General features: G+C 51.7%; 1 protein-coding gene and 1 long non-coding RNA gene across 3 annotated transcripts; one reads left to right on the top strand and one right to left on the bottom strand.

Annotated features, from left to right (window-relative positions):
- Window positions 1-35,450: 35,450 nt before the first annotated feature.
- Window positions 35,451-38,741, bottom strand: FZD10 (frizzled class receptor 10). Its single transcript, XM_055323160.1, has one exon. It carries the CDS (start codon window positions 38,330-38,332, stop codon window positions 36,587-36,589), a length of 1,746 nt encoding a protein of 581 aa, XP_055179135.1. The 5' UTR covers window positions 38,333-38,741; the 3' UTR covers window positions 35,451-36,586.
- A 3,176-nt stretch (window positions 38,742-41,917) lies between these two features.
- On the top strand, window positions 41,918-49,724 carry LOC129508176 (uncharacterized). Of its 2 annotated transcripts, XR_008664148.1 has the most exons (4): window positions 41,918-43,426; window positions 44,911-47,237; window positions 48,985-49,070; window positions 49,309-49,724. It is a non-coding gene; the product is annotated as an uncharacterized LOC129508176 (long non-coding RNA). The 2 variants fall into 2 exon arrangements; XR_008664147.1 differs by lacking the exon at window positions 41,918-43,426 and having other exon boundaries at window positions 44,399-47,237.
- The last annotated feature ends 21,337 nt before the right edge of the window (window positions 49,725-71,061 follow it).

Below are 71,061 nucleotides of genomic sequence, written 5' to 3'. Positions count from 1 at the left end.
TTGCACAGCAAGGCCATTGCTTTCTTGGGTGAGATGCTGGAGATGGTGGGGGGGGAGCGGTAAGCTCATTAATATAGGACTCCTATTCTGGCATTGGAAGGGAATATGAGGGAAACAAAGCAAAACCAGGCAACTCATGGCAATCACTGCTGACTCCTCTTCCAGTTTCATTCAGGAGCTGTGCTGAGACCACGGAGTTTCACTTCATACCCCCCTAACTGACCATCAGCTGACATGGGAAACCAACAGGGAAGCCTCTGAAGTGTCCAAACAACATTGCTGCCCAGCTTAATATGTTGTCAATTAAAAGAATGATCTTAAGAATTGTTGTCCCTGGGGCTCCATCCTTGGTCATAGGCTCACTCCAAGGCTGTACCAAGGCTGTCCCCATGCGCCCCAAGCTAGGGTACCACAGTTTCTGCCAGAGCCCCCCACCTGGATGTCCTGCAAATCTGCCTCCGAGGCCAGTTCCTCCCATGTCTTCACCATGGGGGTGGCACCTCTATCCACACGAGCTCCTGAGCTGCAGACCCTGGGGACTTGACCTCCTTCTTCTCCATCTTCTACCCGCGCAATTCACCAAACTCTCCTTCCCAGATTGAGTTCATTGCCGTTCTTGGTGCAAATGTGAATGCTCATCAGTGGCAGTGACCACGTGATATATTTACCTGCTAAAAATCTGTGTCTCAACCGGCCTGTGAGCAACGTGGGGGCAGAGGACACAATTTATTTCCCCTTTCAATCCATTATCCCTAGCAGCATCTGACATATGATCTCGATATACATTTGTTGGATTAAAACTATTGAATGACTTGCAGAAGCAAAGTGCTAGCCAAGCATGAGCTGCAGCAAGTGCATGAATGGCAGCAGTCGGGGGAACCTAATGGTCAGCAGACATTTGACCGTGTACTGGGGGCAGCCTCATCCAATGGCTCTAAGCATCCAGACCTCTCTCCAGCTTCAGCTGGGTACCGGCCACCTTTGGGGTTGCCTCAGGAACATGACAGCAGAGACGGGGGAGGTCTGTTCAAGTATGTATCTGTGTCCAAGCCGTCTCTTCTCCTGAGGACAGCAGATATCCTGGATTATGGCCCACCCTTGTGACCTCATCTTAACTCAGTATTGGGTATTGGCTCTCCATCACTGGAATTTGGGGAGACAGGGACATGGTTCAACACAATCCAGTGTGGAGATATTGAGGCGCCTCAAGCCAGAAGAAGTCTGGAAGCAGAGAGCATTCAAGAGGACGGCGCTCCTTTGCCTTAGCCAGAGGCGGACTGTGTCTGAGTGCTTGACCAAGGCTGGTGAGTGATCAGTCAGGATCCCCGTGGGGCCCTGGAGACTCACAGACCTCAGCCCCCTACACACAGCAAACCTTACACGGGTGGCTGATGCGTGTCCATCAAAACACTATTCTGAAAATGTTGGCAAGGCATAACCAAGGATAGTTGAGCGGAAACTTCTCTTGGTAGAGTTCTTTCACCAAACAGATGAACAAGAATAGAAGGAACAGAAAAGCAGCATTGTGCAGCCCTGGCTGCCCGAGTCATGGGTCCAGGCTTCATGCATGACGACCCCTGGCACCAGCGTCATGTGCCCCCTGCCTCACCCTGCCTCCACCCTGCAGCTCTTGCCCAAAACCCACACCCCCCCCCCCACTGAGCCTGGTGACCTGGATTCCGACTTATAGGACCACACAAGATGAAGAGTAGTAACATGGCCATTGCAGACGGGATCGGTGAGCCTACACCAGGAAGCTCCGCCAGACACAGAAACTGGATTTTCCCACGCACGCAGATGAGGAAAGTGGGGAGTCTCCGAAGATTAAAGGAGGTTTAGGGATATCACTCCCAGGGCAAGAGTGTGGCACTGCTTTGGCTCCCGATTCAAATCAACACGTGTAAAATTCAAAAAAATATAAAAGCACGCGAATGTGGTTGGACTCCACACGACGTCCATGAGACAACTGGAAATTTGAACACAGGTGGGTTGTTGATGCTATCAAGGTCTTACTGTCTAGTAACATAATGGTATCACGGTCCTTATCTTTTACAGATACACTCTGAAGTATTTATGAGTAAAAAATTATGATGTCTAGGATTTGCCTCAGAATGATCCAGAGAATGGGAGGCAGATGGAGGTGCAGGTAGGGTCAGATGGGCTGTGAGAGATCCCATGGGGCCCACCTGGGAGATCCTGGGGCCAGGTGACTCCCACCGCAATGCCCTCTATGACCCCACTGACCCACTGGCTCTGGGGGCTGAGGACTGGCCATCTCTGGGCGGGGACACTAGTTCATTATCCCACCTTTGACAAGCATATGGCGAACGTTCGCCAGCACTGCTTTGTGTGCAAGCAAGGATTTAAGATTTCTAGGACACACTGGTGGCTTTCTCCTTCGGCTGGAATCCGTCAAGCCGAACTGTTGTTTGCAGACCGTTTATAGATTCGAGGACTACTTCAACAGACGTGGTGAATGATGAAAGTCACAGGAAAACACTCTCTGTAAAGAGAAAGAGGGAACCAGATATACTTGTCCCAGGCATCCCTTCTGCACTCCTGTTTCGAGCTGCACAGGACAGCAGCTATGAAGTTGGTCCCACTCCTCAAGCAGCCCCTTGGACACACGGGTGAGGGAGCCGTGTCTTTGGGAGGTGAAGCCTGGTGACTGCGGGGTGTCTGCATTTCCCCAGGACCCCATCGCCAGGTCCGACCACTGCTCTTTGCTCCCGGGTGAAATTTCATCCTCCTTTGATGTGTACTGCTGTCCCCTGGGCAGTAAGCATGCCTGGAGGCTGCCAGGGAGCCTGGGCTGCGGCCTGCATCCAGCAGCGATGGCCCAGGACCAAGGGCGGGTCAGGAACACCATCCTGGCAGAGCAGGGAGAGCAGGGACTGGGTGGGCACAGACGGGTGGCACAGAGAAGCTACCAGCCCCAAGGTCCTGGGGCTCCTTGAGCTCACCAGGGTGATGGGATGAAGGCGTAGGAGGGTTCCCATTAGTAGTTTGAGCCAAGCCAGTGAGGAAGGAGCATGTGGAGGCCACCAAGCCTGGTGCCCGCAGCACGTGGCCCACACCATCTGGCTAGGTTCTCTCCCCTTGCACCTCTGCCATCTACCAAGCTCCCTTCAGTCCCTCCCACTCCCTGACATGTGGAAGATTGACTCAACCTTCCTCTCTGCACTGGGGTGAACACTGCCCCCCCCCCAAATCTGTGTTTCCCTGGAACCTCAGAATGCAATCTTAGTGTGAAAGGGTTTTTTTTTTTTTTTTCAGATATAATGAGTTATAATGAGCTCACACTGCGTGAAGGAAGAGGCCCTACATCCAGTGTGACTGTGTCCTCTCAGAAGGGGAGAGAGACCGCAGGACCCCGTGGGGGCGGTGCCAGGGGTCTCCAGTGCTCACTGTGCCCAGCCTTGTGTCTGTGGGCTGGGAAAGCCAGGGGTGGCAGGCAACCGCCAGGAGCTGGGCTTCGGGCCTGCCACAGATCCCTTGTTCGTGCCTTCAGAGAAGGCAGGGCACCTCTGACCCTAGCTTTCTCACTTCTGGCCTCTGGAACTGTGCGAGCTCAAGTTTCTCTTATTCCAGAGTGTGCTCGCTTGTTATGACAGCTGTGGGAGCTGCATGCTCTACCAGCCGAGCCCCCTGGCAGTCCCGGGGGTTCCAGCTGCCCTGTGGGCAGCCCCTCCGACTGTCCTGGCGGGAACCCCAGACCCCGTCTAGCTCCCCTTGAACCTGGCCACCCTCACCAGGGGACGCACCCTGAGCCTGACACCCCTGCAAACCTTGCAAGTCTGACCACACCCCTCTCCCCTTGCGGGCTCATACTGTGTTTCTGGGGATGAGTGCTCGGCAGCCTTGCCTGGGGCATGTTGGAACCGAGGCCGAGCTTCTCCACCCACGCATCCACTCCCTTTGGCGCAGAAGCACACAACTCCTCTCAGTGAATGGCGTTTCCTTCTTTACCTCTAGAGTCTAGGCTGGCGGGACCTGCTATGGACGGCAGGATGGGGGACACGGGACAGCGTGCTCCTTCTGACCCATGACAGGCCTGTGGGTCTGTACTCCGTCTGCTTGCGCAGTCAGCGTGAGAACGCACGCCTACTGGGGGTGAGACCCACGGAGCCATGGCCAGCCGACCCTTTACATGGGAGAAGGCACGGCCAGGTCCCCAAGCAAGGCCATTTAACCCCCAACCACCACTCCAGGGAGCCACCAGCGCTTGGTGCAGGTCCCCGAGGTCTGCGAGCTTGCACTCGGCACCTGTGGGCACGGTTTACTGAGACGTTTATCCAGAGCACAGCTCCTAGACTTGCCCGTTTGAGTACACACGTTTCTTCAGAACTCCTTGTCCCCTTGTTGGCCTGGACCCTGCTGCTGGGCATTCGATCCAACCACATGCCATTGGTTCCAAAAGGTGTGTTGTTTGCATTAACATTTCTGTGATCAGCATGTGTTTTGCGGTGTTTTGATGTATTCTGTGTCCAACAGAAGTGTACTTATAAGAAGATACCATAAGTTCAGTTCACTGAACATCTCAGGATAGCCTGAAAGTTCTCTGAATAGTAGGTGAGATTATTAAAAGGGGAGGGAGAGAGAGAGAGAGAGAGAGAGAGAGAGGCAGGCAGCAACACCCATGGCTTATGACCACCTGTTGTCCCCAAGTGTATGGGAAAACCTGAACAGTGATGATTCTGGCCTCAGAATGTTTCAGAAGAGTCAGAGTCTGAATGCAGAAGTTTGCAAACAGATTTATCCTGTGTGTGCTTTGCCTCTTGCAAGCACAGAGAGCTGTGTGGTATGAATCCGGAGTCTACCTTGGATGCACGCAATATGCACACGATGCAAATTCCAAGGGATAAAACAGCACCATTCCATAATGTAAGCATCAGCCTAATTTATTTCTTGAATGAACATAAAATAATGGCAGGTCTTACAACTGACGATGCCTCAGAGGGAAGGAGACTTGGGATTCCCTCAGTGGCACCCCAGAACGCTGGCACAGCTACCGTCAGCCACACCTGGATGCATGAATGCCGTGGGTGGCATCCCTCTCTGACCTCACCCCACCACTCGCCCCTCCTTGTGATTTCCAGGGAGCCGGGAGTCCTGTGTACACTCTACGCACCCCCTGGCAGCTTTGCTTCTTCCCCTCCTGTGGTCTACAAGGTGTGAACTCTCATTTCCTCCGCTCCTGCTCTGACCCTCACACCTGTCACTCCCTTGGGGGGCATGGCAACCTGTCAGGAGTTGGCTGGTCCACCCCAAACACCCAGACTCATTCTTGACATCAAATCCCACATCCACCTGACCAGCCAATCTGTCAAAATATGGTCAACATATTTGGCACTTGTCCCCAACCTCATGCTCGCACCCGTTGTGAGCTGTCTGCATTTCTCGCCCACTTGACTGCAGTGGCCTCATGGCTAGTGTCCCTCCTGCCACCACCCCAACAGCCCTTGTCTGTTGCCCCAATGGCAGCCAGAGATGCTGTGCTATCACCCTCACATTCATCCTGCTCCAGCTGCACTTGGCCACTTTGTAGGACCTGCCAGGTTGTCCCTGCCTCAGGACCCTTGCATTGTCTGGTCTGACTTCCTGGAGCAGTCTTCTCTTTGACCTGGCCAGGATTCATATCACAGCTTCCTTCAGGGCTTTACTTCAATCCCACCTGCTCACTGGCTTCTCCTTGCCATCTTATATGGAAAGGTAATACCTAGCTGCATTTCCTTGTTGCCTTCCCTGTCACTTAGCACCCATCACTCATATCCTGCATGCTCCCCCCCATCTTGGAGTTGGCCCTGTGCTTCAGAGAACGTGAGCTCACGGAGCAGGTGTGTGGGCTCCTATCCCCCAGGGACAGACTGTGCCTGGCTCATGGCAGGCAATCGGTAGCTTTCCAGGCGAAGTTAACAGAATGAATTTCCTCCTAGCCCCACCTGGTCCTCTTCTGTCACCTGCTATGTCATGCATGGTTTTCCCAAAAGAGCTTCCTGGACCCCAGCCCACCCACCTTGTCCCCTGCAGTAGTACATCCCACAACATTGCCCATATTCCTACCCTTCTTACACCTTGTTCTTTTCCAATTTTCTGCTTATATGATGTCACTCCTGACAAAGCCTGGCAGCACAGCCCTCTCTGAGATGCGGCTGGCCTCATGGCTACGGGGCACCTGTCTTCTCTGCTCTCAGCAGAGAACCCTGCACACAGCAGCGCCCCCCCCCCCACACACACATGCGTGGAGTGAACGGGAGGGATACCCGTGCTCCTCCCAGCTCATACCACACATTGTCACAGGCCCTGTATGTCACCTCCTGCCCTTCCTAGATCTGTGCTCTATGGACAGCACACAGCAAATATTTGCCAAATCGAATTAAGTGGTAGCATTTTAGCTGTTGGCGCCTTTTTCCAAGCAGTGTAGTTAGTGCTCTTGTCCTGACAAGCCCCCCAGACACCCTTCCCAGCACCTAAGCCGGTCCCACATCATGCATCCTTTCCGTGGCTTTGAAACTGCCTTCAGGACTATGAATGAGCACTTCAAGAGTGTATTATAAATTCAGACATGTCTATTGGGCTTTCAAGTGTCGCAGCAGGAACCTCTTCCTCCGGCAGCCTGGGGGTGGAAGGCTTCCCCACCTTTCCAGAGTGGCTCCTCCCACCGCATTATCCTGCCTGAAGTTAAAGACGGGAAGAAGACGGAAAGCCACCTGGTGGAGCCTCTAAAAGCCCCTCCGTGTTTCCACGAGGCAGGTTTTCTGCTGCTCTGGTGTCACATAGTTCACACTGTTGCCGGCTCATCTCATGGGGGCATCAAGCTCAGATTTCGTTGTTCTCATAACCTTGCCCCAAACGTGGCAACCTGCTTAAGCCCTAATCTTTTCATTGCCGAAGAAAAGCACTAAAACTGGCTAGCTGAGGAAGCACAAAAGCACAAAAATGAGACTAGACATAAGCAGCGAGCGCAGGAAGGGATGAAGGCGCCAGGGTGCAGGAGGGTTTGTGGGTTGCCCATGCCCCATGCACCAGAGAACCTCTCTTGCTGGTTGCACACGTGGCGGTTATTAAGAGGGCAGTGCTGGCCGTGGGTCCCTGTCCTCAGATCCAGACCTTGCTCTGGCTACCTGGTCCCCGGCTGCCCCTGCTGCTAACCATTCCCTGGGAACCCCCTTTCTGTTTCTTCACAGCTCTCTGCCCTTCTGGAAAGATGCTGCTCATGTCTTTATTGACGTGTTTAGTTTCTGCAGCCCCAGTAGATTCTAATCTGTGATAAAAAGGTCCATCTCTGTCCTGCACGGTGGCACCTCACTACCCAGAATGCGCCTGCTCAGGCACGACACGGTGAGTGGCATCCGCACAGCCACCCCGCCAGAGCCCGATGCAGCATCTTGTGCCCTGGCTTTGCTCCCTCCTCTGCCCACTTGCTCCCAGAGCCCTGTGTTACCATCTCCTGCTGCTGCGCGGGCTCACACATCACTTCTCTGCCCCCTCCTCCCAGAGCTTTCTGCTCTGAGATTTATCATGACAAAGCCTAGACATTTCAGCTCTGAGCTTAGAGGAGAGGAATACACAGTATTTCACCTGTGAAATAAGCACCATGCTCCCTGCTTATATTTAAAAATGTCCGAGAAAGTCCTTAGCCCCATGAGGAGGTTCCAACATGAGTGACTTGGCTGGGCAGGTGTCTCTGAGCCAGCAAGAATCCCTTTCTATTGAACAAAATATTTATAGAGGAAGTGCAATTTAGAGAGACTTTGACATATGTGCAAATCAACCTTGACACCTTTCAAGCGACCTTCCCTCCAGCCTCTGGTTATGGGATTGACGGGCTTGGTTTCCACCACCTGCATGGTTCTGAGCACTCTGCCGCTTACTGTTGGGATCTCATTTGCCTGCAAGCAGGGAAGGGCCCCTCCACAGCGACAATTTGAGCTTAGGAATCACGCTGGCCGCCCATGGGCCCAGTGGTCCTCAGATACATCCTCTTTCACAGCACACACACACGCGCACCCACACACATACAATTACATTAGGGGTCGTATTTGAATATGAGGAGAGAAGGCCTGACTAGTGGAGGCATCAGAAGCCAGGGACGTATCACCTCCAGCGGCACCAGGTCTGAGTGTCTTTAAGGGTCTGATTGGCCCTCAGAGTGCGGGTCCCCTAAATCCAGCAGCCCAGGCACCTTGCTTGCCAGCCCCAGGCAAACCCCCTATTTGCAAAACTAGTTTTTTATTTTAATTTTTTTAAGTTTAAATTCAATTTTCAAACATATAGTATAACACCCAGTGCTCATCCCATCAAGTGCCCTCCTCAGTGCCCGTCACCCAATCACCCCAACCCCCCCGCCCACCTCCCTTTCCACTACGCCTTGTTCGTTTCCCAGAGTTAGGAGTCTCTCAGAGTTAGGAAGTTTGTCTCCCTCTCTAATTTTTCCTACTCAGTTCCCCTCCTTTCCCCTATAATCCCTTTCACTATTTCTTATATTCCCCATATGAGTGAAACCATATGATGATTGTCCTTCTCTGATTGACTTATTTCATTCAGTATGATACCCTCCAGGTCCATCCATGTCAAAGTAAATGGTGGGCATATTACTCAGCCATCAGAAAGGACAAATGCACGTCTAGATTCTTTCAAGAACTCCAATACTGTGACCATGCAGGGCCTGCAATCTGCAATGAACCCCAAGGCTGGATCTGAGGCAGAATTGGCCCCCAGAGATGGAGCATGAGCCCCCCACACTCTTGGACCTCATACTCCACGCCCCTGGTTTCTGATGACTTTGGAATCCCCGTGCGCTTTCCTGAGGAAACCTCACCGAATTTTGCTTGTTTATTTGAAATATTTTAACAATATGTATATAATAATTCCAAATGCTGTATTTTAGATGTAGGAACAGAGATGCAGTTTTCATAACTGCATATCGTATTATTTTACCTGCACGCACTTCAGTATGTGTGCCTCAAAGATGACCATTTTCCTTGAAATGCGCCACAAGGCTGTTGTAGTCTAAACCATTATCAGTAATTCATGAATGTGAAATAGTACCCAGTCTGTGGTCAGTTTCCTTGAATATTATTTTTATGAAATATTATAAGTTTTTCTACCATTTACAAATCGTATTTTGGTATGATTGAAATGATCCATACACAAGAGTAGCAGGACACACAGAGACTGAGACATTCTACCCACTGAGACCTCCTGTTCTCCCCACACTCCCTTTCACTTCCTGTCCCACAAACATTATTAACATTTCTCTGTGTCCTTCTGTTTTTCAGCTCTGAATATTCACACAAGCAAACAAACGTACCCTTGTTGTTCTATACAAATCCAACCAGGCTCTGCTTGCCGTTTAGCTCCTGGCTTCTTCCTGCTGAACTTGGCCGTCCTGGTGGCTTTTCCTGGGAGCATGTGGAGCATGGCCGTCGACCCCTCAGCACCCTGTGCTACCACCTAATGCCCAGGCACGCTGGCTGACCACTTGTGCACATCTGGTTTCTCTTTAATTCTCTGCTACTCCCCAAAATAATGGCAGGAACATCTTTGTGCACATATGCAAGTGTCTCTGGAGGTCCCAGTTCTGGGGATTACCACAGAGGGTGCTGAAATAAAATCTGCGCTGTGACACCAAGGTGTGGGCCATGAAGCAGTGCCACAGCCTTTCAGGGGGACAGTGAATCATCCCACTCTTACTATGCTAATGCCTTTGATAAAATAATGTTTACAATAATTTCTACACCTCTGGTACTGGCATGAAGTAATGGTTTATTTATGATATTTCACAAAATGTTCCTATATCGACAGCACCAGTATTTCCCATTAGTGATTATTTTTTATAGCAGCAGAAGGCAGGCATGGTGGCCGATGGATGGGGAAAGCTTGAGAATCACAGGGTCTGGGGTCCTTAGAGCTGATGAGCCAATGGCTTAGAAGAGGTGCTTGCTCATCTCCAAGAACTATCCCTGGAGTGGGACAAGTACACGTTTGGGAGAAGCCATCAACAATGGTCTCAAGAAACGAGAACATTACTAAGAAAAGTTACAGAGTCCCACCTTTTGAGTTTTTGGTGAAAGCGGCCGTGTGTCAAGGTTTCATTCAAATATAACACATGAGCTGAGCAACATACGAAGGCTTCTCTGGTTTCCTGAGGCTTGATACTTCATCTAGCTTCCTAAATACAAAATTCTCGATCAGAATATCAGCTTTGGTGCAGGGTGCCATGGGTTTCACATGCTGAGCCCTAAAAGATTGCCTCTGTTTCTGGAGAACAGCACCATGCTCTTCTTGAGAATACCTTCTTTCTATTAATATTCTCTCCCCTTGCCCCTTTCCCAAGACTCTCCCCCACTGCCCCAAATGAGATACCGCTGAGTCCACAGGAGACATCACACCTCCCTTCACTGCCCCAAATCATTCTGCATCTTGCTTCCTAACATTCATCTTCCATCGGAGGTGTGGAGCTGAAGATATGGCCTTAGGGTTCAGACATAAACAGAGATTTGTGTCCACGGCAGCAGAAGTGTTAACACAATCCTAGCAGAACAAGCGACTGCACACGCAGCATGGGTTTCCTGGTTCTCACTTTTAGGAAGGCTGTCTAATAACCTGAGAGTCAAACGCAAACCAGGCAGCCTCTCCCTCCCGGACAGCCGGGGTGAAGAGGGGAAAGCAAGCCAGACACTAATAGAAAATCCCTTGGGGCTGCATTTGCAAAGGGGTCGAGGGAAGTGGGTCAGGAGAAAGGCACTGCTGCCCCCCCGTTGAGTCATTGTGGCAAAAATAGCTCTGAGGAGCCTGCTTTCATGGCCAGGCACCTGCCTGTTCATTCAGACACTAAACCACAGGTCCAAGGAAGCGCCTGGAAATGAGATACTACTGAGTCCACAGGAGACATCAAATTGTGAGTCAACCGAGAATGCTCTCAAAGCTGCCAGCTGTGACTCTGCAGGGTTGCTGTTGGTTTTTTTTTTTTTTTAATTATTATTATTGTATTGTTTTTTTCTTTGCCTTCTTGTGAGATGGTGTGTTGTGTCGGTTTGCAAGAAGGTGACTGCACCATAAGTGAAATTTGAGGCCAAAGGACTCAAAGGCCAAATAAGGAAACAAACAAACAAAAAAATCAAGCCAAATCAAATGGGAATTATCTTGTCCATTGAGAAAACTTCTAGAAGATTCTTGCTCCACTACAAGAACTCCCTTCCTATCGGCTACTCCTGATTAAGAATGTCACGGTAAGAGTAATATTGCCTAGTACCATGGACTGAATGCCTGTGTCCTCCCCAAAATCCGTGTGTTGAAAGCCTAATTGCAATGTTAGTATTAGGAGGTGGGGCCTCTAGGAGGTGATTAGTCATGAGGGTGGAGTCCCCAAGGAAGCGAGCCTTGCCCTTATAAGAAGAGCCAGCTTGCTCTTTTTTTTTCTGCCATGTGAGGCCACAGGGAGGGGACGGCCCTCTGTGAACCAGGAAGGTGTTCTCAGCAAAGATCCAGACCGTGCTGGCACCCTGATCTCAGGCTTTCAGCCTTGAAAAGTCTGAGAAATAAATGTGTGTGACTTAAACCACTCAGTCTTTGGTGATTTGGTGATTTGATGATAGCAGCCTGTGACGACCAAGGCAGTAAGGAAATGATGAGACCTTGCCTACCCCCAGGGCTAGTTCCTTGCAGGCTCAGGAAAAAAGGCCAAAACCACAGAGGATGTATCAGAGTCTTCCCAGAATGAGTCCTTCCTTTCTTTTATAGCAATAGAAGTCCCTGGGTTTGAGATGAACACTTAGCTGAAGCCTCCAGGTACTGCCTTCCTTGCAGCCAGATGCAGACACTGAGTAGGTATGAGGTGGCTGGAGCCATCCTGCGCCGACGAGCTGCTCTGCTCACTTCCCTTATTTCTCTCCCCTTCCACTGCTAGAACAGCTGCTCCAACAGCATGAGAGAGATGACGGCGAGGCTCCAGGGCTGGAAGAGCAACAGGATGGAAGGAACCTGGAAAGCTGGATGACATCGTGGAAGGGAGGCACCTGCTACACCGGGCCACGCCCTTCTGTGCCCTTGGAAGTCAGAGAAACCAAGGCGGACAGTCTGGGTGCTTTTGTAGTGTGTGGCCGCTCTGCCTGCATCTCAGCTAAGCCAGAGACCAGTGAGAACCACCCTAGAGAACTCTGCTCTCTTCTGGGGGACTGAAAACAATGGACAGTCCTATGTCGGTTGGGCGCCTATGATCTGGGGACTCTGCCCATGACTTGATCGGTCTCTAAAACTGTGTGACACACTCCTGTTTTCTACAAAAGCGGTTCAGACCCTTGTGCCTTCCTCCCTCTTCCTATAACTATACCAAAGTTACACTAGATAATTCTTAAAATACTTTAAGTATAAATAATAAAAGACTCTCCGAGAGAGATCTGAGGACCGCTAGATGTTCCCAAGATCACATTGGGGGATCTTAGATGTGTCTTCACTCTCACTGTTTCACAGAAGTACAGCAGAGTGTTCCAGAGACTCCGTGGCATGAGGAAGGCACAACAGGTGGAGCGGAGGCAGCAATGACAGCCCAGTAGTGTTTCACTAGGCCAGAGAGTAAAGAGATTTGCAGAACTCTGAAAAAAAAACAAAAAAAAAGCTCTTTTCTCCAATTTTTTTTTCTGTTTTGGAAAACATAGTCATTTTCCCATCAAAAACATGTTATTTTTGTTACCATACAATATTTTATTACTATTTTTAAAAGATTTTATTTATTTATTCATGAGACATACAGACAGAGAGGCAGAGACACAGGCAGAGGGAGAAGCAAGTTTGCTGTGGGGAGCCTGATACAGGACTTGATCCCAGGACTCGGGGATCATGACCTGAGCCCAAGGTAGACACTCAACCACTGAGTCACCCAGGTATCCTTATTATTGTTATTTTTAAACAAATAAGTAAAAATTTTTAAATCATCAGTTTTAAATTTCCAACAAGGTGTATGGTGTAACCTACACTCAGAAAAGCTCCTTGGGGTCCTCGGTAAGTACAAAAGGTGTAGAAGGGTCATGAGGCTCAACATTTGGGAGGAGCTGATGTAAGTCAAAGATCTTCGGAGCAACCCCTCTGCTAGTGTCCTTTCTCTGCTCATTACATCGCCCCCTCCCTGCACACGCACGCGAGAGCAGCCGCTCCTGATTCTCTCTTCCCAGCAAGTGGACATCTCTTTGCCCCGAAGGTCCCACAAAATGCCCCCTGAAATAAGGACGCTCACTACTAGCACAGAAAGTTGCCCTGTCAGACTTGGCATGGTGACAATAGCTGCCCTGCTGAGGTCGTTATGCAAACTATTTTGCCCCTTCTCCCCCAATTTTCTGATTCTGTTGTTGGTATCCCAGCAGCAACCCTTTTCTGCCTCCTTCTGCTGACCTCCTTGTCAAAACAGCCCCTGGCGGCAGCCCCTACTGACTTCCCACTTACAGGGGAAGAGGAAACACCCGACACTCACAGCTAAGGTTGACTTCGACGCATCACCATGACCTGCCCTGCAGAAAGCAGGTCCTTTATTCATGTACCTACACCCCAAGGACAGAAACTACAGATTGGGTGCAAGAAATCTGAACACATTTGGAAACTGTGGGCATTGGCCATGCTTCCTGACTAGAGTGCAAGAATCATTATGAAGGTTTGAGTGGGAAACTGGGCTTTCCAACGATAAAAATGTGCCTTCTGAAAGTCTGTCAAAGAAGAGAGGAAATAGACATCTCAACTGTAGACGTAAGAAAAACGGTTACCAACACATGAAATATTAGGATGAACAGGATGTACCCAAAGCTGCTCTCACCAGATGTTTTACCATGTTGGGTGAGTGCCACGTTTCTTTCTTTTTTTTTAAAAAGAAAATTTGAGTGAAAATAGGAAAAAGGTTGAAAAAAGACATACATTTAAGTCAAGCATCTAATAAATGCAACAAATAATATGTCAAAATGGTATATACATATACACCTCCCCAGGGAATATAATATAAAATCAGGAATAAATGCAAATATGAGAAATCATTGAAATAAAATGTGAAAGAAATTAAAAGAAACTAAAGATGAAAGCAAAAAAAATTATTTTATTATATTTAACAAATACACAACACATACACTCTAGCTATATGTAGTTTTGTCTTCCTGGGATGATGTATGAAACCAGGAAGAAAACCGAAATATTTTACCCCAAAACATTTTTCAGAGGTTCATTCAAAAAGGACCTGAGTATATGTACCAGCTCTTGGCATTTTCTGAACCAATTAATCAATGTAACACATTTTAATACACAATTTGCATGAGATGATTATGAGACTTCTCTGTCTCCTCCCTGCCACCGGGGTCCCTGAGAGGCTCCCAAGGAACACAGGAGGTGTGTCTGCGGAGGAGGGATGTCATCTTGGTGATTGGAGTCAGTGGTTCCTGAACTTTGTCATGCACATCATCACCTGGGAGGCTTGGCTGCCACAGATCCCAGGGACCCACTTTCTGCGGGTCTGGGGAGAGGAGACTGGCTCCATCCTATTTCTACCCGGTTCCCAATTGATGCCAGCCCCCAGCCCCCAGCCCCCACGCCCCACTTTGAGAACCTGAGGCATAAATCAGCAGCAGGTTATCAGTTGCAGGAGAATGAAACATCACTTGAAGATCATCCAAGGGGAGAGCCTATTGGTGTCAAGCGTCACATGACAGGGGTCTCACTGGCTTTTCTGTGCTTGGGGCAGGCCAACTGGAGGCGTGCACATGTGGGTGATGCTGCAGAGTATTGCAACAGCCTCCCGCCCCTGCAAATAGCTTAAAACAAAAACAAGTCTAAAGTGTAAAGTATGCGTGAATGAATGTCCAGCATTTCCTGCGCTGACTTCTCTTTAATGCTCCCTTTGAAATATTAAACGCTTTAAAATACAGTTTTGGCGTGTGTAGTTTTCTGGCATCTGAGGCGTGTTATTTGCTGGGCTATTGGGTAGTGCAGGGCTGGTGGGAGAGGAAATCTCTGTGGTGGCCAAAGCCGCCCGGACAGGACATGTGCAGTGGACATGTCATTGTATGCCCAGCCTCTAGCTGGGTCTGGTTTCTCCAGCTTCCTGCACTTGGCAAGGCTGCCCCAAGGTCAAAGCTCTCTGCTTAATCCTTTGCTGGGTCATGGTCCAAGCTGGTGTGGGCATTGCACTTCTCCCCAGGGGATAGGCTTGCAGGCCCTCCGAGGGTGTGAGACCAACATGTGCTGGGGTCCTGTGGAGACTCTCTCACCAGATTTGGACAAGGAGGCCAGTGCCCCATTTGGAGCCCCAGCCATTGCAGCAGCCTGAACTATAGAGACCCCATGGATGCAGGCCAAGCACGGAGGTGTGGAGGACTGGGGAGCACCTGCAAGATGCATGGAGCATATACAGGCTTCTCCAGGGGACCTAGAGTCATAGCACGATAGGTGGGAAATTGGCACCCTGACCCACAGTGGCGCCGGTCTGCACTGATCAGGACCTGTGGTATTCCCATTGCACTGGTGATGCTTGCCCCTGGTGGGGAGGAGGCTACCCGCCATCTACCCCCGCCTTTGAAGGAAGTCTATGAGTCATGTCAGCTTCCTTAACTCATCTTTCCACTACAGAAGCCCACAGAGGGGATCCCTGGGTGGCTCAGTGGTTTAGTGCCTGCCTTCAGCCCAGGGCATGAACCTGGAGACCCGGGATCAAGTCCCACATCGGGCTCCCTGCATGGAGCCTGCTTCTACTTCTGCCTGTGTCTGTGCCTCTCTCTCTCTCTGTGTGTGTGTGTGTGTATCTCTCATGAATAAAACAATAAAATCTTAAAAAAAAAAAAAAAAAGAAGCCCACAGAGCTTCCTCTCTCCACCCAGCTCGGCTTGGGAGGGCGTCCAGTGTAGGCTTGGTCATGGGACCCACTCACTGGGACTCTTGAGCAAGTCCCCAACAAGTGGGGACAGTTGGAGCCTGTTCTGTTCACTATGGCCACTCAGAGCCTGACGACAGGACACACCCGCCGCATAGTTCCTGTTTCCCGGTTCTGGACTTCTGGCCTCCGCTCACCCCCAAATTCCCCCTTTGTTGAAGACAGCTGTAGAGTCAGCTCTGCGGCTTGCTGCCTGGGTGCCTGCCTGGTCCAGCGGAGCCAGGAAATGGGCTCGGAGGGAAAACCTGAGCAGACCAGCAGGCTGATCGTCCCATGGAAAGGAGACCTTAGAAATTGTGACAAAGAACCTAAGGTCCAACGTCCTCCCCGACTTTGCTCCAGGGCCAGCGCATCCGGCATGGGCCAGGAGCACGGGGGCTTTGGAGCCAGGCACCAAGTCCCAGGGAACAGCTGCTTGGCCTTTTGAAGCCCGTATTTCATTACAAACGAGGTGCTCTTATTTCCGTGTGTCCCGAAAGCCTGAGTCAGCTGGAGCAGCGGAGGGGTGGGGAGACGGGAAGGCCCAGTCTTGCCCCTGGTGTGGCTCCCAGAATCCCCCATGCCCTGCATTTCAAACATGACTGCACTGAGCCGAGGCTCTGTGTCCGCCTAGACCCATTTCCCCAGACAGGCCCAGTCCATCACTCCATTCCCCAGGGCTGGTCCCATGCTGGAGAGATGGGGCACCACCAGCGATCAAGGGACCTGGCAGGTCACAGGTCGCCTCCTGCCCTCCTCCCTGCACAGTACAGACAAACCTGGTGGGGCGTGAGGCAGGGCCCTCATGGAGAGCACTGGGGGTGCAGGACATGTCAGTAACCCGAGATGGCCATGGGCAGCACATGGCAGTGACACCCTGTGCTTCTAAGAGCCTAAATCCTGAGGCTGAAGGACTTGGAGGACTTGAAGGAAAAAGAAGGACTCTTCTTTTTCATATCCTGTGACAAGCCTGCTTGCTGGGCACCCAGGGCCTGAGGATTTGGGGTGGCAAGCCTGGGAACATGTACCCTTCACCCAATGAGTTCCTGACTCTGTTCCTGACAAGTTCCTACTTGTCTCGTGTGTAGACTTCAGCTGTGACTCAGTGGCTGTAACTGGCCGACACTATAAAGCCCCCAGCCCCCAAATGACTGCTGCTGGGGGCTGGAGGGAGGGTAGGAAAGGGGTGCACCGTACCATCTCTGGGTGCATGGTTCACCTCATGCAGGATCAGGATGAGGTGTTGCGTGGCCACCTTTGGATATTTCTCTAAGTTTTGGCTTCTGTTACCCCCAGGCTGTGCCTGCATATTTCTGAGGCCAGCTATTGCTACATTCCCTCCATAATGCACACATAGATTTCACATCTCCTAAGCTAATAAAAATGTGGTCATCCCTCCAGGGGAGGAAGATTCTGGAGAAGGCCACACCCATTGACTTCATGGAAATTACTGGACTTTATGGAAACTCTTCTGCACACTTGGGAGTGGAAGACACCTCGAGCAAGCAGACCAAGGACAGACCTCCGCACTGCCCCAGATGAGGAGCTGCAGAACTGGCCAGTAGCCCGAGGGCCGTAGGAATGCGGAAGAGAGCAGCTAAGTGCCAAGAGACAAATGTTGAATGGACATGCCCTGGATACAGGAGCACAGGGAAGGAGGGCTTGGAGATGGGCCAGGGCCCTGAGCATGGATCATGCATGCACCATCCACTGGTCTGAGTGTGGATCATGTGTGTACCATCTACAGGCCTGATTGTGGATCGCATGTGGACCATTCGTGGGCCTAAGCGTGGGTCACCTGTGCACCATCCACGGATCTGAGCATGGATCTCACTGACGGGCTGAGAAGACAGGGGTGGAACCAGTGTGGCAAACAGCTACCCAGCCCTGAGTCCCTGGTGGTGTTCTGAACAGGCACATGGATGGACTCCTGTGGTCCTCACTGCCCGGGGATCGGTTTCTTCATGTGCTCGATTACCAGTGGGCCACACAGACATGAAGCCCCTTGCCCATGGCCCCCTGGAGGCAGGCTTGGACTGAGCCATGTGGCTCACACAACTGCGTTCCTGACAACTACTCTATAAACACGCTTACAGGGGGTGCATTAGTTTCCTGGAGCTGCTGTAACAAATGATCACAAACTGGGTTCCTTCAAACAACAGAAATTTATTCTCTCAGAGCTCTGGAGGCAAGAAGTCTGAAAGCAAGGTGTTGGACAGAGCTGTGCTCCCTCTGGGGCTTGAGGAGGATCCCTCCTGCCTCTTGGGCTTCCAGCATCCTCACGCGTCCCTCCCTGGTGGCTGCATCACTCCTGTCTCAATCTCCGTCTTTCCCTCACCCTCTCACCTGGGTCTCGGTGTCTCCATCTCCTTCCTCCTCTTATGAAAACAGCCTAAACCCACAGTGGCCACATCTCAAGACCCCTGACTTGACATCCGAGAAGACTTCATTTCCAAACAAGGTCCCATTCACAGAACCAGATGCCAGGAGGTGGAACATATCTTTTGAGGGACACAATCCAGTCCCCTGCAGGGGGTTATTCATTAAGTTTTGGGGGAGGTGGAAAAATGAGCCATGGGAAATTCAGGAGAGACTGGGGGAGAGAGAATAAAGTGAGGCCTTCATCTCAGATGATGGCACAGATTTGGGTTGAAGTCAGCAGTGACAGTAAATGATGAGAAAAATCATGCGTCCTGAATCCTGAAAGGTGGAAGGGGCCTGTCAGATGACTGCTCCAAGAGGTGTGTGGCTGGTCCTCCTGAGGAGTGGATGGAAAGACTGGGGAACTCCACAGAGCTGGTAGTTCGTACAACATTGTGCAAGAACTAAAAACCCCTCAGTTGTTCACCTTCAGTACTTAATCTCACGTTATATGAATTTTACCTCAATGAATTATTTAAAGAAAAATCATCCTGAAGTTGGGTGGGGAGGGGAGCAAGTGGGCAGTGGGTGGAATCCAAAAACATCAGGAGTTCCACGAGGTCAATAAACTGGGCTGGCATGGTGTGTCCCAGGGTACTGGCTCTCAGGGCGAGCGACACAGAGGATGCTCCAGAAGGACCAGTGTCCCTGGGCCACCTACCGTCAGATGCCTGGGACTCTCCTGGGCAAGTGTGGAGTCGGTAGAAACAGAGGCTCCTCCAGGAGGAGCAGCATCTCCACCTCCAGGCCAAAAGCCTCGAAATAATCAGGTTGCAAAAAGTAAGCAGCCCCACGCAGCTGGTTTGTGGTGGAATATTTAGGAGATGACACTGCAGATTTGCTTACCCACCTGTGCTGCTTGTTCTCTCCTGACTTTTTGGGAGAGCACCCCAGACCTTGCCACTCACTGGCTTATTCTGTGTCTCATTGTCCAATTAAAAAGAAATCTGCAGATTCGTTGAGCACCTCAGCTGTTTAGGCTCATGCTTGGGAGAGCGGGAAAGCCAATAACTGCTCTGTTATGTAAGCATCCTCTCCTCCCACCACCTGCCCCCTCGCCCCGTCCTCATTATCTCTCTGCAAAGTGGGGATGGAACCCTGTGGCCGTGAGAATGAAGACTGCCTTGAACAAATGTTCCTCAAGCTCTAATTCACATACAGTTGTGAGGTTCATCTTGCAAACCTAGGAGTAGATGTTCAATAATGTGGAAATGGAGTGAATAGCTTAATTCAAAGAGGACGGGAGGCAGGCAGGGTTCCTGCGGGACTCGGACAGCACCCAGAGGGTGTTCTGGGAGGAATGCTTGTGCACGCCCTGCCGAAGTGCATTTGTTGAAGTCTTAACCGCCAGTGGGATGGTGTGAGGAGGCGGGGCCACTGGGGGTGACAAGGTTTAGGTGTGGTCCTAAGGGTGGGGCTCCCAGCCAGGGTCAGTGCCTTTATAGGAGGTGGAAGGCAGCCAGGTCTGCTAAACACACACAGGGAAAGCAGGAGGACACAGCAAGGCGGTGGCTGTCTGTGAGCCAGGACGCCACCCTCGCTGGGACAGAATCTGCCAGCACCCGGACACCCAGGCTCCAGAGCCCCGAGAAGCACACATGGGAACTGTCATGCTCCCCAGGCTGTAGCATTCTGTTAGAGCCTCTCGGATTCACCGAGATGGGGTTCACCCAGAGAGCATCTAAAGCATGGGCTCCCTAGCCACGTGCAGTGGAGTTGGGTGTTCAGCAGTGGGTGGTAGGGGCTGGGCGGACAGCCAGATTTGCACCCTGATGCCTCAGCCCGCAGGGCAGGGATGAGGTGAGCAAGCCAGACTGCAGCGAGCTGACCCCCGGGGACAGGAGCCACAGCCAGACGGGTGCGGGGCTGTGGGGAGACGGACACCATCACTGCCAGGTCAGGCGGGCCAGGAGCACAGGGCAGAGCAGGTGCCTCAACACCCCCAACACGCTCCCCTTGATCAGCCAAACCCATCAGCAACCGGATCAAGTGAGTAGGGGTCAGCCTCCTGGGGGTAGGGCAGGAAGGACAGTGGGCCTGCAGGAGCAATGGAGAAGCAGCCGCCCAAAGACGGCCGCTGGAGGGAAGTGGACCTGCCAGATACCCGAAGGAGAAACAGCGGTGGACGTGCCCACTGCACGGAGCAGACACACACACACCCAGCTGATGGTAGATAATGGCCTGCCACTTGAATGGCCAGGCTGTCCTTGTGCTTACCCTGTGTCCCTCTTTCACCCTGGCCACGCAGCCCCGGAGTGGAAACTTAGAGGTGCCTCTCAGAACAGTGAGCGCCTGGCTGACCGGCAACTTGGCCTCAAGTCACTTGGAAGGACAATCAGGCCATGCTGGTTTTTGGTCCCCGTGACCAGTCCTTCCCATCTCTGCTGTGCTGTGGGGGGGTGGGGAGCTGGTGGGCAGAGCTGCTTAGGAAAACATTCCTGCTGCCAATCTGATTTTTTAAGGATGGGAGGGAACACCCAGCTGAGGACCACTAGGCATTCTGGCTCTGTCCCCAACCTGCTCAGGGCTCACCATCCTTTTCCAATGACTTAAGAAATGACATAAGCAATCTGGACGCAAATGCACTTGCAAAATCATTTTTTTTTTTGGCTGGCATTGGAGTGTCCACTTTTAATAACTATGACATTTTTAAAGTTTTTTAAAGGTTTTATTTATTTATTCATGAGAGACACACAGAGAGAGGCAGAAACATAGGCAGAGGGAGAAGCAGGCTCCCTGTGGAGAGGGCGATGTGGAACTTGATCCCAGGACCCTGGGATCATGACCTGAGCCGAAGGCAGACGCTCAACCACTGAGCCACCTGGGCGCCCCCATTTTTAAAGTTTTGAAAGTGAAAAGCTTGAAAGAAAAAAGTAGTGCCCTCGGAGATCATGAACATTTCCCGGGAAGGATGGCCCCTGTGTTCTGCTGTTGGTATGTCTCTGAGAGACAGTGGCTCCCACGTCTCCGTCCACATGCAGGCTCTGCCCGTGGCCAGATGCAAAGGCTGTAGGTGCATAAATCTCCCAAAAACAGGTGAAAGAAAGGCCACGTAGCCATTCCCTGGTCATGCACTGAATTTAATGAGCTTTATCCTTCCTGGGGCCTTAATCTAAATAAGAACCATACCGACAGCTATAAAAGCTACGGCCTTTTCTTTGAAATCTCAATTAAAACCAACACAAAACAAGAGTGTTTGGCGTCTCTGGGCAGGACCATCCTGCAGGAAGAAAATTTTTTAAAAATTTGGTGAAACTCCAATTAGAACTGCTCCCCTGTCTGCAATTCCACTGCTGCTTGTTTAAAAATAAATAAACCAGAAGGGATGCATGGAGATAGGACTCGGGTACATCCACCATCTCAAAACCAATTTTCAAACGTTTTCAGTTCTGGCTTAATGCCAGAACATGTTTTGACATGATTCTTCCCCCTTAATTTATAACCTCTGTGTATCTGCGGGGAAATTCAACCCTTATGTTTCTGATTCCTTTACACTTAACTCATCAGATGCTGCCCTGTAAGAACCATTTGATGTCAAGGGGCTTTGAGCACTTTTTTATGAGGCCTTTTAAACCTGTTCCCCCTTAGAAACAGGAAGTTGGGTTTTTCCAGAAATAAGCAGACTCGGCCCACAAAACGTGTCCCTCGTCGGCCTGCAGACCAGACCTGGAGTCCCCCGGTGGCTCCAAGCCTGTCAGCACATTGGACAAAATCGCCCCACAGTGCAGCCTCTTCTGGGGCTGACATCCTCAGTTAAAAGTCACAGTGCCACCAAAGACAGGGACAGTAGGCTTCTCACAAGTAGAAATGATCCCACCTAAAGCCATTTTGTTTGCAAGTTATGATGAAAAACACCCCATAAGACGGGAATACACGGCGGGAGGTGGAGGGAGGCTGTTTCTTCCGCGCTCAGGGTGAGCTCTGAGCACCGTCTCCTGGGCGAGAAAGAGCCATAGGTGAGGGCTGGTTTCACTCCTTGAATCCAGGTGGACTCCAAGACTCCCATCAGACAGGCTCTGGGGGAAGCAGCACCGGTCTCCGAGGACCTGGCCCTGGGCGGAGGCTGCCGTCATCTGTGGAACCCGATGCTGAAGCTGGCGTCCTGCAAGGAGGCCCCAGAGCCTGGGACACCATCTGGCAGAGAGGCACCGAGGGGTCCGATATGCCAGGGAAGTAAGCGTGGCAAGAGATCCCCAGCCCCAGCCACCATCAAGGTGGTCAGAGGCCTTCCAGAATCCTGGCTCGCCAGATCATGAGCAAAGCTGAAGCATTACTGAGAATATATGTTTTTTTTTCTTATTATAAATTTATTTTTATTGGTGTTCAATTTGCCAACATATAGAATAACACCCAGTGCTCCCTGTCAAGTGCCCTCCTCAGTGCCCTTTACCCAGTCACCCCAACCCCCCGCCCACCTCCTTTTCCACCACCCCTAGTTCGTTTCCCAGAGTTAGGAGTCTCATGTTCTGTCTCCCTTTCGGATATTACCCGCTCATTTTTTCTCCTTTCCCCTTTATTCCCTTTCACTATTTTTTATATTCCCCAAATGAATGAGACCATATAATGTTTGTCCTTCTCCGATTGACTTACTTCACTCAGCATAATACCCTCCAGTTCCATCCACATCAAAGCAAATGGTGGGTATTTGTCATTTCTAATGGCTGAGGAATATTCCATTGTATACATAGACCACAGCTTCTTTATCCATTCATCTTTCGATGGGCACCGAGGCTCCTTCCACAGTTTGGCTATTGTGGACATGGCTGCTATAAACATCGGGGTGCAGGTGTCCCGGCGTTTCATTGCATCTGAATCTTTGGGGTAAATCCCCAGCAGTGCAATTGCTGGGTCGTAGGGCAGGTCTATTTTTAACTCTTTGAGGAACCTCCACACAGTTACCAGAGTGGCTGCACCAGTTCACATTCCCACCAACAGTGCAGGAGGGTTCCCTTTTCTCCGCATCCTCTCCAACATTTGTGGTTTCCTGCCTTGTTAATTTTCCCCATTCTCACTGGTGTGAGGTGGGATCTCATTGTGGTTTGATTTGTATTTCCCTGATGGCAAGTGATGCGGAGCATTTTCTCATGTGCTTGTTGGCCATGTCTATGTCTTCCTCTGTGAGATTTCTCTTCATGAGAATATATGTTTTGAGGTGCGTGCTACTGAGTGGCAAATGAGCAGAACCCCCGACGAACCCACTTACCTCCTTTGGCTCTCCTCCGGAAGCCACGAGCTGCATTTGTGCTGTTTGGGGCTCCTCATTAGTCGGTGGCAGGTAGGAGAAACCCCTACCTTACTGTCTAGAGAGTAATTTCCGAGCCAAAAAACTCAAGATAGATCTCATTGGGGCACAGATTGCCTCAGAGGTTTATGATGTGAGCATAGCTTCAGTTCAGATCCTCTGAAATACCTTCCCCTACGAGTGTTGGCCCTGTCTTCAGGATAGGGGCCCTAAATCCAGCAAAAAAAAAATGGTGGTGACACCTTCAGGCCTGGTGTAGCCATGCTACCTGCCCCCTGCCCCCCGCGAATGATGGCCTGTGCCCACCGGGGGACGGAGACACTCTGTGAGCTGGCCTGTGCCCACCTCCGTGGGAAGCTGGATGGAGCTAGGCGGTGGAGACCACCAGAGTGGGGCTATCTTCCCCCCTAACCACACGGACCCCCAAACAGAATAAAAGGGGCAAAGGATCCTGGGAGTGGAGCAGCCAGCACCCACTTGGGAAACAAATGCCCCAGTGACGTGTTCTCTTAGTGAGAAGTCATCGCGATTTCTGTCTTTTGTTGTAGTAACTTCAAGAATAAGACGTACATCATGCAACTATGAGGATCTGAGTACTTTCTAAAGTAGTTAGGAAAGGAGGCATGACATTAGAAACGACAAGTACCCACCATTTGCTTCAACGTGGATGGACCTGGAGGGTTTTATGCTGAGTGAAATGAGTCAATCGGAGAAGGACAAACATTATATGTTCTCATTCATTTGGGGAATATGAATAATAGTGAAAGGGAATAAAAGGGAAGGGAGAAGAAATGTGTGGGAAATAGCAGAAAGGGACACAGAACATGAAGACTCCTAACTCTGGGAAACGAGCTAGGGGTGGTGGAAGGGGAGGAGGGTGCGGGGTGGGGGTGACTGGGTGATGGGCACTGAGGAGGGCACTTGACAGGATGAGCACTGGGTGTTATTCTGTATGTTGGCAAATTGAACACCAATAAAAAATAAATTTATTATAAAAAAAGAGATAAAAAAAGGAAAGGAGGCATGAGAAAAACACACACTTCTGTTCACATATTTAAGAACATGCTGCTTGGGTTTCCATCTGAGAATAAAGACACAGATGGGTCAGGGGTCGAGCTGGAGAAGCTTAGCCGGCAGCTCCCTTAAGGGACCCACAGCCCCCACTGCTGGCACATGCCAGTTTCTGTGGTGTAAACGCTCCTGCTTGCGCGGAGTTAAAGCTGCCAACTGCACACAGAGCTGGGAAGGATGCTCCCAGGCCCATTCTCACGCTTCTGCATCTTTCCCCCGGAGAATGTCAGCACTGAGGATATGCTGCTGCAGGAAATCTTCCAGGGTTGCTGCCACCGAAGTCACCCCCAGGGCTGTCAGAACCCCAAGCTGGAAATAAAGCCTGGCTTGTGAAGAACCACCTGCCGCTGGTCAGCCATTACCTGACTGTTTCCAAACAGCAGACTTGAGGAATTGGAAAACTCACTCACCCTCCACAATGAGAGGACATGTGACTTTGTGAAGCTGGAAGGCCCCGAAAAAACACTTGTGAACTTTTGGGTGATGGAGACTTGAAAAGAACACCATGTGTTGAATAACAGAAATAAGCATCAGAAAGAGCTCGGAACTAGGCACATTCAAGAGGAGGGAGCCAAATAGGAACCAAAGGGGTGACGGTGAGGTTGGTGAAGGAAGTGTAACAGGGTAGACATGACCCTTGTATTTGGGTAGAGGGACATGCACTCTTACGGAAGCAGGATGAGGTGGGGAAGTTGAAATGGTTCATACTTGTGGAAGGCAGCAGAGAGAGCCCAAGTCACATCATCCATACCAGGTGCACATTGGAAAGCTGGTGTAGTTCTCCTTACGTGAACTAGAGTTTAGAGGCTAGAACAGCAGGTGCATGAGGGAGGCCAGCAGACATGGTTTGTTTGTCATGCACAGGGTTTTTTACGAATTCTGATTCATTGTCCACATTTAAAAGCAGGAGATTTGACCATCCTGCCCCCCCTTAAAAAAATCAAGATTTTCGGTTTAGCTTGAAAAATCAGAATTTCTGTTAACACCAAGCTCCCAAGTCTGCAATGCAGCAATTGTTTGGAACTTAGCTATACATACCCTTTCAGACAGGACATGCAGATCTTATAGACCCTATAACAACTCCTTGATGATTTTCTCATACTAACTGCTTTACTCCTTGTTTTCTGAGTCCCTAAGGCATTTGGATTTGCAGCCTCTGGTCTACAAAGAAGTAGGCAATCATCCTATTGTTTTCATTAGCTTTGCAAACTCTCTCACCCATCCTATCCATGCATCCATCCACCCATCCATCCATGCATCTGTCCACCCTTCCATCTATCCATCCATCCACCCACCCACCCATTCATCCACCCTTCTGACTGTCCATTCATCTATCTATCTATCCATCTGCCCTTACATCATCCATTCATTGATCTATCCATCCATCCACCCACCCACCCATTCATCCACCCTTCTGACTGTCCATTCATCTATCTATCTATCCATCTGCCCTTACATCATCCATTCATTGATCTATCCATCCATCTACCCACCCACTCATCCATCCGTCTATCCATCCATCCCTTCATCCATCTATCCACAGTTCCATCTATCTATTCATTCATCCATCCATCCACTCATCCATCCAACCTTCTATCCATCTATCCATCCACTCATCCATCTTTTGTCTATCATTCTATTATCTATCTATCTATCTATCATCTATCTAATACATATTTAGCAGCAACAACTGAAATTGAAAAAGTATAAAGGAGAAGATAAAGATTATCTATATATCCTGCATAGATAACTACTCTAAACATTTTATGTCTTCCTTGGTATGCACATACATTTTACAAAAAATTAAATGGTGTGACACAGAATATATTATATAACCTGCCTTGTTCAGTTAACAGCAGATTAATATCCAAAATGTCTAACAACTGATGTGGCATAGGTACAGACCAATCCGAATACATGCTAATTATAAACAGCCAGAGGGCTGTACTGGTCCACCCTGGCTGATGGCCGCTTTCTTAGTAATACCGTTGGCCATTCGCCCATGTTAATAACATGTTTCTACGTAATTACCCCAATGACTACATGATAGTCTGAGGATTTGCCACACAGTTGAATCGAACAGTCAGCCTGCTGGTGTATACCTAGGTTGTCCTCGATTTTCAATACATTTAATGCAAATAGAATTACTGGCTCTATATAGAATTACTGGCCAGAATTACTGGATATATATATATATATATATATATATATATATATTAGTATATATATATATTAAGAGGTATATTATATTATATATATTAATATTTTACATAATATATTATTATATTATATATATATTAAAGATTTTATTTATTTATTCATGAGAGACACAGAGAGAGAAAGGCAGAGACACAGGCAGAGGGAGAAGCAGGCTCCATGCAGGGAGCCCGATGTGGGACTCCATCCCTGGTTCTCAGGATCACACCCTGGGCCGAAGGCGGCACTAAACCGCTGAGCCACCGGGGCTGCCCCTATATTTTTAAAAAGGTGTTGGATACACATTTATTTGCTCTAGTGACGGCAATCTACTTTATGGTCTCACCAATGTGACACGAGGAGCCCATTTCTCTGCACCCAAGCCAAATCTAGCTATTATCAGCCATAGAAGGAAAGGGCCAATCTCTTAGGCAAAAATAGTGTTTCTTTCACATACTTTGATTACCACTAGTGAGTTTAACTCTTTCTTCAGGTTTATAGATGATTTGTATTTCTTCTCATCTGAATTGCCTATTTATATACCTTTGCAGAAAAATATAGTTTCTGTTTTTTATTTTGTTTATGGAGATTTTTTATTAATTTTTTTGCCGTATATAATTTCAAATTTTGATGTGGTCAAATTATGATTTTTTAAAATTGGTTTTGGCTTTGTGTCATGCTAAGAAGACTCTTTCCTGGTACGTGGTGTCCAGTATTCACCAGCATTTCCTTTCCGTGGAATGAAAATTTTAGATAACCTTTTCCCCCTGATGGTAGTATTATTTTTACTTTTGATTTTTTTAACAGTCCCAAAAGGATTTTAATAAAAAGTGTGAGGTAGAGATTTGATAAAAATGTCCCCAAATCTGAAACAAGCCTCAACACTATTGACTGAATCAGCCATTTTTTCTTATTTGTTTGAAATAAAGTGCCAAATGTGTTTAGGACTCTTTCTGGACCGTATATTTTGTTCCATCAATTTGCAGATTTTCATGCTGTTTTCCCATACTGTTTTTGTTACTACAGGTTTAAAGGGCATTGACTAATGATAGAATTATGCTCCTTCTTACAATGGTTTCAGTTTTTTCCCTTCCTTGGGTATTTGCCTCAATTTGATGGGTTAACATCATTTTGGAGAGTCCAAAAAAATACCTATACTTACATAGGAATTGCATTATATTTAGGAATTGATTTGGAGATAACAGATACATTGACCAGGTACATAATTCTGTAAATATTTGAGCCAATTATATATGCTCATCAGAAACACCGGCATTTTCTTCAAAAGGGCTTGCACATCTTGTTTCTTGATAGTTACTTAGGCTTTTGTGGATTCTACAAAGCAGTCTTTACTTCCTTTATATTTTCAACTGGTTTATAAGGAAGCTGCTGGTTCTACAGATATGTTTTCTCTTAGTCTCCCTATCAATCCTATTTAATTCTCATGAATTCTATTTTAAGCCAATTGTCTTTTTAATCACATAATCTGCAAATAATGGCAGTTTCCAATGGTCTTACCTTCTCTCTCTTCCTCTAGCCTACTGCACGGTTGACTACGTCTGAGGTAATGTTGGGTAAGAGTAGAGAGCCTTGTTCTATTCTGACTTTCATAAAAGTGCCTCTTGTGTCCCATTATTATGTGTAATGTTTGCTGTAGATGTCCAATGGTTCCACTGTATTGTGTCCTTGTTAGACAGTTCCAGGAGAGTTGTAGCCACTTGTATGTATCCTTCCTGGATAAGACTTTAGACCAAGGTAAGCATACTCTGAGGACAGTCAGTAAGGTGAAACCAAGTTGTTTGGGCAGCAATTTTAAGAATCCAAAGACACTCAGGGAGCACATGATACTCAACTTTAAAAATACAGACGCTTTGAAGTGGAAAATGAATTAAATGAAGTAAAGTAGACCATGTGACGGAAGTAGAGCTAAAAGGAAATACTCATAAGGAAGCAGATCTTAACATAAGACATTTTTAAAAACTATTACCCAAGATAATCCAAGATAGGACACAAAAGTGGTGGTGCCCAAGAGAAGTGCATATAATTATGGTCAGGAATAATGAGCAGGAACTTTAAACTTCAGATAGTGATGGGTTGCCACTCAAACTAGGTCAGGAAAACCAGCGTCACTAGCACCACCTATGAGCTTATTAAAATCATAGACTTTTGGGTCCCACCCAGACCTACTGAATCAGGAACTGTGTTTTCTCAAGAGCCCCAGGTTATTTGTATGCACATTAAGATTTCAGAAGCACTGGACTAGTTGACCATCTCAAACATATTTTCCTACCAGTCTTAGGACAACCAAATTGCAGACTCCCGGAGAATACAGGCAGTTAATTACCTCAAGTAATAAGAAACCTAGAGGTGTAGGAGCTTAATGAAGTCATCACGAAGTTGGATATTCCTTGTTTTGCACCTGCCATGCTCAGAGTGCTGACTTGAATATTGAGTTTATTGCCTCATGCTTACAAAATGGCTGCAATAGCTCCACGTACAACTTTCACTGATCACTTACATGCAGGAAAAGCACAGGTCTCCTCATCATCTGTCTTTTCATAATGAAGCAAAAATCTTTCTTAGAACCTTTCCTGACTTCCACATATACACACCCATTCTTCTATCCCACCTCACTGACTAGACTTAGTGATACACTCCTAACCCAGTGGGATCACCTAACTGACAAGAACAAAACCTTTAGAAGGCAGAGGTGGGCTGGAAATTAAAATTCACTTCCAATTTTGTTTGATGCCCCTTCCTCTCTTATGTTTTTCTCCCTAATGCCCTCTATTACCCTAGAGATGTGATTCAATCCTCTGAACATTGCTGCAGTGTTGGGCTTTATTAATTGAAAAAATGGCTACAATCATGACACCCCTCAGAGCATGGTACGCTTTATAATGGACTTTTTCCTTTCATTCTTGTTGTGAGACCTGTGTCATCCTTAAAGCAAATCAGAATCACAATTTTTTTGTAAATCTCTCATGTCCTCTGTGTGCTCTGCCATGCATGGAAGAGCAGAATGGCATTTATTTTCCCAATACTTTACAAAGTCCCTTTAAGAAGAAAAAAAAGACACAAAAAACAGCACGTTTCAGCTGGCCTGAACTTTTTCTGAATTTAAGCCTTCTGCTGTGGCCTGAAATCCAAGGACCTAGATGATATTGACACAAGGTTGGTAATATTGCTCCAGATGAGCGGTAGGAAGAAAAGCCATTTGCAAATGAAAAATCTTGCTCAAAGCCAGCAAAATCCAAGTGTTTTATGAGAGGGCGGGCCTGGGAGGTAAACAGGTGCTGCTCTGCCCCCGGGGGTGAGCAGGGGAGGAGAACCGGCAGCAGCCCCAGCGCTTGTCTCTTCTGATCAAAGTCGGCACCTGCGCCTCATAATCACCGGCACCCACCTTTCAAAGCAGGAGCTGATTGATCATCTGTCAGGGTTGATAACTTTGTAGTTCTGCCTAAAATACTGAAACATTGTTAGGATGGGTTTTTAAGTGGGTTTGTTTCTGTTTCTCTCTCTTTTTTCTTTTCTCTCTCTCTGTCTCTCTTTTAGTGCAAATATTCCCCCGCACGCCATAAAGTGCTCCCTTTGAGGACATCTGTTGGGAGAGACCACCAGTCGTCAGAGGGCACCTGAGTGCATCTCATCCATCATCACAGTGCTCCTTGAAGGCACCGATGGCAGCAGTCCCTTCGTGTGCAATGGAAGGGGGTATTTAACCTGAAGCCCTCTGGATGCGAGCTTGGTATCCACCCTCCGCCCTGCAAAAAAAAAAAAAAAAAAAAAAAAAAAAAAAAAAAGTCTTCTAATAACAAAGCGAAACTCTGGGACTTTGGAGAAATCTGCCTCGGCTGTGGATATTGTGTGGGGTCTGGGAGCATCACCTTCCCAGGGGCGGGACTGTTTGAGTCCCCAATTACGAAGGCTCACCCCAGCAGTGGAAACTTAATCTGTACGGATTTCAAACGCCTCCTCCCCTCCTCCCTCCGGTTTGGCCTTCCCACTCTTAATAAAACATTAAAAAACACTCCACACTATGTTGCCGGAGCGTGTTCAGCGAGTTTCCCTGAAGTCTGGCCGCGTTTCCTCCACCGGCACATTATAGCCGTCTCCGCGTGTTTGCGTGCAGAGGCGTCGGCGCTTGAGGTCTGCTGCCCTGCGAAGTGAGTGTGATGTTATTGTGTTCAAAGAGGAAGACGGAGCATATTCTCCACCAGCGCAGCGACGCTGTGCCCGCCTTTTCAACTTGAAAGATCAGTGGGTATTCTGTGTAACCTGAACGCAGCTTTGGGAAAGTGTTTCCCTTAAAAAAAGAAAAACCCCCAAAACAAAAAACAGAAGAAAGCCTCTTTCTTTTTAAAGATCATTACTCATTAGCATGCTGGGTTTAACTCGGGGGGGGGGGGGGGGGGGGGGGGGGGGGGCAGCGAGCATCATACCAGCAGCCTTCATGGTTCATGCCCTGTTTGCCCTAACTGGTCCTGCGAGTGCCACATGGGAGCGGACGCCGTCCCTGCGTGGTTGTACAAACACAGGCCCATAAAGTTGATCACTTAGGACCCTGAGCGCCTAGTGAGGGAGGCACCAACAGCACCTCCACCTTATGGAGGGAGACACAGAGGCAGGAAAGCCCAGCGGCTGGTCCAAGGGCCAAATCAGACTGGAAACCGGGGCAAGACAGGGGTGAGGCGGCCCTCAGCCCCAGACTGTGGTATACCCTCACCCCCGTGACGGGTAGGTGCCCCCCTCTTCTGTTCCTTTCTGTCCTCCGCTCTTCCTTTTAGGGAAATAATATGGGAAGTCGGATAATATCTACAGTTTCGAGAACACTTCTTGGCTTATTTTCTGTTTTCCTCTGAAGCGGCATCCCCACAGGCGCTGGTGGGGGCCGGAGGACTGGATTTCAAGGCTGCCTGGATGGCCCAAGGGTTGAAGGAAAGAGCAGAGTGAATGCTCCAGGCGCAGCAGGGGAGCGGGGAGCCATTCTGGAGTGTCCACCCCCCCAGCACCCCTCACCCCTTACCTCCCTCTACCTCACTATTCCGACTGGCCTGCAGATGAGCCCACTACGTAACCTGCACTCCTCTACTGTGACAGTGAGAAACCAGCCCCAGCAGTCAGGGGACTGCTCCTCCTCAAGCTCCTGCTGAGGCCTCCTCTTCCTTCCCTGCCCTCCCTCCTCCCCCCTCCCCACTCCTCTCTTCCTCTTTCCCCTCTTCCCCTTTTCCTCCCTCCTCCTTCTTCCCTTCCCTCCTTCTCCCTCCTCCCTTTCCCTCCTCCCTCCCTCTCTTCTTCCTCACCTCCTCTCCCTTCCTCCTCCCCTCCCCTCTTCCTCTTCCCCCTTCCTCCTCCTTCCTGCCCCCTCTGCCCTCTTCCATTCTCTCTCTGCCTTCCTCCCCACCATTTCCTACTTCCTACCCCCTCCACTCTCCACCCTCCCCACCCTCCTCCAATCTGACTGTTTCCAGACATCCACCTGTGCCTCCAGCCTCCTTCCTGGCCTGCACACCGACCTCCCCCAGGAGGGACCAGAGGCCCCTCGGACACAACATGCCTAACCTGTGTCCATCTTCCATTCTCCAGCAACACATGGCACCTGGCCCTCTTCCGTTTCCTTCCTGCTGTCTTGGTGAAGGCTGCCTGACCCCTTAGGTCAGAACGGGGGCCACCCCTGACTGCGCATCCCCCTGGCCTGTCTCGGCCTGACCCTAGCCCTGCTGCCCTGGCTCTGAGTACCCACTTTTCTGCTCACTCTCTGACTACTGCAGAAGACAGTTTGCCACAGCCGCCCCCCCTATGTCCTCCAAGCCAGCAAGGTCATCTGTATTCTGTGCCAGTGTGCCCTGTGCCCCCTGCTCATAGCACAGGGATGGCACAGCCGCCGTGAAGTCCAAATTACTCCACACACAGAGTCCTTAGAACCATCCAGAGAGGTGAGGGGCTAGCTAGTATTCAGGAGTGTGGGTTTGGAGCCACATGGCCCGGCTCACATTCTGGGCCCTGCTCACTACCTGCATGGCCTTGTGTTCGTGTCTTGACTTCTCTGTGGTCCATCGTCCTCACCGGTAAGATGGGGATGAGAATAGTACCGCCAGAGCGTGTCAGTAGATTGAATGAGTACATTAAACTGTTTAGCCTGGGAACCAGCATCGGTGCTCCACTATCACTTCCTCATCCAGCAATTACTGATCTAGTCAGTGGTCCAGGATCTACGACCAGACCCCTGGTTCCTGTCCTGGCTCTGATGTGTACTTGCTGTGTGACCCTGGGAATTTACTGAATCTCTCTGGGCCTCAGGGTAAAGTGGGGCAGATAAGAGCACCTGAGCAATAATTAGAGGAGACAAGCCTGTAAAGCCATCAGCATGCAGGAAGTGCTCCCAAGGGTCTGCTGGACCGATTTCATTGTGATAATTGCCACCCTGAGGCCTAGGCTAGGTTCCGGGCACAGGCTAGGAATGCGTGGACGCTTCGATGCCCTGTTCATAACTTCTGCTCCAGCCATCAACATGTCCCCGCAACACCACCTTGCCACGACACTATTCGTGTGGGATCTTCTGCCTTCTGTGCATTTTGAGCCACCTTTGGGAAGCCTCCTCCACTCAAAGTAGAAGCGTGTGGAAGATGTGCTGCCCACAAGCCTCTTTACCACAGTGTGGGGCTCCCGCACCAGTGGTGGTGACCTTGAAGCCAAGAGCCAGGGGCAGTTGCCCCGTTTCCTGGGCCCTGGCATGGAGGAGGTGGTGAGTGGCTGGGTGCCAAAGGAAGAAATACCCAGGGACAGCCTGCAGTGTGACTCTGGACAGTCACCTTCTCCGGCCTTCTAACTATGACCTCACCTCCGGGATCTGTCACCTGAAGCGGGTTTCCATTTCCCCGGAGCTAAGGTGCTGAGGCTGAGAAATCTCCCTATGAAGGCGATCTATAAATCCTGTGGAAGTCCTGAGTTAGCAGAGGTGTTTGCAGATTTCTCCGAGCTTTGACACTTCTCCTAAAATTCACCAATCCTCTGTATGCAATCACGGGTCAGGTTGTGGCTCCTAGAGAAAGCGCCCTTCTGCCGCTACGGGTATTATCAGTGGCAGAGGCGAGGCCCCATGCACCTGCCCCGACCATATGGTAAAATCCCTGGACATTTGTGAACAGGCTCCCTGTAGCTTGGGGGGGGGGGGCGAGTGTGTCCCACACGGAAACACATTCTAGACAAGGAACAGCAGAGGTGCTTCTGTGTGCCGTCCCACTTAGGTCTTCCGGATCCTGCGGTCTGCAGCCCACATGCCTGCACACGGATGCGTGCTAGGTGGCTGATTAGTCCAGTGAGCTCACAATTGAGAGCTTGGGGCATCATATTCAGCTCTGATGCATCCACACAGCAGCAGGTCCTGCTATCCTTCTAGATTTTTCAAAGTTCTGCTCCAAGCACGTAAGTTTTCTTTTTCCTGAGTCACCCAAAGAGAGCATTACAAGCATACCTACATCCATATATCAATATCCCCGGATGGTCTTAGGGGCGCCGAGTGGGAACAATCAACAGATAGATTTTTATTTGTGGGCATTTCTTAAACCATTTCCCCCCTTTTTAGTGCACTGAAGGCTATTCTGGATTTTATCTTAAATTACTTTGCCTTATTTAGCTGGTGTTTCTTGACCTTGATCCCAAACCACCCAGGGACTTTGCTCTGGCAGGCTAAAGCCATACACAGACCAGCTGAGGTGGCCCCCACAGACCCGCCCATCCCCTTGCTCAGCTCTGGTGTCATGTGAGAGTGGTCTCACGGTCACCAGGCTTACCTCCTAAATACCCTCGTCAGGAAAGAGGCTGCCCTGACCGCAGGCTTCTGTCCATCAAGTGCTTAGTACATTTTCAAAATTCTTAAAGGCTGTTCCTTCAGCTGCGAGCCTGACAGCACAACCCTGCGGAGAGCCTGGTTGATCCTGCTGATTTCCCACGACTGTAGGTGTGGACTGTGCCTTGCAATCCTTCGTGTCCGGACCTGAATTTTGCTGAGCCTCTGACCCTGAACTGGGGCCCAATTTGGGTCTCTACAGCTCCAGGGCTCCCCACGTAAAAACAGGAGATGAATTAAGTTCACAGACTCGCCATCCTTAGCAGATAGTTTATCCTGTCCAGGTCTCTATTCTGCTTTGTGAACCTGTCCTCGACTTGCCACAGAGCCAGCACACTTGGAGCGGATGCACAGAACCCTCTCTAGGTACAATCTGATCCCAGCAGGCCCACCGAACGCTACCCTGATTGAATTCTCTGACTTCGCTGGCCCCATTCCTGGGAGATCTTACCCAAAGCTGATCCAGGTTCTCCAGGATTTACCCACACTGAGTAGCCCAGGCATTCCCTGATGAAGTATGTCTACAGCCGCCAGGCCCTCACATCCAGCCACCAAGAGTCACGGCAAACAGTGTCCAGCTTTCCATGTTTCCTGCATGTCATTCCATAGAAACTCGAAACTAAATTATCCTGCTAACTTTGGAATCCGCCCATCTGCCATTTCATATGGATAGTCAGTGATCTCTGGATAGAGATGCACACTCAGGATTTGCTTGCAAAGCTAGCAGGGGGATAAAGTTTGCTCTGCTCTCTCCACACTCAGGGAAGGAAAACCTCACAATGTACAAGGCACCAGAGCAAACTAAAGAACATATTTTATTTTTAATAAAATAGTGGAGCATGAAAAATATCATATATTACAAATATACACAAGCAGGACCACTCTTCCCTGGGATGGTGGGGGAGAATAATGTAGACTTGTCTAGTGCTTCTTGAGCTATTCATGGAAACCATTTGTTTAACAATAGAAAGAGTCAATAAGCCCTTTGGATACTTTTGAATGATCTTTCTTCCCTCCCCCCCCCCACCTCCTTTCCACAAATCAGTCCAAACGTGTATAACATTGGCTTGGTTTCCATTAAAAAGCCACAAAATGTAACACTAGAGGGTTTCTGAGGGCTGGGCCTCTCCGTGCTTTTGTTGGGATTTCTTTTGTTGTCTTTATGTACAGCAAAATACTTGTTTCTCTTTTCATTTTAACGGAAAGAGGGAAGAAACGTATTGCACATTGTTTGCATTTGCAAATGTTAGGTTTGGTGGAAGTTTCTGTCTTGGAGAAAGACCATTTGTGAAGGCTAGAGGCTGGAGTCTATTTTAAGTGACTCCAAATCCACTGGAGTGTGCTAAATTGTCAGGGTTCCCCTTTCTTCCTGTCTGCACAGAAGCTGCTGTCCCACACACAGCCTTCCTGGGGGTGGGTCCCTAGGATGGCTCCTGCCGGAGACCCACTTCCCTCTCTCTTTCTCTCTCTCAACCCCCCCCCCCAATGCTCCCAGCAAAAGTTCTTCAATGTACAAAGAAGCCATCTCTCCTCTGACTTGTAAATGGGTAGCAAAGCCAACTCAAACACACAGCTATGTATTTATGGAAGCTTCTAAACAAAAGTTTTCTTCTGGGGGCTGAACCAACTACTTTACCACAAATTAGTTACACGAGAGGCTACTTAATTGAGGAGCTCTCCTTGCGAAAACAAAACAAAACAAAACAAAAACCCCATAAGCACATTTTTACTTTGAGCGTACCACAGTATCCTGAATTTAAGAGTAAAAACTTTTTTCGTTTACTTTTATTAAAAACAAAACAAAACAAAACAAAACAAAACAAAAAAAAAAAAACAACCAACCAGGAAAAGCACCATGTTTTGGCTCTGATTGCCATTGTATCCTGTCTGGGAAGGTTTTCCACGCCGGCCTCCCCCAGAAGCCAGTTCACACACACGTGGGAGGCTGTGCAGGGATCTCATATTTTCCGAGGTGGGTTTTTGGGGGATGCTGGGCTTTTTTGTATATCCCACTATTGGTGATCACGCTGGCAGGTTTCCTCCTGCTCTTTCTCTTGAACCTGCGGCTGCAAACATTCTGCCAGGACTGCAGGGTCTTGGATGTCCAGATCCACATGCCGCTGGTGATGCCCACCACCAGCAGCATGAAGATCTTCACCATGAAGATCTCCACCGCTGGGATGGACGCAGCCATCACACAGTCCAGACTTTTGGTCTGGTTGTTCATTTTGCACTTGTGCTGCGTGGCTAGGATCTTCCAGTGCTCCATGTTGAGGCGTTCGTAAAAGTAACAGGCGATCACACAGGTGGCCGGCACGGTGTAAAGCACCGAGAAGACCCCGATTCTCACCATGAGCTTCTCCAGTTTGTCCGTGTTCTCCCCACCGGTCTTCATCACCCTCCGGATGTGGAAGAGTGCCACGAAGCCAGACAGGATGAAGGAAGTGCCGATGATGAGGTAGCAGGCCAGTGGGATGAGCACGAAGCCGGTGAGGGCGTTCACGTCCATGCTGCCCACATAGCACACGCCGGTGAGTTCGTCCCCAGCCACCCGGCGCATCACCAGGATCAGGATGGTCTTCACCGCCGGGATGGCCCAGGCTGCCAGGTGGAAGTAGCTGCTATTGGCCTCGATAGCCTCATGGCCCCACTTCTTGCCCGCAGCCAGGAACCAGGTGAGTGTGAGAATCACCCACCACAGCGAGCTGGCCATGCCGAAGTAGTAGAGGACCAGGAAGACAAGGGTGCAGCCGGTGCTCTCCAGCCCCTCCTGGATGACATAGAGCTGTCCGCTGTCCCGGTCGCAGGCGATGCTCTCGGCGCCAGCGAAGAGGCGGATGATGTAGCCCACGGAGTAGACGCAGTAGCACATGGAGAGGAAGATGATGGGGCGCTCCGGGTACCTGAAGCGGGCCGGGTCGATGAGGAAGGTGAGCACGGTGAAGGCGCTGGAGAAGAAGCACAGCACCGCCCAGACGGCCAGCCAGACCACCGCGAAGCGCTTGTCGCCGCGGCTCCAGTACACGTCCACTCCGGGCGTGCAGAGCGGCGCGCACGCCGCGCTCTTCCCCACGTGGTGGAACTTGCCCGGGTTGTCGCAGCCGGTGCGCCCCTGGCCCGCGTCCCTGAGCGGGTGCTCCTGCGCGCTGTGCGGCCGCTGCGGCCGGAAGAGCGGCGGGAACAGGCCCGAGCCCCGGGAGGGCTCGTCCGAGCCATTGTTGGGCGCCTCCATGCACAGGTAGTTGGGGTCGTTCTTGTTGGGGAGCCTGCTGCAGTCCAGCGAGTCGGGCCACTTGAAGTTGAACTGCTCCATGATCGGGGAGCACTTGAGCCGGGCCTGCTCGCACATGACCCGGCAGGCAGGGATGGGGGTGGAGACTTGCTCGGTGCACATGGGCGCGTACAGCGAGCACAGGAAGAAGCGGAGGTGGCCGTGGCAGCCGTACTCCACCAGCGGCGCGAACTCATGCAGCTGGATGGCGGCCTCGCGCTGGTTCTCGTGGCCCATCAGGTTGGGCATGCGGGTCATGTTGTAGCCAATGTCCTTGCACATCGGGATCTCAATGGGTTGGCACTTGCCGTCGCCCGGACGCTCCATGTCCATGGAACTGATGGCGGCGCACGAACCCATCACCTGCAGGACCAGCCACAGGCGGGGGCCCGGGCGCGGCATGCTGGCGGCGGAGGTGCCCGGGCGGGGAGGTCCGCCCCGCTCAGCGCCGACGCTGCCCGGCTCGGGCCACGGGCCCCGGCTCCGCGTCCCCGCTCCGGCCCCCGCCCATGCCCGCCGCGCCGGCCGGGGCGCTGCGCTCCGCGCCCCCGGCCTCCGCCGAGGCGGGGCCGCGGGGGGTGGGGGGTGAGCAAAGTTGGCCAACGGTACCGGGAAGCGCTGCGGGGCCGGGGCTCCCGGCGGGCGGCGACTCCCCGGGCGCGGCAAACTTTGGGCTCTTCCGCGAGCGCCCCGGTGGCGCGTCCGGGAGGCCGGCGGGCGGCCGCTCCTCCCTCCGCGCCGGCCTCGCCGGGCCGGGCCGCAGCTGCTCGGCGCCGCGCGTCCCGGGCGGGGAAGACGCGCAAAAGGCGAGGGGGGAGCGCAGCCGGGCGGCGACAGGCCCCGCCCCCGCCCCCGCCCCCGCGAGCGCGCCCCGCCCCGGCCCCCGCCCCCGCCCCCGCCCCCACCGCCGCCGCCGCTTTGCATGAGAAAGCCGGCCCGGCGCCCGCTCCCGCCGCCCGGCCCGCGGGTCGGACCCCCGCGCCCCCGCCCCCGCGCCCCCGCCCCCGCGCCCCCGCCCAGGGAAGCGCCCAGGGGCCCGCATCGCTGAGGTTCCGGGACGCGCCGGGGGCGCGGGCGGGTGGTCCGCGGCGGGGGGCCGAGGCGCATCCTCCGTCGCCGCGACGGTGGGCCCCGGGCGAGGGCGCTTTCCAGGAGAGGTGGGACTGGCGTTTTACAGCCCCGGCCATCAAGTGGCCCCTCGGCTCGTAACCCTGCCCGCATGGTCCCCGGGAGCCCCGGGAGTCGCCAGGCCTGCGCCCCCGGCTCGGGCTCCGGCTCGGGCTCCGGCTCCAGGGAGTGGTTTTCTTTGAGATTTCAAAGGGAAGAGCTTAGGGCAGAGGGGGAGGGGCCGAGGGAACCCTGACTTTTGGGGCCGCTCCTCCGAGGCCTCCGCGGGAAAGGCGGGCCACAGGAGAGGAGGGCAGCCTCCCGGGGCGCTGGGGTCCTCCCGGCCTCTCCCTCGGGAAGTGGGGCCCAGGCTTGGGCGACGACCCCCGCCCCCAACGGGGCCGCGGAGCCTCCGTAGGCGCCTCTCGCCAGGCAGGGCTGCTGACGCCTGATGCCTTGGAGGCGGCTGAGTTTATTTATTATAGGAAGTCATTCGCTCGTCGGCTATTTGTATTATTTGGCGAGTGAGCTGCCCTGCCTGCGCCCTCCTGGGCTGCAGACCCGTCAGAGGATGCGGAGCTGGGGGTGGAAGGTCGCGGTCCTCGAGGCGAAGGGGGGCGTCCCTTTCCACCCCGACCCTCCCTTACCCCGGAGCCAGTTTGTGACAAAGTCATTTGGGGCTCAACGACCCCGCGGGTCTACTGCGCTGGGTGTGCGGGGTGGGCGCCCAGACCCCTCCTTGTCTCCAAAGGAACGTGCAGAGCGCCGCACCTAGCACCCCGTGGTAGCGACCCTTGAATAACCGAGTCCCCTGGCAGGTGGCGGGGTCTCTCTCCTCTTAGACGCCCTCGAGGTCAGGATCTCTTTACGTTTCTGAGACTCCCAGGATCGCGTACGGAGGGGGCAGTAGGAGGGCTGGCCGGCGGAGGAGGAGAGGTCGACAGTGGAGAGGTGTGCCGCGTGAGCAGACATCCCTGGGGACGGTGTCGCTCCCTCAGGCTCGTCGCCCTGCACCCCGTTTTGGAAGGGCTGAATGAATCCCCGCAAGGGAAACGCTGCCTCGGGTGTTGCCAGCTACCTCGAGGAGCGCTCAGGAAGGAGAGGCTACTGCCAGGCACTCCTCCTCCCACCAGAAGCTTTTTTGTAAGCAGTGGCAGAAGTGGGGCACTTCCTCTAAGAAGGCTTTTTAGAAGATTGGCTTTGAATTAAGGCAAATGGTACTGTTTTACATCTGTAAGAGACTTGGGAGATCTCACGTACCTACCTACCCTTCCACCCAACCACACCATCCATCTATCCATCCCCCATGCATGCAACCACCCATCCACCTATCCGGCCACCCACACACTTATCCATCTACCCACCCACCCATCATCCATCCATAGATACATACACGCACACACACACACACACACACACACACACATTCATCCACCCATCCATCCACCATCTACCCACCATCCACACACCGACTATTCATCTGTTTGTCTGTCATCCATCCACCCATCCACCTAATCACCATCCACCCATCCTTCCATCCACTCATCCACTACCTACCCACCATCCGCTCACCAACTATTCATCTGTTCATCTGTCATCCATCCATCCACCTAACCACCATCCACCCACCCATCCATCCACCCATACACCGCCTATCCACCATTCACCCACCCTCATGCCCATGACCCATCCATCCATCCATCCATTCATCCATCCATCCATCCATCCATCCGGTGAACACCTAGAAGACTGAGGCTGGGGCTTACCCAGGATCCCAGAATTACTAATAGGCAGGTTTGTACAGCTGTTCTTGAACCACTGTCCCTGACTCTCACTGTAGGGTGTTGGAAGATGCTGGAGTGAGCCAGTTGATGGAAAAGAAGGTAGACGCTAATGCCATCAGAACAACCACCTTCAACCCTGTTATTATTTCTCAAGTTAAGAAACAAAACAAAACAAAAACATTTTTTTTAAAGACTGCCATTTTCCTTATGCCTTTTGTTTGGTTTTGTTTAGTGACTTATTTTCAAAAACTTCAAGTTAAACAAAGTTTAGCGGATATCACTTGGCTTCTTCAGAATTTTCCTTGCCAGAGTCCTCCGTTGGCACCATTTTGTCTTTTTTCCTTTTTGTTTCTCTCCCTCAGAAACCGTGGACGCAAAGGAAAGCACCAAACGCCAGGAGTGGGCGTGAGCTCTTTGAGAAAGTGCGTCCTAATTGATCTTTTATGTGCCGTTTTAATTCAGCCATGTTCAGACCCATTATTTTAGCTATAACCACTTCAGATCGCTTTCTTCCCTCGTTTTTATAAAAATGTCTGCAGAAGTGCTCTGCGCTGCCCAGCTGAGGCGGAAACCAACAAATAGACATTATTATAGAAAAACGAGGGCTCTGAGAAATGAGCAACTGCAAGATAACTCTGTAACTAATAAATGAAAAGGGCCTTTTGATGGCTCCAGCTGAAAAGATATTTTATTTTATTTTTTTCCTGTGTGTGGGATTTGAGATGTGTGATTGTAAGGAGCAGCGGGGTCCCCTGCTGCTCGGCCCTGGCTGGCAACCGGCCCCCCTCTGGCAAATGTTATGGAGAATTGGGAGGAATTTTATGGCTGTCTTTCCCCTCAGCTCTTTTTTCCTTTGTCTTCTTTGAAGAATGACTTTAGACATTTTATTTACATATTTAACCATGGATGAAAGAGGCAAAAGAAAGCATTTGGGGCTGTCCTGGGAATAGTGATATGTTTAAATTAATGGAAATCTTATTAGGCCTCTAAAATTTTGAGCAAAGGTTTTTAGTGAAACTTTATAATTAAACATGATTTCAAATAACTTGCAGGGTTAAGGAATACTATTCTTTTTTTTTTTTTTTTACCCCAACCACCTAAAAAAAATATCGGAGAGCTACTCTTAAACACAAGCCACCTTCAAGTTCTTGCAAATGCTTACCCAGAAAAGTAGAAGGTTCTCTGAAAGGGACTATTTCTGAAGTCAGGCAGTGTTTTGAACAATACCTAAATATTTTTGGATGGAAGAGACTTGAAAGAATGGCAGTGACATCCCGCCCTAGCAGAGGCCGAAGTATGAAATACTTTGACATGGATATTGCTAAAAATCAAAGTTGTATCTCTTCTTATTATGTTATAGTCAGTGGAAATTATAGGCACTGTGCTTGGCTCTCTGAAATGAGATTAGAGAAAACCCACATAATCTCTTTAAGATAAAAGCACTGACACTTTCAGCAAGAGAAAGAAATTAAAGCGGAGACTTTGCACGTTACAGGCTAATCGCAAGAGTAAAGTTGTGGAGTATCAGCAAAGCCCGTGGAAAGAAATGGGATAGTCTTGGGGGGAGGTTTCAGATACAGCGTGGCTCAGGCAGTCCCGGTGCCTGGTGGTGGGCTCTGGCTTGGATGCTTTCTCTGGGCAAGTTTGGGTTTGGTGATCCCGTGAAACGCTGGTTATGCTCTTTTATCTCCCAACGTCATTAATATGTGTGTCTCATCGGGCATTCCAGTTTCGCTTCCCAATAAGATGAAAATGTGGTCTATGTGCTGATATTGCCCGACAGGCAGAGGGGTCTGTGATACCCGGGAGGCACTATTGCCTTGACCTCATCCTGTGGTACATTTCTGCAGAAACTTATTATCTGATTTAAAAAAAAAAAAAAAAAAGCAGGCAGGGAAAATTCTATTTCTAACTGCCCAAGAGCACCAGTTACCCCGTCCACCCCGCTTCATTTTTCTCGAAAGAAAACACCTTCCGTCCTCTGAAGTGATCCTTACTCAGGGAAAGCATACTAGTCTGTGCCAGGGGGGGACCGACGCCAGCAAATGCAACAGGCACAGAAGTTCTAAGGACACCTAAGAACACTCTCGTTTGTAAGATGCGAATTTGGGTGTGGGGTGGGGACCGCAGCCACTAAGGCGTGCACATCGCAAAAGGGATGACTGGCAAGCAGTGGGTTAGTTCAGCACAATTTAGGCAGTTATTTTAAGGCCACGTCCCCTGAAATGTGGTTTGAAATATTACCAGAGGTTCCACGGGGTGCATTAGTGTGAATTGCAAATCAGAGCATGCCTCTAATCCCCCTTTCAAGGGCCGGCTTTGGATCACTGGCGTCTACGGGGCTCCCCACTGCTTCTGGCGTAGGAGGGACCATTCAAGGGGGCAGCTTCTCTCTGCTATTCCCACACTCCAAAAAAACAACACCGCAGACAGACACCCTCCAACTAAATTAGATTAAACTCCTTGTTCTCCACAGCACATTAGTCTTTTCACTGCCCAGCGGTGATTATTCGGAACCTCCTAATTTAAAGGTACAGTATTTCTTTTTCAACAGGAGGGCGGCAGCAGCAGGCATCCTGAAAAAAGACACAAAGCCAGCCTTCATGTAAGTGCTCCCAAATTACAAGGACATTATCTGTTTAAAATATAGGAAAGACTTAGCGCATGCCTGCCCCAAAACACAAGCAAATTGACCCTTAACCTGCAACAGGACCCGCCCCTATAAAAAAAAGTACCTAAACCCATTCTTCTTATACGGGACTGCTCTTTTTTTGTTGTTTTTGTTTTTGTTTTTGTTTTTGTGGGGGTTTTTGAAGCGGAATTATATGTATGAAAAAATGAATCACAGAATCCCAGAGAAATGAAACAAAAGAGATTCTAGTGCTTGCGTGTGCATGTTTTATTCCGGAGTTTTTTTTTTTTTTTTTTTTTTTTTTTTGCATTTAGAATCCACGCAGCTTCAAGGGACAGTTTTTTGGAAATGAAGCCAAAATGATGAGTTCAAACTTCATTTTTGGTCCTAATTGTTTGGCTTTCCCGCCCCCGGCCCCCCACCCCCACCCCGTCTTGTGTTTGGGATATATTGATTTAATTACTCACGTTCCCATCTGTTTCCTTTCTGTGTCACCCCCAGCCCTGCAGTCTTTCATGGCCTGTCCCCTGGAGCAGGGCCATCACATGGGAGCCAGGGAAGGGGTCAGCCCCCCACGGGCTTGCTGCCCCTGCACAGGTGACAGAAGGAGATTAAACAGGGAGACCATCCCTTGAGGGACAGAGCAGGGGACGCCCTCCGGCCTGGTCCTGCCTCAGAAAGAAGCAAGAGGGGCCCCACATTCCCACTTCTGACTTGTGTTGGTGGAGCGTGAGACCACGTGGCCAAACACAGGGCAGCCCCTCAGCGAAGGTGGGGAACCCCGTGGGCTGGGGGTCGGAGCTCCTCTACCGCCTTCCACCACATGACCCAGGGACAGGTCCTTCAGGCCTCCGGCTTCAGTCTTCTCAGCTGTAAAACAGGCATCAGTAGGGCTCCAGCCCCCCAGGACATGGGGAACACTTCTAACACCGCCACCGCCACCGCCACCGCCACCGCCACCGTACGGGCAGCATTGGGATCCCATGCAGCACCACAGTGTCGGCAAAAGGTCGGGGCAACGCTGAGAGATAACCAGGACCAGAATGACACAAGGGGACATCCGTGTACATGAATAATGAAAATGCTAGCAAGCGGGAGAAGCCCACTGAGCATGTACAAGTGCCGGCAGCGGCTGAGCCTCTCCTGTGGGGTGACTTACAGCACCCTGTGGGGCCTGTCCAGGGGAGATGCCCGATTTAGAGATGAGGAACTGGGGCCTTTGGAGCCCAAGCAACTTGGCCAGGGCCATCTGGTTGCCGGGCAGCAGGGTCAGGACGCTACCCCTGGCGGCGGGCCCCCAGCTCTGTGTGCCGTGGCCCCTCACGGTGAGCTCTGTAAGGGAACAGCCTTCTGTTCAAACAGGGACCCTGTTCCCATGTCACGTCAGCAGCCAGGAGGATTGGGATGTGTCTGCCACTGTCTTATGATCTTGATGTTCTGCTCTCTTGGGTTCGCAGGGATCCTTGGCAGTCACCAATGGTGAGGAAAAGGCAGAGGAAACACCACGTGGGAGGTACTAGCGTGTGTTGGTTTATTCCTGTCCTCGGCTGTGTGGCTTCAGGGGAGTCACTCAACCTCCCTGAACTTTGCTGTAAAATGAGCCTGGTACCAGTACCCCCTTTATAAGTCTGGGGTAGGCTGAGGTGACACCACTCGCGAAGCACCGAGACACGTGTCTGGCACTTGAGTGTCAGCCGAGCGGGGCTCATGGTCTCTCGGCGCTGCGGTTAATCTGCTGTCTTCGTCCAAATCCTCAACATGTCTTGGCTCGCTAGAAGGTTCAGGGCTTCCTGACAGCCTCACCTGCGAGTCTCCTTTCCGGCAGCCCCCACACTGGTGGCTGCCCCATCCTGCCCGGGGGTAAGCAGTGGGCAAGCCAGAGGGGCCCACCCGGAGCAGCGCCGCAGCCTGCCCCTGCGTCCAGGCGGCCGCCGTCGCAGAGCTCAGGCAGGTGCTCCTGGGGCCTCCCGGGGCCTTTCTCCTTCCCCTCGGGCGACGATCGGAGACACAGACCCGTGGCCTTGCTGACGGAGTCGAGTTTGGGTGCCTGTTTCACAGTGAGGAATCAAAGTCATATTCAAGTTGTTGTCTGCACCCCTCACTGTAAATGGCAGTTCCCGTGAGAAAGCACATTTTTCTCCACGTCCAGGAGAGGGGAGGACACAGAATTCTGCTGTCCCCGCCCGCATTTTGCTGTCTGTCCTACAGGAAGATTTGAGGAGGCTTCGAATCGCGCTTCTGTAGCTGAGACCAGTGAGTCTGGGGAGGGACGCTCAGCCTCCTCCCACAACGGCCAGTCTTTGTCTCTCTCCTCTCCTTTTCCTTCCCTCCCCCATCGATACCTGTTATATATAAGATCTAACCATATAAATGCTCCAGCTGTGAAGCTGGATTTCCAAGCTGGATCCTCTGTGGGTTCCTAGGATCGAGAACTGTGCCTGCCCAATTCCTGTTTCCTCAATAATTCAACAAATGACTTTTTCCCTCACTGCTGTCCTACATGAAACGTCGTGCTCCCTCTATGGCTGGGAGATTGGGAGACACACAGGCTGTGCCAGCAACCTGCTGACACACGGAGAAGGGACCCATGTGGCTGGACTGGTTCCAAGGTCCCAGCCAGAAGAGGAGTCTTATCTGTTTGCCCCTCCCCTATCTATTAATATTAGATAATATTTATTTTCCCCTACGACCTTGAAAGACTCGGTAGTGATTATGAGTCAGAAATGTGGGCAGCCCAGGTGGCTCAGGGGTTTAGCACCGCCTTCAGCCCAGGGCCTGATCCTGGAGACCCGGGGTCGAGTCCCACATCAGGCTCCCTGCATGGAGCCTGCTTCTGCCTCTGCCTGTGTCTCTGCTTCTCTCTCTCTCTCTCTCTCTTTCTCTCTCTCCCCCCGTGTCTCTCATTAATAAATAAAATCTTAAAAAAAAAAAAGTCAGAAATGCTTTCAGGCTGTTGCGGTGTCTCCCCTGCTCCGTCAGGTGTGGGCAGTGGGAGGAATGGAGGCTTGAGGACATGGGAAAAGTAGAACCGGCGTTCGGATCACAACACTGAGTCCCACTCATGGGACACCGGCCAGGCACGGTCCTCAACCTTCTAGGAAGCTCCGCTCAAGTTTTTCATCCTTCTACAGCTCCATGCAGCCTGAGTACAGTAGGCCCTGCTCCCCACTGCTCCCCCCTCCCTGCTCCTGTCCTCCAGAGCCTGACAGAAGCAGCAGGGATGCCAGAGCCTGCAGGTAGGACAGTAAGGGAAGGGGAGGGCAGGTGGTGTAGGCTCTGCAGGGACAGAGCTGCAGGGCTCAGCTTGTATGTGATCACCCAGCCACGTGGAGTGAACTCAGGAGCTGCTGGGGCAGGGGTGAAACAGACAGAGGGGTGAGCGGGGACTCCAGCCCCACGCCCTACATGCGACATGATAAGAAGAGGCGGCAGTTGCTGTGACTTTGCTGTTGACTGCATCTCTCTGGTTGGTGCACGCCAGGTGACGGACAGCCACAGTTGGGAGGTCACCATCTTCAGCAATGCGGTCGGCCTCGTCCACAGTGGGGTGGGAGAGTGAAAGATTGGAAGACCTAAGTTTCCAGAGGAGGACATCTGGCTGCCACCCGAGATTCCCAGCCTGCCCAATGGGTTTCAGACTTGCCCAGCCAGCCTGTTCCTTGAGCTGCATCTCTGTGTACTCACGCATATGCTACTGTAGGTTCAAGTCCTCCTAGGTCCATGACTGAGGCCCTGTGCCCAGAAGGATGGCATTCCAGGCTTGGATGCACCACGCGTGAGCAAGGTAATCAGGGCCCCCTCCAGGTGTGCAAACTGCCCCCACCCTGAAACCCTGCGTCCTGGTGCCACCTCTGCTGGAGTGAGGGCTCCCTCTTCCAGTTTGCACACAGATCCCCAAACCTGGTTCCCCTTTCCCCAGCGTATGCAAGAGCCAGTGGCTACCTTGAGGATGGCTTTAGAGGTCTTCCTAAATCTTTCTGAGCACCTTCTACTTTTCTGTAAGAGGAGAGTTGGGTCCTCAAGAAGTAATTGAAAGGATTTAAATGAAATAATTCCTCAAAAAAGCATATCACATTGTCTAGCACAGGGTTGCCATACAGGACAGTATCTCTTAGTAGATGTGCTCGCTATTCACTGCATTTGTTCGAAGTCCTGTGAGTAAGTGACAAAAACCAGTTCCATGTGACCTACACTGAGAAAGCTTCCTCTGTCTGGGATAGAAAGGAGGAAGCTTTGGGTGAAGCTGGGGCACTGTGTCTGGTGCAGATCAGCTAGGATGTGCTCCTGGAGCCCTGGGCAGGGGGGCAGATATCTGGGGAAGCAGGATCTTGGCCAGTGAGGGAGGAGAGCATCCATAGGGTCCACAGTGGCTCCTCAGAGGGCTTCCATCCTCCAGACGCTGCTCAAGGCAGTAAACTCAGAGTGACAGTGATCGACAGACACATTTTCCTTGGAGACAGACACCATCTTTTGGTTATCGCATGGCTATTTGGTGAGCTACTCACTGGGGTCCAGTGGCTGCTTGCGGTGTGTGTGGGGGGGTGTGTGTGTGGTTGAAACCAGGAGGATCTGCTTTTCACATGCTGATGCCCCCATGAGGGCACACAGGGAGCCCCTTCCCCAGCTAAAACACAGAGCTGCTGGGACAGGTATCTGGGGGGAAGATGGGCATCAGGCCACTAGGATTCCACCGAAGAAGATGCTCGCTTCACTATATTTTAGCAGTTTGATGCATATCCACCAGGCCCAAGGAGTGGCTTCGTTACCAGCTTCACAGCAGGCCCACTTATGGCTTCAGGTTTCATAGAGCCCAATGCATCATTGCAAACTGCTTTTGATGTGGGTTAGGAAGCTATGAGGCCACAATGCCTTGTGGGGTGTAGGGGCTTGGTGCCATGCAAGGAAACAAAGCCACAAGCTGTACTTTGTAGACCAGGGCATTTGAGATCCTAGATTCTAGGCTTGGAAGGATATGGGGAATAGTTTCTGCTCCCTCCCCCTGCCCTCTGGTAGGACCAGCTGTGTGCCGTCTGACATGAGCAGGTGCCATGAAACATGGGAATGCACGAAAGGTCACCAGGGGGAAAGACTTCAGGACCACAGAATGGGCAGAGTTGCACCTTCTCCCTCATCGGAAAGGGCCCACCTCCCATGGAAACCACTACGGAAATCACCACAGCTGCACGTGGCGCCGATTCCTTCCTGTCCTGCTCTTAGAGGGTAAAACAAGCTCAGTTCCCATCAGTTTGGTGCGTGTGCGTTGAGTGGCTCCTGCACACCCAGCCCGGGGCTCCCACTGAGGGCATTTTGGGGAATGGACAGCCAGTGGGGAGGCAGATGCCACGTGGCTGCCTTCATGCAGGTTCGCACTTGTGTGAATGAGGGCAGGGACATCTCAAATATTAACAGAGTCTCTCAGTACAGCAAAATTGGAAACAATGACCACCCACACTCCAGTTTTAGAATGTAGAAAAAATCAGATAATTTTAAACCTGGCAAAGTGAATTGTAAACTCTACTTTGTTGTCTCAGGTCGGTGCTGCTTGAGCTAGAAATGCTGAAAAATGCTTTCTTCACACGTATTTCTTTGCTTGAATTGTGCAGTAGATTTGAAACAGGTAAGACCTTTGTGAACAAATTCTTTGCATAAAATGCCCCTGCCCTCTATTTTGGGAGTAATGTTTAAATGCTATGTTAGCTGTCTGCTCAGTTCTTTTTTTTTTTTTTTTTTACATGAAAACTGTTTCAGTAGATGGGGTGGGAGTCGACTGCTGCATCCTGTGATCTGCCCCACGGCTGCTTTTGTAATAAAGTTTTATTGGAACTCAGCCACACCCTTTCATTTGCATTTTGCAGGGAGCTGCTGTCACAGGACAGTGGCAGGTTTGAATGTTTGCAGCAGAGAGCGCCATATGGTCTGAAATGTGTAACGTATTTGTGATCGAGACCTTTGCAGAAAGCTTGCCACCTCTTGGAGCATCACAGCGGTAGATAATTTCACCCGCCTGTGCCTTTGGGGCTGATTTCCAATCTTATGTCACTTATTGCCCTCTGGATGCCACCTCGCGTCTGTCCGACCTACTCTGTCCAGGCTGATTGGCAGGAGCCAGGAACTGGTGAAGAAGGCCAGATTTCAGGTTGTACTACAAAGCTGTGGTCATCAAGACAGTGTGGTACTGGCACAAAAACAGACACATAGATCAATGGAACAGAATAGAGAACCCAGAAGTGGACCCTGAACTTTATGGTCAACTAGTATTCGATAAAGGAGGAAAGACGATCCGCTGGAAGAAAGACAGTCTCTTCAATAAATGGTGCTGGGAAAATTGGACATCCACATGCAGAAGAATGAAACTGGACCACTCTCTTGCACCAAACACAAAGATAAATGCAAAATGGATGAAAGATCTAAATGTGAGACAAGATTCCATCAAAATCCTAGAGGAGAACACAGGCAACACCCTTTTTGATCTTGGCCACAGTAACTTCTTGCAAGATACATCCACGAAAGCAAAAGAAACAAAAGCAAAAATGAACTATTGGGACTTCATCAAGATAAGAAGCTTTTGCACAGCAAAGGATACAGTCAACAAAACTCAAAGACAACCTACAGAATGGGAGGAGATATTCACAAATGACATATCAGATAAAGGGCTAGTTTCCAAGATCTGTAAAGAACTTATTAAACTCAACAGCAAAGAAACAAACAATCCAATCATGAAATGGGCAAAAGACATGAAGAGAAATGTCACAGAGGAAGACATAGACATGGCCAACACGCACATGAGAAAATGCTCCGCATCACTTGCCATCAGGGAAATACAAATCAAAACCACAATGAGATCCCACCTCACACCAGTGAGAATGCGGAAAATTAACAAGGCAGGAAACAGCAAACGCTGGAGAGGATGCGGAGAAAAGGGAACCCTCCTGCACTGTTGGTGGGAATGTGAACTGGTGCAGCCACTCTGGAAAACTGTGTGGAGGTTCCTCAAAGAGTTAAAAATAGACCTGCCCTACGACCCAGCAATTGCACTGCTGGGGATTTACCCCAAAGATTCAGATGCAATGAAACACTGGGACACCCGCACCCCGATGTTTCTAGCAGCCATGTCCACAATAGCCAAACTGTGGAAGGAGCCTCGGTGTCCATCGAAAGATGAATGGATAGAGAAGCTGTGGTCTATGTATTCAATGGAATATTCCTCAGCCATCAGAAAGGACAAATACCCACCGTTTACTTCGACGTGGATGGACCTGGAGGGTATTATGCTGAGTGAAGTAAGTCAGTCGGAGAAGGACAAACAGTGTATGTTCTCATTCATTTGGGGAATATGAATAATAGTGAAAGGGAATAGAAGGGAAGGGAGAAGAAATGTGTGGGAAATATCAGAAAGGGAGACAGCACATAAAGACTCCTAACTCTGGGAGATGAACTAGGGGTGGTGGAAGGGGAGGAGGGCGGGGGTGGGGGTGACTGGGTGATGGGCACTGAGGGGGGCACTTGACGGGATGAGCACTGGGTGTTATTCTGTATGTTGGTAAATTGAACACCAATAAAAATTAACTTATTAAAAAAATAAAAATAAAAATAAAAATAACTTTTCATACCCAGAAATATACAACATAAAAAAAAAAAAAAGAAGGTGGCTTTTGGGCGGAGGAGACTCCATCACCGTTTTGTGGGAGTTTGAGTGGGTACACAGCAGGCAGCCTCCCCTGTGCCAGGCACTGCGTCAGGCATGGGGACTCAGCCGTGGACAAGGTGGAGTGGGTTCTTGCTTTCCGTGGGACTCATACTGTTGCAGAGGGACATGTGATATGCAGAGAAGGCATTAGGATAGGCTTGGCAGCTTCTGTGTGCCATGAGGATAGACAAGGAGGGAATTCGGATGGAGAGACGGGAGGGTCAATTCCTACTTTGCAGCGGTGCTCATGATGGCCTCACACGTGCACCGAGAGCCAGGCAGGGGTCTGGGGGCTGAGGTGCAGAGTGACTCTTCACACAATTGTTTGTCATTGATATGCTTATGTAGTAAGCACGTGACACATGCTGGCTGCCAGTCATGAGCTAGAATATTATTAAATCATGGACCTTGTCACTGTCCAGGAGTTCACAAGTCGCCTAATGTAATAGGGTGGACCAGATTTCCAGGTTTGGATCCTGGCTCCTCCAGGTGCTGTGTGACCTTGGGCAAATTGCTTAACCTCTCTGAGTCTTTTCTTTCTTTCTTTCTTTCTTTCTTTCTTTCTTTCTTTCTTTCTTTCTTTCCTTTCTTCCTCTTTCTTTCTTTCTTTCTTTCTTTCTTTCTTTCTTTCTTTCTTCTTTCTTTTTTAAGAACTTATTTGTTAATTCATGAGAAAAACACAGAGAGAGATAGAGACATAGGGAGAGGGAGAAGCAGGCTTCCTCTGGGGAGCCTGATGCAGGACTTGATCAAGACCCTGGGATCACGGACCTGAGCCAAAGGCAGATGCTCAACCCCTGAGCCACCCAGGGGCCCTGAGTCTTGGTTTTCTTAATAGCAAAATGGGGATGATCATGGTTGGGCTCAGTGGACAGTAGTGAGATGTGAAGGCTAATGGCAGTGCCTGATACAAAAATCACCCCACCCCGTACATGGCTTGAGCCCCACTTAGCTCTGACAGCAGGCATCTGGCAACCCCACCCAGTGTGTGATCCAACAGCACTGATGAGTCGCACTGGAGAGAAAACACGTGGGGATCAGGACCGAGTGGTGAGTTTTCTCAGAGAACTGGAAGTATAAGGATGAGGTGATATGTTTGGCTTTGTGGGGTAGAAGAGGACTGCATGAGGAGGATTTGTTCCAGAGGCTCAAAACGTGCTCCAGTGGATGGGTGAGAGCGTTGGGGATGCGACTAGACACTGCAGTCCCCCGGGGTCTGTGCTGTCCTGAAGGGTGGCCCAGAACCCGATTCTGGGCTCGTTCTACTGTCCTTGCTTCAAGGGTAGCCAGTCCTCACAGATGCGTCTCCGCATGAGACATCCTCCAGGGTCCCTAAGGCCCCCTCATCCCATTACTTATGTCTATGTTGATCATACCCCGAAACGCTATTTTGGATTGGGGGTTAAGGAAAGTATGCTATCCCAATCAACTGTACTTGTTTCCTTGACTTTCTACACATGGCTACGAAGACACTCAACACATACCACGGCACGCGTTACATTTCGGCAGGACGGTGCCGATCTAGATAAACAGGCTAGTGTATGTGTTAACTGGTGAATCTACTGCGCACACGTGTCATTTGGCTTGTACTGTGTTTTCAAGATACTTGAATTGATTAGGGAACTTTAAACCATTGCATCATTGTCACGTAAAAATGGAGTTTTCAGTTTCTCAAGAAACCTTGAGACCAAGCCACCCACTGGGCCTGGGGCAAGTGGCCCCTGTCTCCTGCAGCCCCATTCTCTGCGGATTCCTCTCCGCCGTCCCCCACTGCATCCCTCTCGTGGGATCTGGCCTTTGGGCTGTGTCTGACCCAGTTCCCAGGTTTGGGGGAGATGTCCCACTTCCTCTGCCTGACCTTACTTCTGGGTTAGACAGGGAGCCAAGATCACTTGGGTGACAGCCCATCATGCAGTTGGGACCCCCAGGGTCCCTGCCTCAGTCTCCCTGCGTGTGATGTGAAGTGAGCATTAATTATATGTTTAGAGCAGGGCCTGGGAAGTGTAATTACTGTCTATCTGTTTGTAAAGCCCCACGGCATGGCTGGCCTACAACCTGCAGAGACAGTTTTTTTTTTTAATTTTTTAAAATTTATTTATTTATGATAATCACACACAGAGAGAGAGAGAGAGAGAGAGGCAGAGACACAGGCAGAGGGAGAAGCAGGCTCCATGCACCGGGAGCCGGATATGGGATTCGATCCCGGGTCTCCAGGATCGTGCCCTGAGCCAAAAGCAGGCGCCAAACCGCTGCGCCACCCAGGGATCCCTGCAGAGACAGTTCTCATCGGGCTTTTGCCTGTGGTCCTCGCTCTGAGCTGAGGGAAGGTGAGTCACTGGGCTCCTGCGTGCATGCAGATGGTCGGCCAGCACAGGTCTCTGTGCAGCCTCACAGCCAGTCTGTATCCCTGGACATCACCAGTGTGCTCATCCACAGAGCATCTCACCCAAAGTGGCATAATTAATACCCTGAGTCCAGGTACCCCTGTGCTTGAGGCCTCCACTAACCAGCCAAGCCTCCCAGACTACCTCGGGACCAGACAGGGTTACTACCAAGCCCTGAGGTCTTCTGGTACCTTCCAGAAGGGAATGGAACCCTAACCAGATTGAGCCTCCAGGTTAAGAAGAGGACAGCAGGTGGGATTTGCTGTCCTGCCTTGGGATGAGTCCCTTTGAAGGATGATGTGCGATACTCCCTTTGAGAACCACTTGGGCAGGACTCAGGTTCTCCTATAGGTATTACCTGTTTTCCGAGCCATAAAGCTGACCATTAGCAGGGGTGGGGGTGGGCTGCAGGGAGCTGAGGAAGGAGGGGCCCAGCAGGGAGGGGGGCAGGGCTACCACGGATGGAGGGAAGGAGGCCCAAAGGCAAGCCGTAGTGGTCCTCTCACCTCACTGTTGGCCCTAAGGACCCATGGGCAGCACTCTGCTGGTCTCCAGGCCACAGGTTGGCACCGTCAGTACCCACCAGGCTACCTGTCAGGGCACAGGGAGCATAGGGATGCTATCATCAAAGCTACTGTGCTTAAAAGTCCATCCTAGAACCCCTGCATGGAGGAGCCCCTGCTGGGATTTCAGTGAGTCTCGCAGCTGAGTGCTCAGTCCTGCCCTCCCTCAAGAGCCATCCTTGGCTCATTGTCCCCTCCTCATCTTTCCTCCCAACTTCTGTTGTCTCTGTCATCGGGATCATGCCATTGAGTGTGGCCTGAGATACTGTGTTCTGTCTGACTTGGGCTCTGAAGATATTGTCTCTCTGCAGACAAGAACTCTGTCCCTCGGGTGTTTTGTTTTTTTTTGTTTGCTTGGGATTTGCGGGTTTTGTCTGTTTAGGTGTTTTGGGGTTTTTTTGTTTTTTTTTGTCTTTTTGTGTTTGTGGGGTTTTTTTTTTTTTCTTCTATTTTTGGATTTCTCTGTGGTGCCTGGGCTACTGTTAGGTAGCTACTAAAGTGGTGGACAGATGGGCTATGGGCCCTCATTGGTGTTGTTGGGTCCACTGTACAGACCAGACACAAACCCTGCCTGATGGGGGATGGCTCACCCACCAGGAGGGAGGCACCAGGGTGCACCACGTCTTGGGGGGCTGAGGCTCTGATGATGTTGGTGGGCATCCAGGCCAAGGATAGCCTTGTCTATGCAGCCAGGAGGCAGCCAGACGTTCTGAAAGAGCTTTTGTGAAACAGTCCTCAATCTTGGGCTGTCCCCTGATGTTCTCAGGTGTCCGATAAAAGCAGACGTTCCCAGAAATTCCTTCCACAGTGTTGCCTTAAAAATAAAACACAACTGACATTTTATGGTTACAGAATTAATGCATGTTCATATCTAAGATGTAGAAATCATGAAATATAAGCAAAGAGATCCAAGAGCAGATCATCTGGAATTCCCCACCCAGAGAGCCCTGTGCTCTCTTGCTCCTTGATGCATGACCTTCTCATCTTTGGTTTTTCTGGAAGGCTGTCTCCCACATCTATGCCCGATTCTGTAAGCAGAACCTTACTGTAAGTACCTTTCCATAACCTTTATTTTTCACTGAGTAACATATCACGAGACTCTTTCCCCATCATTAAAACATTCCTCAAAAAGATCATTGTGATGGCGCGTCCACATCTCACCGCATCATAGTTTCGGATGAATCCCTCTGCTACAGGACATTTAGATAATTTTCAATAGTTTATTCTGGATGTAACTTTTTATCTTCTGTAACTTACTTATCACATGTTAGAAGACTGACCTGGTTTAGGTGTTGTTTTCCCTAAAACACTTGGCGCCTGGGGCTTCCAGCTGTGCGGCCAGAGGTTGCCTTTGGCTGTGGTTTGTGGTGCACCCAGAGCAAGCTCAGTCCTGGTTCAGGTCCTGGAACAGAGTGCAAGTTGGCTGTTTATCCGGTTCTTGGGTTGGGCTGAGAACGTGGGATGGGGGAGAGCCACATGCCACCCTAGTACCCCATCTGGATAGACAGGTTTCCAGAGGTAGAAGGAGGGTGGTGGAGACAGTGGCCCGAGGACACACAGCAAAGTTGTGTCCAGAAAGGAAACAGAACCACGAGGCTGGCCACCCTGGGCCAGGGCCTGGGCCCCTGAGGCTTCGCTGGTGACAGATGCTCCCACATCCCTCGACAGTTTGAAGCCGCGTCTGTGTTCTATTCTTTACAGCCTATGACCTGCACATCAGCCCCTCCATCCCACGGGGTGCGATTAGAGGTTTCTCAGCACTCTGTGGGCCAAAGCACCAACCATTCCTCACCAGCTGTGCATTTGCAAAATATCTCCTCCCCTTTCCATCTTAACCTGATGCTTTTCACTTTTTACTGTCTGGGTTGGAGGGAAAAAACATAGTGGGCTCAGCCACTTTGTGTTTTCACTTAAATTGACTGCCTGGAAAATGCACCTTATAGATCTGGGATGAAAATCTGTCTCCTAAGATGCCTTCTATCTTTTGTGAAGACAAAGGCGTCTTATGGTCTCAAGTTCACCATAAACACAACCGAAAACAATACGATGGCCCTCTGGGGCCTGTAGGATGGTCCATGGAGAAGTGCGGGCAGCGCTGATGGCCTTCCAAGTGCTCCCATGTGTCTGCTTTCTCTGGGACCCTCTAGAAAGGATTATGCACCAGTCTTTGGCTAGAAACCCCTGTTCTGCCATCAGCCAGCCAGGGCAAGTGTGCTAGGAGGGCTCAGGGGCAGGAGCGGGGCACCTTCTGGGTGGTCTGCAAAGTGAAGACCAGCTCCGGGGCCATTGGGATGTGCTAGGGGCCCATCCCATCCACCCATCACGTGGAGCAGCTTCTTGGGAGGGATGACAGAGTTCTGAGCAACAGGGTGTGCTTGATGGGGGCTGTTCTGTCATCCTGTGTCCCACTCAGCACTGGGGGCACGCCTGTGCCCAGCACTAGGACTCAGGTCACTGACAGCTGAGGGGATGATGGAATCTGCTCCACCCATGACTGGCTCTGTGTGCTCAGGAGAGGCGGGTGACCTCTCTGAGCCTCTAATTAACTTCTCATCTGGGAAGCGCAGAGTGCGGTGATGTGTTGTTCTACATGTTGATTTGGTGACGCTACCCAGGGAGTTCGTCAAGTCCGAACTCAGTGCTGCTATGAAGGCATTTCATGGATGTTATTAGTGTCTGTAATCGTTGACTTTAAGCAAAGGAAATTCTTCTCCATAATGTGGGTGGTCCTTAACCGATTAGCTGAAAGCCCTAAGAGCAAACACTGAGATTTCCTGAAGAAATTCTGCCCAGAGACTGTGGCATAGAAGTCCCACCTGAGTCTCCAGCCTGCCGGCCCTGCCCTGGATTTCAGAATTGCCACCCCCAGTGGCGTGAGCTAGTCTGATAAAGCTCTTTATCTATCACTCTTCTATCTCCCAGTCTATCCATCTGTCTCCTCTTGGATCTGTTTCTCTGGAGAACCCTGGCTGATGCACAGAGCTCGCGGTTAAGATTCAGTGAGTGCCCAGCACTGTGCCCAGGTACTGCGGGACTTTGGTAAATGACAGCAATAAAGAGGACTGGGCCAAGTTCATGTCCCAAGGGAAGGGTCTCAGGCACATCTGGGGCTTGATGCAGCAGCTCCTCCAAGTGGATGTGGAACACAGACTTCCATGGTCACCCCTGCCTGGGGGCCAGACCTCCCGAAGCTCTGTCCTGCCTCAACACCTTGGCAGGACCAAGGTGCAACTCACCGTGCCTTCAAGCAATGCCTTCCAGGTAGAAAATTGCTACATCTGCCAATTTAAGACAGAGCCATAGAGCATGAACTCAACACACATCTCAGAAAACCATAAATAAAATCATTTTCTGGGAATGTCTGGACACCAGAAAATCTGGAGAGCTTGGGTAAGGAGTCCATTGAGTGAAGTCCCTGTCTGTGGGGACACTGTGGATAAAAGAGGAAGAAGCCCGGTTCTTTCCCTCCTATGATCGCACTGGATTCTGAAATGATGGCTGGGAGTGAGGAGATTTCAGATGACACCGCGTGAGCACGTACCAGGGTGCATTCTGCTCATGGTCCAGCTCATGGTCTGCTGCGGGAGGACAAGCGATGGAGCCTCCTGTGTGTTCGCCCTGCTGTCACTTCCTGCCCCCTTCCAAGCCAGGCCTGCTCAGAGTTCAGATAAACCTTCTGCTGTATTCTCACCTGCTCTGGAGAATCCCGAAGCCTGGTGCCCTTCCCCTCCTCTGTCTGTCCCGCCCCCGCATGGGGGACACACCTGCCCCAGCCTGCCAACGCTTTTACCCTGGCTTCTGCCAGGGGCTCATCCCAGCTGAGCTGACTACCCCCACTTCAGACAGCTAATTGCTGGAGCACCTGGAGCGTCTGAATCAGCCACAGAAGCACCTTCTACCCTGACTTTTCTGAATGCACCCAGGACTGGTGACGGGCCAGCCTAAGCTGTTTGTCCCAGCGGGTGTGCTGGCAAGTTCTTAGAACGGCTCCCTGCAAACCCAAGGCAGGCCAGGCTGAGAGAGCAAACGTACTGCATTGCTCTGAAGCCAAAATGCAAATCTGGAAAGGCCAGATCTGTCTGTTCAGCTCACTTGTCACCATGTGATAAGTCTGGTACGCGGAGGCTGAGCCCCACCGCAGTGACCCAGGAAGCTGTCTGTGGACACATCCCGCACATGTGGTGGCATGCCATCACTTGCACACCACTGCACGCAGCCTGTGCCGTTGCGGAGCTCCTGTGGCAGGAAAGCCGCTGTAGCTTTGTGCCAGCCACAGATTTAGTGCGTGCAATTTAGGAAAGCTGCCCCTTGGGCTCTAACTGAAGTAAAAGATAGTATTTCCTGCATCTTGGACACCGTTTGCTTTTGCCCTTCAGAGCTACCTGTCGTTTCCATTCCAGCGCAGAAATGTCTAATTGTATTTGCCAAATGCATTAGTTTCTCAGGGTTGCCAAAACAAGGTGCCGCCAACAGGGTGCTTGGAACAACAGGCACTTACTCTTACACAACTTTGGAGGCCAGAAGTCAGAAATCAAGGTGTTGGCCCAGCATGCTCTCCCGGCAGGCTCTGGGTTGAATTGCTCCCTGCCTGTTGCTGTTCTGTTGGAAGCTGGCTATCCTGGCACCCTTGGCTTCATGCTGTGTCACTGCAGGCTCTGCTTGGCCTTCTCCCCAGTGTGACTCCTGTCTTGCGGGGTTAGGGCCCCTGCCTACCCTGCTGTGACCTTGTAACTAATTACATCTGCAATGACCTTGGTTCCAAATTAGGGCTTCCACATAAGCTTTTTGGAAGACACAGTTCAACCTATAACACTAAGCCGTGCTTAATTCCATGCAACACAGGCAGACAGAAAGCATGGAGGCGGAGGGCAGGAAGGACAAGCATTCGGCGAGAAGGTCCCAGGGTGCATGCCTTGGGGCTCCAGCTGGAGGAAAGCCACCGGCGGAAACACCGACTCTGCCCCTCCAGCTTAGGCTTCTGCCTCGATGAGCAGTGTGTGCAGGAGACGCTCCACTATCATCCCGTCTCCACCACACAGACATTTAACAAAGAAGCAGGAGTCTGCTGACAAGGGCCACTGATGGCCAGTCTCAGGGCGGAGCGTGAGGAGTGCTGGGGTCTAAGGCAAACTGAGGGCCTGTGCTCCCTCTGAAGGAGCACCCCCTGATGCAGCCCTGGCCAGTGTCTGTCTTCCTGTGGACGCAGGGCTGCCAGGCAGTTTCCAGCCCTGGGCAGATGGAGCAGAGGAGAGGAGTGCCTGGGCCTGGCTTACCTCCTTCCTCCCCATCTTTCAAGACCAACTGGGATTCTTACTTCTTCACCAGGTTTATTTTTTCACCCTTCACCATATCCCTTTTACTGCATCATAAGGGGCAACTATGCCTCTTCCCTGGGCACCATCCTGGCCTCGGGGGACGGTGACACCAGACCCCGGAGGAAGAGCGTGTGACTCTCCTGGAGCAGCTGTGACACATGGAAAAACAGTGGGCAGTCGGGGGCTTCATGCACAGCAGTGCACTGTCTCATCAACCTGGAGGCTGGAAGTCTGAATCAGAGGTAGCATAGGGCTGGTTCCTTGTGGAGGCGCTGAGAGAGCTTCCATCTTCCCCTCTCCCAGCTCCCAGGGTGGTTGGCAGTCCCTGGAAGCCAAGGACTTCCTTGTGTGTCTCTAGCCATCCCTCTTCTTGTAGGGACACCAGTCATTGGATTTAGGGTCCACCTTAATCCAGTATGACCTCATGCCGTCTTACCTTAATGACCCTTCTTCCAGACGAGGTCACATTCTGGGGTGAAAATGCTTGCTGGCATTCTATTCAACCCACTACAAAGAGTATCTGGGTTTGTGTGGAAGGGGCTTCGGGGGTCAGGGATGCTCTGGTCCAAGAGCTGCAGGCCGCAGCGTCACATGACTGCCTGGCTTTCGACTCCACCCCCGCTGTGTAGGATCCAGCAGGGTCCAATGGAGGTCAGTGCAGGCAGGGGGTTTACCCCCCCTTCCCAGGCCGCAGAACATGGTGTGGCCTGATGTGGGAGGTCAGCTGGAGATACACCCAGGGCCCATGAGGTGGGGGCTGGAGCCACGGAGGGAAGGCTGCCTCTGCCAGAGCAGAGAGAGAGGGAGGAAGACGCTTACGCTGTCTTCCCCTGCTCCACCTTCCAGATTTCTGCCCGTCAGGGGCCCCTTCCGTTAGAACTTTCCCAAGGCCAGATGGCAGGGGAGCCCTGGGAGTAGAGTTCCCTTTGATGCCCGGCAGGGTAGAGTATGAGAGTAAACACACCATCCACGTTTGTTCAGGAGGGTCCAGCAAAGGCTTTAGAATACCCCCCGCCACTGCCCCACGAGTAAGACGGACACAACGCAGTCTTGGATGGACAGCGGGGCTTTCTGGGGGAAATGGCAGGTGCAGGAAGGAAGAGCTATTGACCTTTAAGATGTTAGGTCACCAAGTGTCACCTCCCTTTCTTTTGCTAACCCTGCCTAGATTTCTCTTGGGGGAACCCAATGCTTTTTGCTTATACCACCTCGTCTCATCCTCAAAAGAGCCCCATGGTGTTGGCATTCTTATGATGCCCATTTTGCAGCCGGAACAGCTGAGACCAATGTCATCCTCCTGAGATTTAAATACACAGAGCTTAGCTGAAGAGCCCCTCTTTGTGTCTCTCCGGGACTGTCCTCACCAGCCTGTGTGGAATGGCTGTCAGGCACAATCGACCCCGGCGGAGCTCCAAGGGGTGGGCGGGAGGGGTCTGGCTTCACACTCCAGCCATCAGCGCATGTGCGCCTTAGCACCAAGGGTCCTCAGAGTGGAAGCTCTGATTCTGGCTGCAGGGAGGAGCCGGCGAGGGAGGAGGGGGAGGAGAAGACAGATTTCCAGACCAGCCACCTGGCTTCACACCGAGTTTTGCCACACACGCGGGCTGTGTGGTCTTAGGCAAATGGCCCCCTCTCTGAGCCTTTGCAGACTAATCTGTCAAGTGAGGAAAATCATGATAATGTCTTATAAGTTGCTGTAAGTATTAAATATGAGGGTCGAGCCAATGAGCTTTGCACAGAGTATCACTCTCCAAATCACACATCCGTATGTTCCATTTTCCACGCATGGATTTTTCAGTGTCTGGAAAACGGGTCAGTGCACAGGCTGTCAATCAGGTGTTTGCATCCCAGGCCACAGACCGGAGATTTCAAACATTTGCTAGCTTTTTCCACCTTGGCTACTTTGACCGATGTCACAGTCATCGGTCTGTCTTCTGCAGCCCGAGAGTGGTTCTGGCGGACGGACAGCTTCCTGGCGGGTCTCTCAGGCAGGCAGGCCTCTGGACTCAAGACCCCAAGATCGAGACCTGAGCTGAGATCAAGAGTCAGATGCTTCACCAACAGAGCCACCCAGGTGCCCCACCTGGCTTCATGTTCTTCTAACTGAAATTTTCATTGAAACAATTACAGGGTCATAAAAAATAACACAGAGAGATCCATTTATCTTTACTCATTTCAGCATCTTGCACAATAGCCTCACCGAGATGCGGACACTGATCTGGCTTCCCAGCCCACCAAGCACTGTGTTCCTGCCCCAGCTGATACACTGCTTTCTCAGAGAAGAGGCTTTTGTTCCTTTTGTGAATCTGAGGTCAATCTGTCCAGTTTTGGTGGTGTGTAAGTCTACTTTATTATGCTTCAGGCGACTTGGGAAGGCCTTGAAGGGGGTTGAGCAAATCACTGCAAAGATGCCTCAGTTTACCATCCTATCTGGATCTGATCTGTTCACCATCGGCAGCAGATTGCATGTCACGGAATCAAAATATGACCTGGACCCCAATCCTTCCCTCAAGAGGAGAGGTGTGTGTTCCCCTCCCTTGAATTTGAGTTGACGACGGACTGTAGAGGTGATGCTACTTAACTTCAGAGAATAAGTCACCAATGGTGATGCAGCTTTCTCCTGGGTCTTTGGAAGATGCTTGTGGCAGCATCTGTGACCCTGGTGCCAGACTGCGAGGAAGCCCAAGCTACCTGCTGCAGGAGGAGCACACGGATCAGTCCCGCGTGGGTGTTGTGGCCCACAACCCAGCCGAGGTCCCTTCTGACAGGCAGCCAGCGTCAAACACCGGACAGGTGAGTGAAGGTACCTGCAGGTGGTTCCAGCGTCCAGCTGCCGAGTCGCCCCCACTTTCAGGTGCTGCAGAGCAGAGCACAGCCATCCTCATGCCCTGTCCCCGTTCTCAACCCACAAAACCCAAAACCCATGACTATCATAAGATGCTGTTTCATGTCAGTAAGCCTCGGGTGGTTTCTCATCTGGAGACTACGGGAACACCATCCAGCAAGTCTTTCTCGAGCACCTACTGTGTGCTAGGCAGGGATGGCATGGTGAGAAAAACCAGACATGGGTCATGCCCTCCTACCACTTCCATTCTAGCAAACACAAATGATGAAAGCCCATGGGAGTTTTGCTTCTCTCCTCGCCAGGATTTGTTTTTGTTTCTATTTTATTTTATTTTTAAAAGAGAAGAAAATTTGGACTCGGTCCTCCTTGGGCTTTGATGCTGTTGCCAAATGAATTAGCCCAAAGTATTTTAGTCTGGCTGTGCCAATTTAGTGTAGCCTAAGCAAAATTAGTGGTGACTCACGCTCTTGCTGCACGAAGGGCTGACATCCTGGGGTGAGTGCATTCGGGCCTGCGGTCTGGTAGTATCTGACCTTGAGGGTGAGTGGTACCATGGAGAGAACTACGGGAAAGATGATGGGCTTGGGTCCGGGGCTCTGAGTCCCCGTAGTGTCTCCACCTTTGACACAATTGCTGAGCATCTGAGCAAGGTACCCAGGTAGCTGGGTGAGGTTCCATCCCCACTCACGGGAAGGAAGAGAATGGCCTCTGTGGCCATCATGGAGCCCAGCGGGGGTGGGTGGGAGCTAAGGAGCTGTGAGAAGCCGAACCCTGCTTGAGCACCTCTCCAGCTCATCGGGAGTCCTGCCCACGGTGTTCCCAGGGCTCTTCTGGAGGCCAGTTGGGGATGGCAGTGGGCGGATGGAAAAAGTCGATCACGTCCCTGGTTTAAGGCCAAGACTCCAGTTTGCATACTCTGTGAAAACAAACCCAGGAGTGAATGTTCCTGGTCCCGGCATGACCGAAAACAATCAGGAGGCTCTCCAAGAGGACAGCTGCAGGACGGCAGACGATTTGCAGAGGGCCCAGGACTGGAAAAGACCCCAGGGGCATGTGCCCATGCCCAGAGCCAGAGGGAGACTTTCACATGGGAATAAAGGGGCAGTGACCATGTCCGTGTCTCCTGCTTGGGTGACCCGAGGGCTCACTGGGAATGTCATTCCTGTATCTAACACGCTCCCATGGCAGAGTCCACACACTGGCCCTCCAGTCAACCAGGGAATGCCCAGTATTTCTGGAGCAGACATTTGTTTCGGGGTTCAGCATCAGGCCATCTATGAGTGGCAGTACCCTAAGCTTTGAGGCCCCTCCGCCTTCTCCTCTTTTTCACATGCTGCATCCCTGGCCAGGAACCAGACCTGGCCCTGTGAAGCACCAGGTCTCTCTGGCCATGAGACTGGTTCGGGGAAAGGCATGTGAGCCAGTTCCAGCCAGTGTCAGGTGGAGAGCCTCTGCCCACACAGGCACACACAGGTGCCAGGACAGAAAGGTCTGTGTCCCCTGGGCCTGAACAGAGAGGATGTGAGCTGGGGCGCTGCAGGGGGACGCTGTGGAGGGCCGCATGCAGGAATAGGGGCACTTGGCAGAGAGCAGGGCTGGCGCTGGTTTTGATGACGGTGCGTGAATCAAACCCTTTCCATTCCTGTGAGTCAGTCTATTCATTTTGTGTGTTTGTGTCTTCAGTCATGTTGAGGTGGGTCTTAGGGACATGACTGAGAAAGTGCTGGCTGAAACCACCCCATCTCAGAAATAAGCGCATCTATTTTCCAAGAGAATGTGCTCCTCACCACGGAACAGAAGGGAGACGCATGAGTTTGCGTTGCGGCTCTGCCATAACATTGGTTCTCTTACAACTGCAGAGGTCAGAAGTCCAAAGCAGGTCGCATTGGGCTGACTCCAGGGTGTCCACAGGGCACATTCCTTCTGGAGGCTCTCAGGAGAATCTGCTCCCCCAATTTTTCAGCTCCTCCAAGCACCTGCTTCCCCGATCTCAGGTCTCCTCCCTCTGTCTTTAGAGCCAGCCCCTCCCTGATCCTTGTCATCATGTCATCACAAGAAGGTCTCAGTGATTAGCCTGGACCCACCTGGACCTTCCAGGGCAGTGTCCCTATCTCAGGGTCCTTACCTCAACTGCATCTGAAAAATGCCTTGTGCCAAGGCAGGTAACAGAGTCACAGACTGCATGTGGCAGAGGAGAGTGTCATTCTGTCCACCACCATCACGCACTTAGCAAGCATTTATTCGGTGCCTATTGTATATGCACTGTTTTGCAGGTTTGAGGGGGCAGCTAAAGGAGTTTACAAACAAAAAATAGAAAGATCAGTAAAACGGCAGGTTCAGAGGGTCACACTATTTTAGATTCGATGTTCCTGGAATTCTGAGGGTAACTGGCTGCTTCCCTCGTACTTATGGGCACCCCTGGGGCTCATTTTTTGAAACACATCCAAAACAACACAGAGATGAACCTTCTCCAAGTTGAGTCCTGGAGCCCACCCCTCACCCCCTGGGGAATACTTTCTCTTAGCTGATTTCACGTAGCACCCTAGCCCTGTCCTCCCTGGTCCACTGGCCGAGCCCCTGGTTGCCTCCTCACTATAAAGGCAAGTGGTTTCCTAGTGTGGGTGTGAGAGGCTTGACCCACATATGCACGAGAGGCGAGTGCCAGGAGGGAGCTGCCTAGGGTACTGGTACACCTGGGAGGCTGCAGGTGCCTCCTGGTGCTGCGGCTGTGCTGAACCACCTCTCCTCGGAATGCACCCAGCTGGCCACAAGCCAAACTACTCAGTGAGCCTGGCCTTGGGGCAAGCCCCTGGGTCAGTCCCAGTGCACTTGGGGTGAAGCCCATGCCATTTACCACAGTCCCCAACACCTGCTGGTCTGGCCACCTCTTGAACGCCTCCACCATTCATGCTTCTGACCACATGCTCCCCCGTTCCACCCCACAGCCTTTATACCTGCTATTCCCTTCACCCCAAATGCTCTTCTCCCAGAGAACCCATTCCTGGTCATCATTCAGACTGATTGTCCCAGAGCACCTCAGAGAGACCTTCGTGACCATCCCCTCCAGCATCTCCATCCTTCCTGACAACAATGATCCCTACGCACAATCCTACTGACTTTCATTTGCTGTTTGCCTGTCCCTCTTCCACCCTGTCCCACTGGGTGTAACTGCTGTGAAGACAGGACTGTGTGCATCTGTTTACTTGTGGCTGAGAACAGTGCACAACAGATATAGTTGGTGTCCATTTCCTGAAGCCAGGACGCATCGTGAAGGAGGCCACAGTCACCCCTGGAATGGGAGCCGGCCTCCAACACGGCACCCAATCCTTGCCTCTTGACACCCACGCCCTTGTGGGGTCCTGGCCACACACAACCCAGAAGTGATACCACGTGCCTCCCAAGGCTAGCCCAGCAGAGGCTTTGCACCGGTGCCTTGGTGTCTTGGAACACAAGCTCTCTGAGCTTTTAGCCTCATGGCAGAAGTCCTTCTACCTAAAGCCACCTGTGATGCTCTGCTCATGGCTTCTGCAGGGCCTGGCCTCCCAGGCTGTCCCTGCCCAGGTGTAAGTGAGGGCATGTGGGTGTCGGGGACAGCCCTCCCCATAGCTGAGTCCCTCTGAGCAAACTCTGTCCATGCCACACAGAAGAGAAGACTCCCAGCTAAATCCTGCTGGATTGCAGGCCCACAAAACTGCCTGATAAAATAAAATGGTTTTTATAAGCTGCTAAGTTTTGTGATCATTTGTTACACAGGAAGAGAAAATTTGAACAGCAGGTTATATATATGTGTATATATATATGTATATACACATACATATATATATAATTTCAAAAAATTTGACAGTGACAACAAAGTGGATGTCTGCTACAGAAAGGAAACAATCGTTCTAGAAACTTGGGCTCTTACTTCTCACAGAGTTGATAGCGTTATTTCATGACATCTAAGGCTAAACTACGACATCCTGTCCCAGTTGCAAAGAAACTAAAATATGACAATCAGGCGGTTTAGCATTAGTAAAATGCAGTGAGTTTGCACCATAATGTCTGAGGAATTACACACAGTAACTACCCCTGGCAGAAACAGAGCCCTGCTGGGGGCCATGGCGGGGGATCCCCAGCAGCAAATGTCCTGTAAATGGAGTCACCCAGCACACAGCCTCCCGTGTCTGCCTTCCTTGAGGCTCATCCATGGCGCAGCAGGTGTCAACACTTCACTCCCCTGCATGCTGGGCGATACCCCTGCACTCTATGTGAAGAGCAGAGCGTAAGTGTGTCTCTGCTCATGCACGATGGGCGTTCGAGACATTGGCATGGCAACCACTTTGAAGGGGAGCTGGGAAATAGCCCTGGGCTCTGCCAGCACCTGTGGACCTTCCCTCTTATCGCTGGCTGCTGGCCCTGACGCCCCAGCCACCCCAAGGGGAGTGGGGGTCCCATAGGGGGTGTAGAGGAGATCGTCCCCACCCTCCCCGAGCTGACCGTGGCCTCAAGCCAGGCTCCAGAGAGGGCATCTGCCTCGCGTGTAGCCTGGTGGGGCCCCCACCCTTGGGCAAGCTGCCGGCCTCCGAGCAGCTGCAGGATGCGGCCCCGCCCTCCAGGGAGCTGCTCATCCCGAGGCTCCAGGGTTCACCCCAGTTCAGCCTTCCGTGGCTGCCAGCCCGGCACCCGGGCTCACCAGGGGCTGAGAGGCCAGAGCCTGAGCACACCCCTCCAGCTCGCCCTCAAGACCAGCCCGGAGCTGTGGACCGTACATGCGCAGAAGAAGGGGGAGGACCCTGCTGGGACTCCCCATTCCACCCCCTGGACGTGCGGGAAGTTTGCAACAGTGTCCATGGGAAGGACTATAAATAGGTTTGGGCTCTAGGCCGGCACTTGACTTCCCACCTCTGCCCACAAGGTCCCTGGGGGGCACTGGGACCCGGCCATGCTGGGTGTGAAAGGGCCGTGGGCCACTCCTGCCTTCCAGGCCAGTTGTCAAATGTCCAGGGCCAGCTCTGCACAGGTCAGCTAACGTGCGTGCAGCCCCCGCCCATGAAGGGTGTGTCGCACCGAGTTAGGCAACCAGTAAAGAGCAGCAAAAGGAGGCTGTCCCCCCACGACAAGGACGGTGGAATGTCCCTCCTAAGCCTCTGCCCTGAGGAATGCTCTGCAGCCGGTTGGGCATGGCCAGCCGCTCTCCATGGGCCAGGGCCACAGTGCGGTGGCTCCTGGGAATTTTGGTGTGTGAGTGTGTGAGTGTGCACGTGAGAGTGTGAATGTATGTGAGGTGTGTGGGTGTGCATACGTGTGTGAGGGTGAGTGGATGGGGTGTGTGCGTGAGGGTGTGAGGGTGTGCTAGTGAGGTGTGTGTGTGCTGCAAGAATGTGGGCGGGTGTATGAGTGTGTGTGCGAGCTGAGCAAGTGTGTGAGAATGTGAGTGAGAGTGAATGTGGACGCGCATGTGTGAGTGTGTGGGTTGCCTGAGTATGTGGGTGGGTGAGTGTGAGTGAGCGAGTGTAGGAGAGTGTGAGTGAGTGTGAGCGACACAGCCTCAGACCATAGCCTGTCGTGGCAGGTGGGATGTAACAGGCCGTCTGTTGGGTCCTGCCCACCCCCACTCACACTGGGGCCCTGGGTTCTGTGTGCAACCTGAGCCTCTGTAAGAGGCCATGGAAACTGCGTCTGCGGCAAAGCAACCTCGGTAGACAGGCGGCGCCAGAGCCAGGAGCAGCGTTCCCAGCTCCATCGGGGGCCAGCAAGGAGGACGTGGCCCGGCTAGTTTCCGTGGTGGGGCCCGGGCCGTGGGGGGCTGGCAGGGAGGAAACAGCCCCATCACAGCCCGCTGCCCCTTGGAGAAGCCTCCCGGGGCGGACGTCGGCACCCGATGGCCGGAGCCCCAACAGTGAGGCTGACACGGCGCCTCCAGCCTTCACGGGAGCCTCCTCCTGCTTCCCCAGCCCAGCCCCCGAGCTGGCCAGACCGGAGTCCCGGCCTGTGACTTGTATGAGCAAAGGAGTAACAGTCTGTGGGCAGGTCAGCCCCTTTCCTTCCCATCCTCCCCTCTGCTGGCCGGGGGAGTTCCTCACGCAGCTGGGGGCCGCACTACCTTCCTCCAGCCAACGACAAGCCAGACTTTGGCTTTTGCCAAAACTCCTTGTGTGAGCCGCCAGGGACGGTGCAGCTGGAAATCCATGATGAAGAAATTTTGTGGAAAAAAAAAAATTAAAAATCAAAGGAGAGTTTGGGGAAATGGGGCCAGGGGAATTTCCTTGGGTTTCTCCCATCTCTCCACTGCCAGCCCTGTCATCTGGATTCATCCTGCTGGAGGGCAGCGGGTGGACAGGCCACCCACTGGAGCCAAGGGTGCTGGCGGGTGGCAGAGAATTGCTGGGGTGTCCTGCAGAAGGCGACCTGGACTTGAGATGTGTTTTCCTGGGGTGCAGACCTTTGTGTGGGGTGGCGCTGCGGTCACAAAAAGTTCCTACTGTGCGGTCAGCCTGGGGCAGCATCTGCAGACTAGGGACTCAGTCGTGGAGGGCAGGGCCTGCAGGCCACCCTGTCCCCAGCGGGTCCTGGTCGGGAGAGGGGCCCTGCGTGCAGCAGACTTGGTGGCTTCACCCAGCCCGATTATCCTACAGGCCTGCAGGCCTGAGTCTGACCTGAGACTTGCGGGGCTAAGACCAAGGTGCCGCCTGGCTGCATTTCCGCGGGAGGCTAATAGGAAGGAGGCCGAGAGTTCTTCCAGACCCGTCCTGGAGGCTGCCTGCATCCCTCGGCTCCCGACCCCTCCCTCCTGTCTCCCTTGTCACCTCTACGTCCTCTTAGCCTCTTGCTCTCCTGAGGCCCCAGGGCCCCATGACCCAGGCAGCCTCGAGTCCCTCCCTAACCATGCCGGCAGCATCCCCTTTCCCTGACCCCAGCTCTGGACTTCAGCACACGGACCTCAGATTGCAAACCAAGGCCAAATGGGGGCCCTGCATCTCTTAACCTGCTGCTCTCATGCCCATGGCCATGTGCCCAGGATCCTGTCCCGCCCCAGGGACCCAGGCCCTGCGGCAGCAGAGGGGAGTGGCTCGGCCCCACACTCCCTGCAGAGCTCCCCCACAGGCCCAACCGGAGCCTCGGGCCATTCCTGCACCGTCCAGCCATCTTGGGGGAACCTCATCTGCTGTTAGGGAATAATCCCGAACAAATGCTTTTCATCAAGGATCCCACAAGAAGCAACGTCAGATCAGGCCTTTGAAATGTAAGCAATGTAACTACCAGAGGTGAGGGGCCCCAGCTTTAATTGAAGCTGTCTGGAAAACCACAGTCTTCTGGAGGATAAAAAAAAAAAAATGACCAACACACAGACCCTAGGAGCCTGCTCCGTGGGGCCCTGGCCCACCCTCGGCGCTGGGGAGTCTTGGGGCCCAGACTGGCTCCCGAGACGTTCCAGTCTTGCTCATGTTGAAATGAAAACAAGACAGGCTTTTCCGCTCGGAGGTGAACATCACCCCCTTGCCCTTCTAGAACATTCTCTGTAGTCATAGGGACCAGGTGGCCTAGTGGGTGGGGTCGCAGAGCCTCCCACCCCCTCATTCTTCTCCTCAGCTTCTTCCTGCTTTCTCTGATGGGTCGGGACCAGGCCTTGGGGATCAGTGAGGTGGATGTCTCCCCAAGGGATTGCACTGACCCCACGAGCACCCATCCACCACCAGGCCCCACCGCCCTGCCTCCTGGGAGTTGGTGCCTCCAAATGCACCGGACGTTTGTCCCCCGGGCAGCATGGTCTACTCTGGGCACCACATGTGGCTGGGGTAGGCAGCACGAAAACAGAATGGACTCTTCACGTCGTAAGGAACAAATAGCCATCATTAGCCCCAGTGTTGGCCTCACATGTTCTTGAGAGAATACCATCATTCTGAAAAATCCTAATGTTCTGGATTGGACAAAATTACTTCAATTGTCACACTCTTTGAGTTCAGAGAAATAAAAGGCACTATGGTTCGGAGGCCCTGCTTGGTTTGTGCTTTATTTCTTAATAGACTACGATGAACTTCAGATGAAGGAAGGTACCTGACCCCTGCATGGGGGGCAGGGGCAGACCCCAGCCCACACCTCCCCCTCCTCCTGCGAGCTGGAGATCTTGGAGAAGCCTGGCCGCAGCCAGAATCCCACGGCAGCTGCCCCATGGGCTGGGGCCTGGGGCCACAGGGTCTGCCCTGGGAGGATGGGGAAGGCCCAGCAGGGGGTGGGGGGCTGGGGGGGGGTTGGCGCTGAAAGGGCAGCCTGTCTGCCTGTCTGTGCTTTGAAGGCACAAGCTTCTCATCACTGGCTCACCCCCGCTGCTCACAAGAAAGGCGCCAGCAGGATGGTATGAACAGTACAGGGCTGGCCGCCCCTCCTGTGCAGGAGGCCACAGCCCAACGCAGAAGGGGTGGGCGCCTTCCGGGAGGGGCAGATGGGGGCCGCAGGGGCTGTGCAGGGTGGTGGTCTCAGCACGTCAAGCAGTAGCTGCAGCCGGGCGCCGTGGCTGGCCATGTGGGCCCCTGAGCCAGGCCCGGAGAGCTCAGTGCCACCCCCTCCCTTTGTGGTTCTGCTTCCCCATTTGGTAACGGTCGGGATGTGTGCTGGTCATTGGCTCACTCCTCGAGTGTCCACAGAGCCTGTCCCCGGGGCCTCCCACCCCCTCCAAGCCCTGAGCAGGGATGTCCCTCCTTCCTAGCTTCTGGGATGGGGAGAGAAGGCAGGAAAGCGCTTGCCTTATGCCTGGCACGTGGCTGCACACGTGGCTGCTGGCAGCAGGGGTGGTTGCCAGGTCCATAGCAGGACCGAGTCTAAAGGGCATTTACG

Source organism: Nyctereutes procyonoides, unplaced genomic scaffold (assembly GCF_905146905.1).
Source record: "Nyctereutes procyonoides isolate TBG_1078 unplaced genomic scaffold, NYPRO_anot_genome, whole genome shotgun sequence".
Taxonomy (NCBI): Eukaryota; Metazoa; Chordata; class Mammalia; order Carnivora; family Canidae; genus Nyctereutes; species Nyctereutes procyonoides.
This window is presented reverse-complemented; position numbering and strand designations above follow the sequence as displayed.

What these genes read in the sequence shown, in the direction of transcription:
- FZD10 (XM_055323160.1), bottom strand. Translation starts at nt 38,332, where the DNA reads ATGCCGCGCCCGGGCCCCCGCCTGTGGCTGGTCCTGCAGGTGATGGGT.